The sequence below is a fragment of the Bos taurus genome, chromosome 4 (assembly GCF_002263795.3).
Source record: "Bos taurus isolate L1 Dominette 01449 registration number 42190680 breed Hereford chromosome 4, ARS-UCD2.0, whole genome shotgun sequence".
NCBI classification, from domain to species: domain Eukaryota; kingdom Metazoa; phylum Chordata; class Mammalia; order Artiodactyla; family Bovidae; genus Bos; species Bos taurus.
Genome location: NC_037331.1, coordinates 98,296,810 through 98,367,166, shown reverse-complemented (window position 1 = coordinate 98,367,166; position 70,357 = coordinate 98,296,810). Strand labels below are relative to the sequence as shown.

General features: G+C 41.7%; 1 protein-coding gene across 1 annotated transcript; it reads right to left on the bottom strand.

Moving 5' to 3' along the window:
- Nucleotides 1-14,005: 14,005 nt before the first annotated feature.
- On the bottom strand, nucleotides 14,006-45,388 carry BPGM (bisphosphoglycerate mutase). The gene is given in 3 exon segments (NM_001035402.2): nucleotides 14,006-14,617; nucleotides 31,825-32,474; nucleotides 45,274-45,388. Coding segments are annotated over 2 exon segments (780 nt in total). The 5' UTR covers nucleotides 32,426-32,474; nucleotides 45,274-45,388; the 3' UTR covers nucleotides 14,006-14,438.
- Between the last annotated feature and the right edge of the window lie 24,969 nt (nucleotides 45,389-70,357).

Below are 70,357 nucleotides of genomic sequence, written 5' to 3'. Positions count from 1 at the left end.
CTTTTTCACTATCCTCTTTCACTTTGATCAAGAGGCTCTTTAGTTCTTCTTCACTTTCTACCATAAGGGTGGTGTCATTTGCATAATTGAGGTTATTGATATTTTTCCCAGCAATCTTGATTCCTGCTTGTTCTTCATCCAGCCTAGCATTTCACATGATGTACTCTGCATATAAGTTAAATAAGCAGGGTGACAATATACAGCCTTAATGTACTCCTTTCCCAATTTGGGAAAATGTTGTTCCATGTCTGGTTCTAACTGTTGCTTCCTGATCTGCATACAGATTTCTTAGGAGGCAGGTCAGGTGGTCTGGTATTCCCATCTCATGAAAAATTTTCCACAGTTTGCTGTGATCCACACAGTCTTTAGCGTAGTCAATGAAGCAGAAGGAGATGTTTTTCTGGAACTCTCTTGCTTTTTCGATGATCCAGTGGATGTTGGCAATTTGATCTCTTGTTCCTCTGCCTTTTCTAAATCCAGCTTGAACATATGAAAGTTCTCAGTTCACGTACTGTTCAAGCCTTGGTAGGAGAATTTTGAGCATTACTTTGCTAGTGTGTGAGATGAGTACAATTGTGCGGTAGTTTGAGCATTCTTTGGCATTGCATTTCTTTGGGATTGGAATGAAAACTGACCTTTTCCAGTCCTGTGGCCACTGCTAAGTTTTCCAAATTTGCTGGCATATTGAGTGCAGCATTTTCACAGCATCATCTTTTAGGATTTGAAATAGCTTAACTGGAATTCCATCACCTCCACTAACTTTGTTCGTAGTGATGCTTCCTTCTTAAGTCCCACTTGACTTCACATTCCAGGATGTCTGGCTCTAGGTCACACCATCATGGTTATCTGGGTCATTAAGATTTTTTTTGTATAATTTTTCTGTTTTGTTGCCACCTCTTCTTAATATGTTCTGCTTCTGTTAGGTCCATACCATTTCTGTCCTTTATCGAGCCTATCTTTGGTATCTCTAATTTCCTTGAAGAGATCTCTAGTCTTTCTCATTCTATTGTTTTCCTCTATTTCTTTGCATTGATCACTGAGGAAGGCTTTCTTATCTCTCCTTGCTTTTCTTTGGAACTCTCCATTCAGATGGGTATATCTTTCCTTTTGTCCTTTGCCTTTAGCTTATATATCCAGAGAAGATCATAATTCAAAAAGACATGTGCACCACAATAGTCATTGCTGAACTATTTATAATAGCCAGGGGATGGAACAGCTGAAATATTCATCGACAGAGGAATAGATAAAGAAGATGTAGTACATCTATACAATGGAATACTACTCAGCCATAGAAAATAATAAAATAATGTCATTTGCAGCAACATAGATTGACCTAGAGTTTGTCACACTGAGTGAAGTAAGTCAGATAGAGAAAGACAAATATATGATATTGCTAATATGTGAAATCTTAAAAAATGGTACAAATAAACTTATTTCAAAAACAGAAATAAAGTCATAGATAGAGAAAACAAACTTCTAATTACCAGGGGGAAGTGGGGGAGGGATAAATTGGGAGATTGGGATTGACATATCCACACTACTGTATATAAAATAGATAATAAGGACTTACTGTATAACACAGAGTACTCTTCTCAATACACTGTCATAGGAAAATAGAGAATCTAAAAACAGTGGTATGTGTGTGTGTGTGTATATATATACATATATATATATATATATATATATATATATATATATATAACTGATTTACTTTGCTGTACAGAATACATTAGCACATTTAAACCAACTATCCTCCAATAAAAATTTTAGAAAAATCAGCTCTTGATTTTAATTTTGTCTAATTCTATTCTCTATCTCTGCTCTAATCTTTGTTATTTCCTTCTTCTCCCGAACTTTTCCTTTAGTTTGGTCTTTTCCTAATTCCTTGAGATGTAAAATTAGGTTGTTGATCTGAGAGCTTTCTTCTTCTTAATGTAAGCATTTGCCACCATAAATGTTCTTCTTAGTAGTGCTTTCACTGTATGTCATATGTTTTGGTGTGTTGTATTTTCATTTTGTCTTCAGATATCTTCTAAATTCCCCTGTGATTTCTTTTTTGACTTGTTGGTTGTAGAAGAGTTGATTATTTTCACATTTTGGTGGATTTTCCTGTTTTCTTTATGCCGTTGGTTTCTAGTTCCATTCTATATGGTTGAAGAAGATATTTTATATGATTTCAGCTTCTCAAATGTGTGAAAACTTGTCTTGTAGATTACATGTGGTCTGTGGGAAGAATATTTTATGTGTACTTGAGAAAACTGTATTCTGCTGCTTGGAGGGAAATGTTCTGTATATGTCCATTAAGTCTAATTGGTCTAATTGTGCTGTTAAAGTCCTCTGTTTCCTTATTGATCTTCTTTCTAGCTGTTCTATCCATAGCTGAAAGGAGGAATTAAAGTCTCCCACTATTATGGTGTTGCTGTTCATTTCTCCCTTTGGTTCTTCAATGATTCATATATTTGGGAGCCTTAATCTCTCTTAAAATAATAAGGATTTATGATTCTTACAGGGATTGTATTTCTTGAGTAGAATGTAAATGTTGCTTTGGGGAGACTGTGTGTTATGTAGCTGAAGCTCTTCAGTGGCAACAAGGTCTTCAGCCATTGGGCCACTCTTCTTTTCAGAGAAGACTTCCATAACCATTCCTGATGTGTGGTGGCTTTCAGTTATATAAAAAAAATACCTTTACATATTTAGAAATATTTTTGTTATGAAAGTATATTTGTCAAGGTACATAAAATGTCTGTTAGTTTGATTGATATTTTAAAATATTTGGACAAAAGCATGTGGGCCTCCACTGTGCTCTTTCATTGGAGCTCATAAACATTCAAAAAGAGTCTGGGAGAGAAGTTATAGGGACAGAATTGGTTATTATAGCAGAATGTTGAAAGCATCTAATTGCCTACTTTTGGGACATTTAAATTTTATCCAAATAATGGAATGGTATTTATCTATATAATACAATTGTTTGAAGTCTATGAAGCATGGAGAAATGCTTATGATGAAGAAAAGAATACAAAATTGAATACAAATTAAGAATATATCTATGTGAAAATTCATACAAGGAAAAAAAAATAGCTCTCTAGATTGCAGGATTAAGGAGTTTACTTATTTTTAACATATTTAGACTGATATATTTAACTCTATAATTTGAATAAAAAGCAAGAACATAGCTCCTTAACCTGTTTTCTCACCATTATAGCAGCTGCCTATGGAGAAATGCTCTGAGTTGAAGGGCTACTCAGCCTCACTTGCCTTCCACTCCACCAGCAGCAGGGTTTCCATTTCTGCTTCCATGAATTCACACAGTGGGAAGACAGCCACAAAGCATAGTACAGCTTCAGATCAAATATCTCTAGACAAGAACTATTTTAAAGAATATATCCACAAAAACTGGACAGTTTAATGCTCATGGGTGATAAACTTGGTGGATTCTGGAGAGTAAGTTTGCATGACCTTGCCTGGCACCCAGCTTTGTGAGGCAGAGAACAGTTGTGGATGGGACTGGTGATAGAAACAAGGTCCGATGCTATAAAGAGCAATATTGCATAGGAGTCTGGAATGTCAGGCCCATGAATCAAGTCAAATTGGAAGTGGTCAAACAGGAAATGGCAAGAGTGAACATCGACATTCTAGGAATCAGCGAACTAAAATGGACTGGAATGGGTGAATTGAACTCAGATGACCCTTATATCTACTACTGTGAGCAGGAATCCCTTGGAAGAAATGGAGTAGCCACCATGGTCAACAAAAGAGTCCAAAAGGTAGTACTTGGATGCAATCTCAAAAACAACAGAATGATCTCTGTTCATTTCCAAGGCAGACCATTCAATATCACAGTAATCCAAGCCTATGCCCCAACCAGTAACTCTGAAGAAGCTGAACAGTTCTGTGAAGACCTACAAGACCTTTTAGAACTAACACCCAAAAAATATGTCCTTTTCATTATAGGGGACTGGAATGCAAAAGTAGGAAGTCAAGAAATACCTGGAGTAACAGGCAAATTTGGCCATGGAGTACGGAATGAAGCAGGGCAAAGGCTAATAGAGTTTTGCCAAGAGAACACACTGGTCATAACAAACACTCCCTTCCAACAACCCAAGAGAACACTCTACACATGGACATCATCAGATGGTAAACAACGAAATCAGATTGATTATATTCTTTGCAGCCAAAGATGGAGAAGCTCCATACAGTCAGCAAAAACAAGACTGGGAGCTGACTGTGGCTCAGATCATGAACTCCTTATTGCCAAATTAAGACTTAAATTGAAGAAAGTGGGGAAAACCACTAGACCATTCAGGTATGACCTAAATCAAATCCCTTATGATTATACAGTGGAAGTGAGAAATAGATTTAAGGGACCAGATCTGATAGACAGAGTGCCTGATGAACTACTGACGGAGGTTCGTGACATTGTACAGGAGACAGGGATCAAGACCATCTCCATGGAAAAGAAATGCAAAAAAGCAAAATGGCTGTCTGAGCAGGCCTTACAAATAGCTGTGAAAAGAAGAGAAGCAAAAAGCAAAGGAGAAAAGGAAAGATATAAGCATCTGAATGCAGAGTTCCAAAGAATAGCAAGGAGAGATAAGAAAGCCTTCCTCAGCGATCAATGCAAAGAAATAGAGGAAAACAACAGAAAGGGAAAGACTAGAAATCTCTTCAAGAAAATTAGAGATACCAAGGGAATATTTCATGCAAAGATGGGCTTGATAAAGGACAGAAATGGTATGGACCTAACAGAAGCAGAAGATATTAAGAAGAGGTGGCAAGAATACACAGAAGAACTGTACAAAAAAGATCTTCCTGACCTAGATAATCACGATGGTGTGATCACTCACCTAGAGCCAGACATCCTGGAATGTGAAGTCAAGTGGACCTTAGGAAGCATCACTACGAACAAAGCTAGTGGAGGTGATGGAATTACAGTTGAGCTATTTCAAATCCTGAAAGATGATGCTGTGAAAGTGCTGCACTCAATATGCCAACAAATTTGGAAAACTCAGCAGTGACCACAGGACTGGAAAAGGTCAGTTTTCATTCCAATCCCAAAGAAAGGCAATGCCAAAGAATGCTCAAACTACCACACAATTGCACTCATCTCACACGCTAGTAAAATAATGCTCAAATTTCTCCAAGTCAGGCTTCAGCAATACGTGAACCGTGAACTTCCAGATGTTCAAGCTGGTTTTAGAAAAGGCAGAGGAACCAGAGATCAAATTGCCAACATCTGCTGGATCATGGAAAAAGCAAGAGAGTTCCAGAAAAACATCTATTTCTGCTTTATTGACTATGCCAAAGCCTTTGGCTGTGTGGATCACAATAAACTGTGGAAAATTCTTCAAGAGATGGTAATACCAGACCACCTGACCTGCCTCTTGAGAAACCTATATGCAGGTCAGGAAGCAACAGTAAGAACTGGACATGGAACAACAGACTGGTTCCAAATAGGAAAAGGAGTTTGTCAAGGCTGTATATTGTCACCCTGCTTATTTAACTTATATGCAGAGTACAACCTGAGAAACTCTGGGCTGGAAGAAGCACAAGCTGGAATCAAGATTACCGGGAGAAATATCAATAACCTCAGATATGCAGATAACACCACCCTTATGGCAGAAAGTGAAGAGGAACTCAAAAGCCTCTTGATGAAAGTGAAAGAGGAGAGTGAAAAAGTTGGCTTAAAACTCAACATTCAGAAAACTAAGATCATGGCATCTGGTCCCGTCACTTGATGGGAAATAGATGGGGAAACAGTGGAAACAGTGTCAGACTTTATTATTTGGGGCTCCAAAATCACTGCAGATGGTGATTGCAGCCATAAAATTAAAAGACATTTACTCCTTGGAAGGAAAGTTATGACCAACCTAGATAGTATATTGAAAAGCAGAGACATTACTTTGCCAACAAAGGTCTGTCTAGTCAAGGCTATGGTTTTTCCAGTGGTCATGTATGGATGTGAGAGTTGGACTGTGAAGAAAGCTGAGCACCGAAGAATTGATGCTTTTGAACTGTGGTGTTGGAGAAGACTCTTGAGAGTCCCTTGGACTGCAAGGAGATCCAACCAGTCCATCCTAAAGGAGATCAGTCCTGGGTGTTCATTGGAAGGACTAATGATGAAGCTGAAACTCCAGTACTTTAGCCACCTCATGTGAAGAGTTGACTCATTAGAAAAGACCCTGATGCTGGGAGGGATTGGGGGAAGGAGAAGGGGATGACAGAGGATGAAATGGCTGGATGGCATCACCAACTCGATAGACATGAGTTTGAGTGAACTCTGGGTGTTGGTGATGGACAGGGAGGCCTGGTGTGCTGTGATTCATGGGGTCACAAAGAGTCAGACATGACTGAATGACTGAATTGAACTGAACTGAAATTCATTCCACTTTCCTGCCAGGGAAAAGACAAAGGAACAGATGAGATCCAGCACAGGTAAATCACAGGGATCCTTGAGAGCCTAAGAGCCCTGAGAGATAAGCAGATATTAGGCAGGAGATAAAAAGATGGAGTGGTGATGGAGGAGAAATGAGTACAAAGGCAGAGGCTTAAAAAATGTTGGTGTCCTTGAAAGTTTGTGTGAAGTACTGTGTGGTAGACCTTTTGAAAGATCACCCGGGAGAGGACTGAAGTAGAACAAAAGCAGATCATCTAGAAGACTGCTTAAATGTCTAGAGAGAGAAAAATGCCTTCTTAGTGCAGAAGGCAGCATGTGAGTCTCATAATGACAGAAAAAGTAGAGATGTGACTCAAGGTGTGAGTGGTGGGGACAGAGATGAATTTGACAGCTAGGAGGAGAGAGAATCAACAAAAAATAAGTAATCAGAAGGAAAGTTAAGGGTGATGGCCAAATTCTGCCTGAGCATTTGAGTGCACCCATAGGACCAATGTTGCCAGACAAGTCTCCAGAAATGAAAAGGATCTGGTGTTAGTTTGTATTTCAGATTGAAAACTGTCTGCCTCCTTCTCTGGTTACAGTCCTACAGGGATCCACAATGTTTATATTTACATTTTATGTTTACCTAGGCTGGGCTCTGTAGTTACATAATCAGAGAAAGAAATCCCACAATCAACTCCAGGACTCTCTAGACATCACCTTTTGTAAGTAGCCAGAGCTAGGCTTACAGTCAAATTGAGAGGCATTTATGAATAAATACTGACCCCCAGTGTCTAGGTGCAGAAATAAAGATTAAATAAAGATTATAAAATACCAAGACTCTTGGGAGAGTACCTAGAATTCCAGCTACAAATAATGTTTCCTACAATCCAATTCAGAATCCTGGGGTGCTTCAGAAATAAAAATACTGACTAGTATTTTACTATACCAACGGCTAGTAGCTGCCTGGAGAACTCCAGTGAATGTTCTATAGAAAAAGTGTCAGAATGGATTAAATGACCTCAATCATGAGTGTACAACGATATAATGGTCTTGACCCTCTCTGCTCCAAGGTCCAGGTTTAAATACTCCAAAGTCTTCTCTGTAAAAGAGGAGATTTTTACACAATTAATTTGACTGATACAAACTCCAGCTGTGTTTTATTCTCCACCTAGGTCAACGTTGACCTTTCCTTGTGGCTCAGATGGTGAAGAATCTGCCTGCAATGCAGGAGATCTGGGTTCCAGCACTGGGTTGGGAAGATCCCCTGGAGAAGGGAATGGCAACCCACTCCAGTATTCTTGACTGGAGGGGAGCCTGGTGAACTACAGCCCATAGGGTCACAAAGAGTCAGACACAACTGAGCGACTAACACTAGGTCAATATTACATCAAATGAAATTTCCTCTCAAGTGGATGCAGGGCAATGTGGTTGGCTAATGTGCCCTTTTAAGTATCTGTGTGGCTAGAGTGAATTCATGAGAAATTCTTGAGTAAAAACTCTGAAGCAAAATAGCTCCTCCAGGTGCAAGTGCTTCAGGGAAAGAAAGGCACCACCTAACATCTTGGTCTATGGTTGCTGCAGTTGCTATTAGATGGCATCTGTTTTCTGCAGACTGGAAGTGATGCACTGGCTCTTTGGACACAAGCTTATGTTGCATTCTGGTCTATGCTGAAGTTTTTAAGAACGTGGCATTGCAGAGAATTAAATGAAGCCGTCTTGAAAAGGTAGAGCTTCCTTCATGAAAACAGGGATTGTTTTCATGAACCTTGTTTTTAAAGTAAGAATAGACTTAAGGCTTAAGTGGCCAACCACAATATAAATAAAAGGCTGGTTTTTAGTGCCAATGAGAAGCATTCATTACAGGCTACTGACCCCCAGCAGTCTTAGTAGAAGGAAGCATGGAGCAGCAGTAGAGACCAGAGCTGTTTCGAGGTCACACGTATTCAAGCTGAGGTATGACACTGAGCTGAGTGAAACAAGGGACATGGGAGATGATTGCTTCGGGGAGCTAAATTCCAAGGAAATGGAGGCCCAGAGATTAAGTGGACTTTAGGAGTCAAACAGGTGTCATTAAGAAGGGATGTCAGCCTCAGGCAGGAAAAGATTAAAGCCCAAGGTTTTGCATCAGGAGAAAGAAATTCTGTTTTTTCAGCTACAAGGTGATGGCAATCATAATCCTGTTTCTGACTTGTATTAGCAGAGAAAGTATTAATAATTGTTGGTCCGATATGTAACTGTAGCACTAGATCTAGCAGAAGTAAAATAAGCATACAACTATTTGTTTCTTGACAATATAGACTTAAGAAGGTTTTCCTTTACTAACAAAGACTGAAATTTCGAGAAGAAATAAAAAGTACAGAAACCAGGCACATTTATCCAGTCATTGCATATAGCAAAAACATGTTTTCAATACGAGGCTGTTTTGGTTGCTTATCAATGTTTCCTATTTTTCTTTGGTTCTGTTTTGAAAAATATCAAACCTACAGGAAAGCTGGAAGAATAGTACAGCGTTATAAATTTTCCTCCATTTATCAATTATAATTTACTAATTTGCTTTATGTGTCTCTTTAAATATGTATGAACACTGTGTTGGCTGAACCATTTGAAGGAGAATTGCAGGCATCGTGACACCTCACCCTTAAATTTTTCAGCCCCTAAAATGTCTTTTGTAACTTTTAATCAAAATATCCAATTAAGGTTTAAATCTGATTGGTAAAACCCTACTCCCCAGGGTGATGGTGTTTGGAGGTGGGGCCTTTGGGAGGTGAGAAGGTTTAGATGAGGTTATGAGGGTGGATCCCCCATGATAAGAATAGTGTTCTAAAAGGAAGAGACCAGAGCCCCCTCTCTCTCCACCGTGTGAGGACACAGCCAGAAGACGTCTGTCTGAAAACCAGGAAGACAGTTCTCATCAGACACTGAATCTGCCAGTGCCTTGATCTTGGACTTCCCAGCCTTCTGAACTGTGAGAGGTGTTTATTTAAGTCATCTGTGGTGCTTTGTTACAACAGCCTGAACAGACTAAGACAAAGGTTTTATAATCCATCACTGTTATTCTTTAATCTCAAACTGCCCCAAATTTGGCACCTGAAGCCAATGTTTATGTCCTACCAGTCTTTGGGCATTTTCTTCTTTTCTGACTCAAGGTGTTCTAAGCTCACTTTATCTGCTTCCAACCTGGAAGTTGGTGTTTTCCCAAACATCTGTGAAACAGTATTTAGAAAACAAGATCAAGGTAACTAGGTGTGTTCATTATTACTAGGTTATGGCTTCCAGGCCCTTTCAGAGCACACAGCCAGAGCTTGGGGTGGGGGAAAGGGAGAAGAAATTATATACACATTCATACAAATATCTGCAGTTCAAAACTAGTAACATGGTGGTCTTTATCTTCCTCCACCTTCTCTCTCTTCTCCCTTTGTGAGTAACCTAATTTACAATAACATCAACAAATATGCTCAATTTTTAAACCTATGAAATTCAGAATTACTTAAGTAATTCTTTAAAACAGTCTCAGGAACACTTTCATCTTTAAATACTTGAATTTAACATCAGTGTTACCAAATCATCCCAAATTATCCTGCAGAAGTCACACAGAACAGACTAACAGCTCTCTAAAGAGCAAGGACAGATAATGCAACTGTATTTAGGACCTGAATTGGACAACTTAGCAATGGCTATTTCTTAAGAGTACCAAAATGGACAAATATCAGAAGAAATTACTGGGGCTTCCATTTTAACTGGTTGAAGACTATTAAAGGAGTTTTCCTTCTCAAAATCTATCCTATTTGATATTCAGCATTTGTTTCAAAGCAATCCAGTGGGCAGAGTGAGAAGACCCACATGATGGTGGTCACAAGTCAATGAAGGTTTCCCGGGTAGCTCAGTGGTATAGCATCTGCCTGCCAAGTAGGAGACACTGGTTCGATTTCTGGGTTGGGAAGATCCCCTGGAGAAGGAAAGGGAAATACACTCCAGCATTCTTGCCTGGGAAGAAGAGGAGCCTGGTGGGCTCTGGAATTGCAAAAAGTCAGACATGACTTAGTAACTAAACAACAACAAAGTTAATGAAGTGGTAGTGGGTGATCAGTAAATGAGTATTGCTTGTGCTATTTAGTCTCAGCTTTTGTGGATGTTTAAAATGTTTTATAATAAAAAGATATTAAAAATATATTCCTGTTAAATCAGAGTAAGCATAAGTTTAAATGGCTAGCCCGAACTAAATAAAAGGCAAATAAAATGTGGCTCTATTATGTGAAAGTCAAATGATGACAATCTGGCTCATGTTTACGATTTTGTCTAAGGAACTTACATTTTTTGGACTTAAATTCCACGCCTTAAAAGCTAGTCTATATAGTGAGATTATCCTCCAATGAATACAATTTCGCCTATTGTGGGCAAGAGTGACTTTAATTCTGCTTATCATTTTGCTAAATAGCTTTGGCACTAGAGGGAGATTACATGATTAAAATATTCTTATAGTATGGCCATTTCATATTTCCCTTGGGACAAAATTTCCCTCACAGTCCAATGTGGAAACCCTCAGGATACAGCATAACATAGCATCTGCCACAGTCAGATCTGCTGAGAGGCAAGGCATGATTTATGATGAGTAGTGCTATAGAAGTGAGCCCCAAACTTGCAAAATCCAACCACGCAGAAGACAAAAGCAGGAAAAGTGATCAGAGTCTGAAATGTTGAGGCAATTTTGTGTTTCTGAGGGAAGAGAAATATATGAAAGACTTCCCAGGTGAGAGGGAACCTGAACTTTGAAGAGAGACTTGCCACTTGTAAGAGCTTAAAAATGATGCTGGGGATGATGAACTTTCTGTCCAGTAAAGCCGGTTCCCCTACTTCATTCTGTCATAAACAGAGAGGGGCTGGAAAATAAAAAACTATATGGTAGGAAGGGGGTAAACATACGTGATCTCTGACTTTTCTTTCCTGGAAGAATTTCTGCTTCTGGCCACCAAGTTGGCCAATTGCAGCCCAACAGGGATTGGCTTTAACCAAAAAAAAGCATTTTGGCAACAAAGCTACAGAGCCTCTGGGGAGGCTTCCCAGGCTAGAAGACAAATAACCACTGCCATTAATGTGCACACAAAGGGCTGCATTTTAATAAAAGTGGTCATGACCCAAGATGAGAAATAGTCTGCAAATTTGGGGCAAAAGAATCTGGTTAAGCATGGAAATAGCCAGATCATGTTAAGAAATTTTCCTTGCACATCTTTATCAAGGAAATATACATGATGTAACGTATCCTAACTGAGGATGCTTTGTTAATTCAGTGCTCAAATTTGTACTGGATGATTTTAAGAACCTTTTTTCCTGAGGCAGAATTTTTTTTTTTTTTTTAAGAAAAACAAAGTCTCAATGTACTGGGATACAGGATTCATTTGAGATATTTAAAAATGAAAATTCATAGCATCTTGCTATGGCTATTATCTTACCACACTGGACCTGCATATAACAAGCATTACAGCCTGGGTAGAAAAAACTTGTCTAGGTGGTTCCAAGGCAAGCCAAACCTGGCCTGCCAAGGACCAAATTTCTAGATAAGCTATCATTTTTTAGATTTGAAAAATTCCCCCTTTTTATGGTCCCAGCTTGACATAGTACAGAGGATACCAAGGATCCAGGTTAGGCATACTTCGAGGTACCTACATCAAAAATCCTGAATACTTTGTAAACCGTGCAAAGAAAACCGGTTCACTAGGTGGTCTCGAGGTTGACGTGCTAAAGTTGTTAAAGATAATTGTACATCAAGTTTTCATAAATATCTCTTTTATTTCAGCCAAGATCTCAAAAACAATAAAACCAAAATTGTACCAGAATGTGTCAGCAACAATTATCCCTCTCTGAGGAAGTCTGTGAGATTCCAAAGTGACTAAGTGTGAGCACAGCTTTGCGCAAGGGAGCAATCATGCTGCTGGGGGTCCTCTGGAGGTGGACGTCTAGAGGTGGGGTGAGGGAAGAATCCAAATCTGGGATCTTGAGCTGCTTTAAGACATGGTCACCACTTGGGCTGGAAAATTCAGATGCCAGTTCCAGAGATAAAGCTGTTCAAAAATGGTCTGAGTTGAAGTTTAGCCATAGGTTTGGAATTCTAGGAAGACGGTAGTTGTGTCTGTGACCCTGATCTCTGAATTATCATAAAGAGTGCTATTTGGTTGGGCAACAGGACTGAAAAGAAGGACGGCAGCAGAAAAGACAGTAGTCGGTCAGGAATGTCAAGCAGCCACACTCCACGTCCTTACGCATTGCAGATGTGGCCAGCTGTGAGCAAACCACGTTCTTTTCAGCCATCTTTATCAGCTGATGCTCTAAGTCTTCTTTATTTTTTATCTTTTGGCTGCGCTACACAGCACGTGGGGTCTTAGTTCCCTGACCAGGGATGGAACCCGTGTCCCCTACATTGGAAGTTCAGAGTCATAACCACTGGACTGCCAGGAAAGTCCCTCTAAATCTTGATTTAAGGATCAGTGGAGACCAAGCAGTGGCAAGGGTTTTATAGTTAGTTTCCTTCTAATGCCAATTTTACCACAAAATGGATACAAATAAACTAACCACCAATGGAAAACCATGAAAAACTCATGATACCTGTAATAGCTATTATAGTTGTAAACTGTTAAGATGACTCTATCATTGAAACGTATGTCACTTGCTTTGATATAAGGCAGTAGCTTAACGGAGAAGGCAATGGCAACCCACTCCAGTACTCTTGCCTGGAAAATCCCATGGATGGAGGAGCCTGGTAGGCTTCAGTCCATGGGGTCGCTGAGTCGGACATGACTGAGTGACTTCACTTTCACATTTCACTTTCATGCATTGGAGAAGGAAATGGCAACCCACTCCAGTGTTCTTGCCTGGAGAATCCCAGGGACAGAGGAGCCTGGTAGGCTGCTGTCTATGGGGTCGCACAGAGTCGGACACGACTGAAGTGGCTTAGCAGCAGCAGTAGCTTAAAGAAATGATGACGTACCTGTCTACAGCATCTAAAGACATCCTGTATCATTAAGATTGATGAGCAATCAATCAATCAGTCTGTGGTCTACCCTGAGTACTGTAGACTATGCACCATGTTTTGCCCTCAGCAGATAAAGAACAAATGTCCACTGACAAGTGCCAGTATACCATTTCCCCTGTTCAAGTGAATGAAATTACACCCACTATATTCTAACTGCACCCTGACCCAAACTTCAATTTATAGAGAATTAAGCATGTCTGTGTGTTGAAACAAGTACAACTCTTTGTGTTACAGGAAGATGAAAGCAGAGACTAATTCAGTAGCCTGTACTTAATACTTAGGAATCATATGGAAATACTTTGGAGGTACCATTTTCAGACACAGAACTTATTTTTAAATCAATTTTAAGGAGCCCAAGATTAATGTTTAAAAACAAAAGAGAACATGAACAGCTATGGCTGTCTATATGCTGCTAATTCCAGCACTAGAGAGGAATTCCACCAGATGTCAAACAGGATGTCTCTGGACTTGAGACGAGCAAAAGGCCTTGCTGTTTGTAGCTGGCTGCTTTGGAAGAATCCATCTGTGACTCTCCCATTTAATGGGCCTCTGGTCTTACCTATCAGAGTACAAAAGACTAGTAATAAATACTTAAGTAGAGCATATTATCTAATATCCTTTATTATCATCCCAGAAATTTTCTATAAATACAAACGTCTTATTGAAGTGAAGGTCTGTCAATAGTGACTCAATACTGATTTACTGAATGAGGACGACCTTGAACTTAAGCTTCACTTGTTGCTTTTCCATCTCAGAAACTTAGGACATTGATTAAGCCCCACTGGTGATTAACTTAGTGACTAATTAAAAGGAGGCTGGCAGGGGTTAGCACATAAGGCTATGGGCATCCTAAAGCCTTTAACTGGGCCAACGTTAAGACCTAATTACCTCTACAAACTCTACCCCACAGCCTAGATCTGGAAAAATCAGGTGGGAAGACAGAAAAAAAAAGGGGGGGGGGTGTGGGAGATGAGCACTCATAACACACCGCATGCCATTCCTTCTGCAGCTATTCCTAGCCAGCACGTGGGAAAAACTTTATTTGTCAGCTCGTTTCACTTTTCCTTGATCGTCAACTTTCTTAATGGCTGCTTGGATAGCCTCTTGGTCGCCCAGGAACTGGTGAGGCCCAACAGTACGCAGGTTCTCGTCCAGTTCCAGGAGAATGGGGACCCCAGTAGGAAGAGTAATGTTGATAATTTCTTCATCCGAGATACCTGGAGATCAAGAGGGGAAGAAACAAGGTGTTAAAGACAACCCAGGAGGAAGCTCTGGTTACGTATTTACGTGCACACTTACTTAGTCCCACATTAACTGTGTGTTTGGAACCATGCCAGATACTCAAGGATTCCAGCTATGGTCACTGGAAGCCAAGGACATTCCAGAAGATTTAAAAAAAAAAAAAAAGAAAGAAAGATGAGACAGAAATTTACATTACATCAAATCTTAGGAAAACATGTTTTGGGGCAACCTGTTGCTGGTTGTTTCCTAACTAAATGATTGACAGGTCTCGTCCTCTTGCCCTTTAACATTCCAACTGCTGGGAGAGCAAGGTGTGTGTGGGATCTGAGTTTCCAGACCAGGGATTAAACCCACAGCCTTGGCAATGAAAGCATGGAGTCCTTAGCCACTGGACCACCAGGGAATTCCATCAGATCTTTTTTAAGTAACCTGAATCATAGGTTGTTCAACTTTGACCAGAAGAGCTGGAGTTGTAGCAAGGGTAGTAGCAGCCGTGGTGGTTATAGGTTTTTTGGTTTTTTTTTAATGAGTGCTTTAAACGATAAATAGCTAATGTACATTCCACATGCCACATACTTTTCGAAGTACTTTATGTGTGTTAACTTGTTTAATCAGATATGCACTATTATTTTTCCATGTAACAATTTTGACACAGAGAGCTTAAGCAAACAATTCAAGATCACACAGGCTGTAAACAAAGCCTGGATTTAAACCTAGCTGAGGAGAGCGAAAAAGTTGGCTTAAAGGTCAACATTCAGAAAACTTAGCTCATGGTGTCCGGTCCCATCACTTCATGGCAAATAGATGGGGAAACAGTGGAAACAGTGGCTGACTTTATTTTTCTGGGCTCCAAAATCACTGCAGATGGTGATTGCAGCCATGAAATTAAAAGACACTTACTCCTTGAAAGGAAAGTTACAACCAACCTAGACAGCATATTGAAAAACAGAGACATTATTTTGTCAACAAAGGTCCGTCTAGTCAAGGCTATGGTTTTTCCAGTGGTCATGTATGGATATGAGAGTTGGACTCTGAAGAAAGCTGAGCACTGAAGAATTGATGCTTTTGAACTGTGGTGTTGGAGAAGACTCTTGAGAGTCCCTTGGACTGCAAGGAGATCCAATCAGTCCATCCTAAAGGAGATCAGTCCTGGGTGTTCATTGGAAGGACTGATGTTGAAGCTGAAACTCCAATACTTTGGCCACCTGATGCGAAGAGCAGACTCATTTGAAAAGACCCTGATGCTGGGAGGGATTGAGGGCAGGAGGAGAAAGGGACAACAGAGGATGAGATGGTTGGATGGCATCACTGACTCAATGGACATGGGTGTGGGTGAACTCCAGGAGCTGGTGATAGACAGGGAGGCCTGGTGTGCTGCGGTTCATGGGGTCACAAAGAATCAGACGCAACTGAGCGACTAAACTGAACTGAAACCTGCTACTGCTGCTGCTGCTAAGTTGCTTCAGTCGTGTCCAACTCTGTGCGACCCCGTAGACGGCAGCCCATCAGGCTCCCCCGTCCCTGGGATTTTCCAGGCAAGAACACTGGAGTGGGTGAACTGAAACCTAAGTGTCTGTAATTAGTATACAATGTTTTTCAAGTTTTTCTGATTCAAAATGGACAAAGAGAAGAGAGGAGACCTGAAGAAATGGAGTTAAGCTAATTAAAAGGTAACCGAAAGTGTTCAAATTATCTGCTTTAAAAACAGACATTTATTATATAGACTTCTAAACTAACCATATGCTTCTGTGCTATATTAACAGAAAGGACCTAGGGAGAGCAAGTTCTGAGGCAAGTTCAAGGGTCCTCCTTTACTTGGAAGGTGAGAATGGTAGAATAAGTTAGTGGCAGTTAGTTATCAATGCACTCTGTTGTTTTTATTAACTAATGGTCATAACTCGGAGGCCCTCTGTGGGCCTCCACTGCCTCTGTCTAATTAAAAAAAGAAACACACACTCTTCTCTACCACCATTACACAGGGTGTGAGGTAGAAGGAACGGACTTAAAAAGAGAAACATGACAAAGGACAGCATGAAAAGTATTTCTTCTTTCTCCACTAGGAATTCTCTTCTAGGTTGAAGATTTAAAGAGTAGGCTACTAACACATTACTTTGTCCTGCGAAGCTCCCACCCTCACACTGCAACCCTACCTATGATTACCACTCCTAACTAAAGCTGGCAAGAACAAATAAATTCAGACCAGACAGCCAGCTGTTTAGCTGGGAGATGACTGCCTTGGATTTTAAGAGCCCTCGGGCTCTGTCAGGTCAGATCTGTCAGCTGGACGCACAGCAGCTGCCGCATGCAACCCCTGGAGACAGAGCAGAATGCAACAGCACGTGGTTTAGAGCCAGCTGACTGCTAAGGATATAGAGAAACTGAAATCCTAATACATTGTAAATTAAGAGTATAAGATCCTGTGGAATCTTTGGGAAACAGTCTGGCAATTCTTCAAACAGGTAAACACAGAATTACCAGGGGACCCAGCAATTTTACTCCTAGGTACACACCCAAGAGAAATGCAAACATATGTCCACACAAAAACCCATACCCAAACCCTCAGAGCAGCATCATTCATAACAGATAAAAGATGGAACCAGCCTAAAAGTCCACCAACTGATGAATGGATGAATTAAATGTGGTAGATCCAGACAATGGATTATTATTTGGCAATAAAAAGGAATGAAGTGCTGCTGCTGCTGCTAAGTCACTCCAGTCATGTCCGACTCTGTGCGACCCCACAGACGGCAGCCCACCAGGCTCCCCTGTCCCTGGGATTCTCCAGGCAAGAACACTGGAGTGGGTTGCCATTTCTTTCTCCAGTGCGTGAAAGTGAAAAGTGAAAGTGAAGTCGCTCAGTCATGTCCAACTCGTAGAGACCCCATGGACTGCAGCCTGCCAGGCTCCTCCGTCCATGGGATTTTCCAGGCAAGAGTACTGGAGTGGGGTGCCATTGTCTTCTCCGGAATGAAGTGCTGATACATGCTAAACATTGATGACCCCTGGAAACAGTAGGCTAAGTGAAAGAAGCCCGTCACAAAGGAGTATATACTGCATGGTTCCATTTATACCAAATGGTGCCTTCCCAACATGGTTCAGCAGGCAAAGAATCCGCCTTCCAATGCAGGAGACACAGGAGACGTGGGTTTGATCCCTGGGTCAAAAAGATCCTCTGGAAGAGGCCATGGCAACCCACTCCAGTATCCTTGCCTGGAGAATCCCATAGGCAGAGCAGCCAGGTAGGCTACAATCCAAATGATCACAGAGAGTCGGACACGGCTGAACAACTAAGCACGAATGAGGGCCAGAACTGGCAAATCTAACAGTGACGTAAATAGGTGTGTGGTTGCTTAGGGCCAGAGGGGATGGGAGGACTGCGCAGTGACAGCCAGGTACGGGGTGTTGTTTTTTTTTTTTTGAGGGTAATGAAAATGTTCTGAAATTGACTGTGCTAATAGATGGACAACTCTGTGAATAAACAACTCTGTGAAAAGCCACTGAATTATATACTTTAAATGGATGAACTGTATGGCATGTGAATTATATCTCTAGAAAGATGTTTGAAAAACTACTGAACAGATCCAGAGAAGTTTATGGTTCAAATCACAAGACAGTTAAGGTAGTAAAATTGGACTTTAAAAAAAAATTCCAACTTCCAGGACTTCAGCTCTGGTCATCTGACTCGTCGATGGCTATTTCCACCTCAGTACTAGGAGAGAGGAGAATGTTTATGTCTGTGTTCTGCCCTTGTGAAGGGCTGGGTGCTAACTGGACTCCTGAACCTAGAGGTCTCATGTTTTCAAGACTAGTACAGGGATGAATGGGCTTCGCCTGCGGCTCAGCAGTAAAGCATCCACCTGCAGTGCAGTAGACCAGGGCACAATCCCTGGGTTGGGAAGATCCCCTGGAGAAGGAAATGGTAATCACTCTAGTATTCTTGCCTGGGAAATCCCATGGACAGAGGAGCCTGGCACGCTACAGTCCATGGGGTCGCAAAAGAGTAGGACATAACTTGGTGACTAAACAACAACAAGAGGGATGAACTGACTTGTCCGATCCCCTTGAAATAGCTAACACACGGGGATTATCATGGGCCAGGGTTAGGGGTTATGATGTGACCTCAGAGGAAAGTGCTAGGTCTTTGGCAAGGGTCAAGGGGCATACGTGGAACTCATCTGACCATGGCCTCAGATCTAACCAGGTGTAACAAGTGTTATTTTTAAGAGCGTTACTCTCAAGCTCATGCTTATGGCTTAGATAACAACCCGGCTTTGTGTGGGACCAAATGAAAGAGCAAACTAAACAAAGGCCACGAGAACTATAATATTTCACCTATAAAGAAAGGAGAGTTCAACAAAAATAGAAATATTTCCAATAAATAAAGTTGACATTCCACTTTAATGACTACTCAAGCCATTCACAGAGCAGACTAATTACTTACAAATATTTAAAATACTTAGACCACTTAATAATCAGTCAACAGACTTAGTGACTGACATTTTAAAAAAGCAAATTAGGAAAAACCACAATGAAGCCATTACTTATTCCTCAATTTTGGCATAAGTCACATTCTTTGTCCTAAGAGAGTTAAGCAAGCAGAACTCCTAAGGCTAAAAAATGCATCTGCATTGGATTAAATCAAACCAAATCAATACTATATTATGCAATATCATATTACAAATGCATTAACGGGAACATCATATGAAAGTTATAATGAGTGGCCAGATATCACATCCTCCATCTGATAATGGGTTTAGATTGTTTTAAACGACATCTAAGAATGTTCTGAAGGGAAATATCTAATCCCGAATCAACCCCTTCTCCAACTCCCAACTGTTGTCTTTCATTCTTGAATCTTCCACGTAGGAGCATCTGAAAGTTAACTGCAATCCATTTTAATGACTGGGATATTTCAACTAAGAAATAATGAAAGTTTGATGGTAAGTCAAAGGAGTAACTCAAAGCCAATATGGGAAGAAATCTTAACAGCTTAATTCTCTGCACACAGGACCGACTTCAAAAAATCAAGACTGTATCTACAATGATTCCCCTGACCACTGAGCAGGAACAGGAACCATGGACAGTCATGAAGATCCCCACACAGATATACAGCACTACCCCTCTGCATTCTATCAGCGGTGGCTGAGCAAATACTCACTTCTCCCACCAGGATTGTAAGGCAATGTTTTAGCCACTCTTGTGATGCTCATGCTTTTGAACGGGGCCTTATGCAAGAATTTAGTAATGTTTGTTCAACTGTAAGGAATTTTATCATGTGTTGGCTGCTGGAATCCAGAAATTTTTTTAGCTTAATGATCCGATATTACAACTATATGAATTAAGTAAAGGCTGTTAGGAATAGAATGTTAACAAAAACTCTAAGACATATAGTCTGTACATATAGTCCTCAGAGGACTATGTCGGAGGTACAGTACCGGCCAAATTTCAGGAGATCGAAACGGAGACTCACAGTGTGCCTCAGAAGTACAGACTTTGCATGTCCAGGTCCAGGTGCTGCATCCTTGCACCAAGAATATATGGCACCTGACTTAATGGACCCTTGGCACATGGCCGAAATGAATGAACCTGAACTCTCTAAGCTTTCAAATTAAATCTAGTCCCTTACTGTTGAAGCTTTCACTAAAGATTGTGATTCCTTTATTACCTTTTTAAGGAAAAAAAAGAGAGACGGTCAAAAAGGCTGAAGAAAAAGTTATTTGTATTTAGTGCACAAACAGCAAATAACTGAAATTAAATTTGTCTACTATATATTTTCTTTGGTTTTCTCCAAAGTGTTTGCCCAAAATCTTTGAATATCAGGAAACAAGAGAAAAGATGTTTGGGGAGACAGATCTATACAGGACAACGTGCGCGTGCGTGCTCAGCTGCTTCAGTCGTGTCCGACTCTTTGTGACCTCGTGGACTGTAGCCTGCCAGGCTCCTCTGTCCATGAGATTTTCCAGGCAAGAATACTGAAGTGAGTTGCCATGTCCCCCTCTAGGAGATCTTCCTGACCCAGAGATCGAACCCATGTCTCTTGTGTCTCCTGTATTGGCAAGTGGGTTCTTTACCATAAGCGCAACCTGGGAAGCCCTGGGAAACCCCAATTACATGATGCATATTTTTGGGAATTAGAGAAAGAGGGCAAAACTCCAATCAAATTATACAAATGGGAGGTGCCAGCCGCGCCCCCCTTCCTTTTCCCAATCACATCAGTCACAATTAAAACCCCACTGACGGGGACTTGTGATGAGAGTTCTGTATTCTTCTGTTGCCAAAATAAGAGCTGACACAGATTCTGAATTTCATATATGTTCCACCTACTTTTAATTTTCTTTCTTTTAGGTTTGAATGCTATCCATGTACAACTTAAAAGACTGGCCAGGGGAGAATTAGAAATTGGTTATTTGAGTAGTGTAACATGATGATAACATAACAGCCTCTGATTTAGAATAAGGCAGAGAGTAGAATCCATCCTACATCTAATTTTATAGTTAAATGCTTTACAATTTTAAAAAAGGAAGGTTTCTATAAATCAATAAGAGAAAGTGTAACCATACCGCTAGATAAGCATTTGCTTCACAGAAGAGAGGCCTGACTTTGCTACTTCTGAAAATATCCCACAAAATGCCAAAGGTGACTGGTCAGTCAGTCCCTGTCCCCACAGCAAGTCCCAGCTGACCTTTCCTCCTTAAGTCTCTAATTTCACTTCATCATTCTTTGCCTTGTTACGTGTGCAGCTGCACACAGTTCTTCAGTGGGGCAAGCCCATCTTGCATGCCACTTTTACTCCAAACTTGAAACTGCCTAGTCCTTTCTTGAACCCAGACTAAACAATCCACTTCCGCTGGCAACAGGCAGACTACATCCAATGCTTCAGTTCAGTACCTCGCTTCTCCTCCAATGTGGGCCTTCAGGAAACAAACAGGAAATGGCTCTGCCAACCACAGAGAAAGAAACACACACCCGTCTGGAATGCAAAGGAACAGGGAGCTATTAGATACTAAGCCTGGGCTAGGAGTCATCGTGGTAGTAGCTGGTGAGAGGTGGGCCCTGCTGTAATCTCGACTTCTTAGTACAGCATGGGTGGTTGTTTATGCTGTTAAAAATCAATAAAGCAGTCCTTCATGTAGAGGTTTTCTTACTATATAGTATTTCATATATTTAAGTCTTTCTTCTGAAGGAATTAAGAACTACTATAAAGTTCAAAGTAAAGCAGTCCATGTCACTATACCAAACAGAAAGCCTTTGCACAGAGAAGGAAACTATCAACAAACCCAAGGCCAGCATTCTGAATGGGGAAAGATACCTGCAAAGTGATACATCCGATAAGGGGTTCATATCCAAAGTAGACAAGGAATTCAAACAATTCAGCATTAAAAAAAAAAAAAGCAACCTGGGCAGAGGACCTGAATAGATGTTTCCCAAAGGAGAAATGCAGATGGCCAACAGACACATAAAAAGACGCTCAGCTGTACTAAACATCAGGGAAATGCAAATTAGAACCACAGGGAGATACCATTTCATTCCTCTCAGAGTGGCTATCATCAGAAAGACAACAAATAACCACTTCTGGCAAAGGTGGAGAAAAGGGGACCCTGTGCACTGTTGGCAGGACTGTAAATTGGTGCAGCCATTATAGAAAGCAATATGCAGGTTTTTCAAAACATTAAAAATAGAGCCACTATGCTGCTGCTGCTGCTTCACTTCAGTCATATCCGACTCTGTGCGACCCCATAGACGGCAGCCCACCCGGCTGCCCTGTCCCTGGGATTCTCCAGGCAAGAACACTGGAGTGGGTTGCTCTAATAATTTCACTTCTGGGTATTTATCCAAAGAAAACAAAAACACTAATTCAAAAAAAAAAAAAAAATACACACAAACCAATGCTCACTGGAACATTATTTATAATAGTCAAGAAATGGAAGGAACCTAACTATTCATTGATAAATTAATGGATAAACAAGATGTGGTGCATATACACAATGACACATTACTTAGTAATAAAAAAGATAGCTTGCCATTTGTGACAATATGGATGGATCTACAGGGTATTACACTAAATGAAATCAGGCAGAGAAAGACAAATACCATGTGATCTCACATGTGAAACCTAAAAAACCAACCAAACAAAACAAATGAAAACAATCAATGATTGTTCAAATGAAAATTTAAAAACATGACTTACAGGCTTCCCTGGTGGCTCAGTGGTAAAGAGTCCACCTGCCAATGCAGGAGACATGGGTTCAATCCCTGGTCTGGGAAGATCCCACATGCAGTGGAAAAACTAACCCCATGCATCACAACTGAGCCCACGTGCTGCAACTCCTGAAGCCCACGCACCCTTGGGCCTGTGTTCCACAACAGGAGACGCAGTGCAATGAGAAACCCACACACTGCAAGGGGAGCAGCCCCCTCTCGCACAACTAAAGAAAAGCCCATGTAGCAGCAAAGACCCCGCACAGCCAAAAATACATTTTAAAAATTAAAAAAACATGATTTGGCTATACTAAATAGCAGAGTAAGACATAGAAACAAAGCAAAACAAAATACCGAACCACAGTTTTCCAGTAAGTTCAAACACTTGTTCTAATTCCTACCAGAAACATGTATGCAAAATGCCCAGAACTGTGTTTAGCGCACAGCATGAGCTCAAAAAAGGGCCATCTCATATAGCTGTACCAGGGAGTGTCATTCACAAACCACAATGTAAAACCATAATAATATAAGACTCAATTAGTTGCATGAAATTACCTTTTTATACTTTACTTGCCAAAGATACTCAAGTCAGCTTCTCATAACAGTATTCCAAACAGAAAGATCAAGGGAAGGGCTACTTTTCAGGAAAAAAATTAAAACAGCTCAGGTGGTAAGTATCCTGTGGACAGAGGAGCCTGGTGGGCTGCCGTCTACGAGGTTGTACAGAGTCAGACACGACTGAGGCGACTTAGCAGCAGCAGCAGGTAGTAAGAGGAGACTCACTGAACTGGGTTTGGGCTTTGTTCACTTATCATGGTCATGGCTAAGCCCTGAGGTCTGTCTGGGTTTTACTTTAATTCAACAGCATCTGCCTTCTTTCCCACAGGCAGGATTTGACTGACTTTAGGACAGAATCAGGAGAAGAAATTGGCAACCCACTCCAGTATTCTTGCCTAGAGAATCCCGTGGACAGAGGAGCCTAAAGGGCTGCTGTCCATGGGGTCGCACAGAGTCGGACACGACTGAGCGACTTCACTTTCACTTTTCACTTTCATGCATTGGAGAAGGAAATGGCAACCCACTCCAGTGTTCTTGTCTGGAGAATCCCAGGAATGGGGGAGCCTGGTGGGCTTCCGTCTATGGGGTCACACAGAGTTGGACACGACTGAAGCGACTTAGCACCAAATATTTGAGAAACAAAATAACATCTTAGGAACTTTCTCCATTATCAGGGTACGTACAATCTAGAGTAGATGAGTAACACGTGTACACTCTTAGCCAAAAGATCTTAAGGCCCTTGGAGACTTCAGGGCAGACCAATTTCCCAATTAGTTCCGTGACTGGCTTATCCTTCTTTCCAATCCAAAGTTACAATAAGGTATTTGTATAAGACAGTATGCTGTCATTGATTCTCTCAGTTATCGTACTCTGCCCAACAGAAGGCAAGATGCTTTAAGTGTGTCAAACAATTTAAGAACAGTATGGGGGAAAACTGCCCACTTCCTTGAAAGATCCTGTTTGAAGGGGAGAATTTTACAGAAACATATCTAGAAAACAGGACTAGGAATCAGATCAGTCTACAACAACATTCATTGTTACCTTTGTGACCAATGCAAAGAATTTAGCAACTTTTGTACTTACAGGGAATAGGCAATCGGGTCACACCCATTTCAAAGATTCATTCTTAATACAGGTGAATAACCTTTATAATAAATGACCATATAATTTATCATTCAAGCTGGGGCACTTCAGAAAGTGAAAGGAGATGCTGTGAATAACTGTACTAGGGTAATAGACATTAGTCAAAAACAGGGGGATGTATAGAAATATAAATTCACAGAAAAAATAAATTAGCAATTAAGATGGTAAATTTTATGGTTTTTCAAAAAAATATCTTCACTGTTGCGTGAGGGCTTTCTCTAGTTGCAGCAAGTGGGACCTACCCTGTAGTTCTGGTGCACACACTTCTCATTGTGGTGGCTTCTCTTGTTGCAGAGCACAGGCTCTAGGCACATGGGCTCAGCAGTTGTGGTGCATGGGCTTAATTGCCCCCACCACATGCGGAATCTTCCTGGGCCAGGGATTGAACCCATGTCCCCTGCACTGGCAGGCAGATTCTTAACCACTGGACCACCAGGGAAGTCCTTTACATTTTTTTAACACAATAAACACATATAAACACAAATAAATTGGCCAGTCATCTTTTTCTATTAGAAAAATCTTGTATTTTCCCCTTAAAGTAAGGGGGTGTGTGCCTCTTGCTCAGTCATGCCTGACTCTCTGCAATCCCATGCACTGTAGACCACCAGACTCCTCTGCCTATGGAGTTTTCCAGGCAAGAATACTGGAGCAGGTTTGCCACTTTCTACTCTAGGGGATCTTCCTGACTCACAGATTGAACCCTCGTCTCCTATATCTCCTGCATTGGCAGGCGAATTCTTTACCATTGTGCCCCTTGGGAAGCCCTTTAAATAAGCGAGATTCACTTAATTTTTGGAATCTTGGAAAGTCAGTATCTGAATTCAATTTGTTGTTGCTCAGGGGCTCAGTTGTGTCCGCCTCTGTGACCCCACAGGCTGCAGCACGCCAGGCTTCCCCGTCCTGCACCACCTCCGGGAGCTTGCACAAACTCATGTCCACTGAGTTGGTGATGCCATCGAACCACCTCGTCCTCTGTCATCCCCTTCTCCTGCCTTCTATCTTTCCCAAATCAAGATATTTTCCAAATTCAATAGAATGTTTTTTTTTTTTTTTTTAGATTGAGAATTTATCAAGTACCACATGAAAATTAGGTTTCCTAACCTTCCAAGAAGATCCACCAGCAAAGCAGGAGACCCTGGTTAGATCTCTGGGTTGGGAAGAACCCTTGGAGAAAACAATGTCTACCCACTCCAGTATTCTTGCCTGGAGAATTCCATGGACAGAAGAGCCTGGAAAACTATAGTCCATGGGGCCACAAAGAGTTGGACATGACTGAAGCGACTAACACGACACATGTAGCCTTCATACATGAACTCATGAAGGTTAATGACATATAAAATAACTAATGTTGGTATTCCTATTTGTGAGCATATACATCTACAATAAATTTTTTAAAGGGCTATGATCTCACTAAATTATCAGAAATGACATGGAAGAAATAAACACTTTCTTCTGATCTTTAAAAAGTGACTTATGCTTAATTCTTGGAGCTGTGGCATAGAATACTTGGATCTTCTTTTTCAACATACACTGTAAGAGAAATTTTAGTAGAGGGAATTAGTGTTTAGAGGATTCCTAAAACAAGAGATAACAAGTATTTATGATGTGACCCTAAAGCCTAGTCCAGTCTATTTCCAGCACGTGAAGTCCTTTTCTTCCACGTTAGGCATGGACGTTACTACAGGGAATCTTAGCAACAGCAAAGAACCTTGATGAATCTTAACAACAGTACCACCAGGGGGTACTATAGACCAAAAGGGAACAAAGCTGTTCTCCTCCCAAGGATCGGGGAGCCAAGATCACAAACCACTCTTAAGACTTCCTCTGATTCATGTCAATGTATGGCAAAAACCACCATAACAATGTAAAGTAATTAGACTCCAATTAAAATAAATAATTAAATTAAATTAAAAAAAAAAAAGACTTCCTATGGACAAACTGCAATCTTCACTCATTTGCTTCCCCAGCTATTGGCTTGTGCCTAATGATATATTCTGGTTTTTCTGCCAATTTTTTCCCCCTGAATGTCTGCCATACTTCCTGGTTACCAATCCCACCATTTCTACCTTCCCTATCTCCCTTCCATATACCTCCCTTGTCTTCTCCTGCAGACAACAGCCAGCCTTATACCTTTCTCTACACGTACCTTCTATTCTTTGTATAACTGACCTCTTCGAGCATGAACACTGCTGTTTTAAATCAGTTATTCCCCAAATGAAAACATTTTTTATACAGCTTGTTTACAGTGATAGGGATAGGAGTTATAATTTAAAGTTGCTCCTACTTCATTAATCTCTGAAAGGTAAGTTCAGTTCAATTCAGTAGCTCAGTCGTGTCCAACTCTTTGCGACCCCATGAATCGAAGCACGCCAGGCCTCCCTGTCCATCACCATCTCCCAGAGTTCACTCAAACTCACATCCATCGAGTTGGTGATGCCATCCAGCCCTCTCATCCTCTGTCATCCCCTTCTCCACCTGCCCCCAATCCCTCCCAGCATAAGAGTCTTTTCCAATGAGTCAACTCTTCACATGAGGTGGCCAAAGTACTGCAGTTTCAGCTTTAGCATCATTCCTTTCAAAGAACAGCCAGGGCTGATCTCCTCTAGAATGGACTGGTTGGATCTCCTTGCAGTCCAAGGGACCCTCAAGAGTCTTCTCCAACACAGTTCAAAAGCATCAATTCTTTGGTGCTCAGCTTTCTTCACAGTCCAACTCTCACATCCATACATGACCACTGGAAAAACCATAGCCTTGACTAGACGGACCTTTGTTGGCAAAGTAATGTCTCCACTTTTCAATATGCTATCTAGGTTGGTCATAACTTTTCTTCCAAGGAGTAAGCGTCTTTTAATTTCATGGCTGCAGTCACCATCTGCAGTGATTTTGGAGCCCCCAAAAATAAAGTCTGACACTGTTTCCACTGAAAGGTAAGTTAGTTCCATACAATCCATATTAAAGGAAGAAAGACCTTCACAAGAAAAGTTAATTGAAGCCTAAGAACAAATGCCCACTAATTTCTCACTCAGTCGTGTCTGGACTCTTTGTGACCCCATGGACTGTCGCCCACCAGGCTCCTCTGTCCATGGGGATTCTGCAGGTAAGAATACTGGAATGGGTTGCCATTCCCTTCTCCAGGGGATCTTCCCAACCCAGGGACTGAACCCAGGTCTCTTGCATTGCAGGTGGATTCTTTACCATCTGAGACACCAGGGAAGCCTCAGTAATGCCTATAAATCCATTTCTGCCCCAATGGTCAAAGCTGCGTTTTAATTTTTGTATTTATTCTATACTCCACATCCATGCACTTCTCCTTTGTTACCTGTCACTTCCATGTATTTGCCCCAAACTACTGCTTTCCAGGGCTATATCAAATCCTCTCATTTTTAAATCTCATTGATTATTTTGTAGCTTTAGTAATTCACATACAACTGACCCATACAACTGACCCATTGAACGTACACAATGGCTTTTAGCATATTCAGAGTTGTGCAAACATCACCACAATCAGTTTTAGAATATTTTCACCACCCCAAAAAGAAACCCTGCATGTATAAGCAGTCACTCTTCACTCCACCCTCTTCCCCTCCAACTCAGTCCCAGGAGACAAACAATCTATTTTATTGTCTATATAGATTTGCTTATCCTGGAGATTTTATACCAGTACAATCCTACAATATGTGATCCTTTTTGATTGGGGTCTTTCATGTAATAATGATATCGAAGCTCATCCACATTATAGAATGTTCACTAGCTATTTTTTAATGCCGAATAATATTTAATTGTATGGACATACTACATATTTCATCTGTCCAGTCATCCACTGATGGGCATTTGGGTTGCTTCTACATTTTGTCTTTTATGAATAATGCTGCTTTGAAAGTTTGTGTACAAGTTTTTGTTTGGACATATGTTTTCATTTCTCTTAGGTATTGTTATGCACTTAACTGTATTTCCCCCAAAAAACGTATGTTGAAGGTAACCTCCAGCACCTCAGAATGTGATCTCACTTAGAAATGAGTTTTTATAGAGGTAATCATGTTAAAATGAGGTCACTGGGTTAGGCTCCAGTCCAATATTTTGGGTATCCTTATAAACAGGAAAATTTGGACAAGATGCAGAGACACACAGGTAGAACCCCAAGTGAAGATGGAGGGTTGCACTGATGCATCTACAAACCAGGAATGTTACGGATTTCTGGCAAACACCAGAAAATGCAAGAGGCAAGACAAGATTCTCTCCTACAGCCATTAGGGGGAGCAGGACCCTGCCAATACTTGATTTAGGACTTCCAGCTCCCAGGACTGTGAGACAATTATTATCTGTTTTTCTAAGCCACCCAGTCACCGGCCCTTTGTTACAGTCACCCTAGGAAATGAATACAGGAATGTATCTAGGGGTAGAACTGTTGGATCACTGTTTCACCATAAAGGAACTGCCAGATTGTTTTCTCAAAAAGCTGTATCATTTGGTTGTTTTCAATAAATTATTAGTGATTTCAAAACCTCCCTCAAATACAGTCAGCTCTTCTGTGTGTTACCTTGTCCTTGACGAGTAATTCTCTCTCCAACCCCCCCAAGATGGCAATCCTCCTAACCACCATTTATTAAGCCTTCCCATATTTTTCAAAAAAGAATAATAACATGGTTAAATTACCAATGCACTAATAGAAGGGGGTATTAGAGTAAACTATAGTTGGGGCTGTAGAATAATCTAAGCACTCTAAACGTTAAGACAGGCAAAGAGTAAGTAGTACCAGACAGCAGGAAATTGTCTTTAAAAGGAGGATTTCCAAGCTGAGACGGGGAAGAGAAGAGGATCCATAAGGAGATGATAGCAGTTTCTTGAACGAAGGGAATCTGGCCACAGAAAGATCTAAATTCCATCTCTGGAAAAAAGGAATTAGTCTGGGGAGAAGAGAATATATCTTCTGGAAGAAACTTTGAAATTCTGAATTTTGGTTTGTTGTTCTCCTGAAAGGAGCCTCAACTCTTCTTCAAACAATAAAGTACTATAATAAACCCAGTAATGATGAAGTTATATATACATATTTAATCAAATATCTGACTATTCTGAACAAGGAAGAATAAAACTCTTTATACAGTTGAGTAAATAAGATACACATACATACCCACACATAAACAGATCAAGCACCATGCCTGGCCAATAAAGTTTTTAACAGCTAATAAAGTCTATAGATTTCAGATCTCTGCACAAGGAATGGATGTCAGGTATACGAGTTACGACTTGGCTCTTGGCCATGTTATAAAAATTAGAGGGGAAAAAAACACATGCTAAAGGTTTACATTAAAATCTCATAAAGATCACTTCATTTTGTTAACAATAACCTATTTTCATTTATTTCATGTGCAATGTCAACCTTTTCATTTTTCACAACCTCGAATAGAAAAGCAAAGCAGAATGAAAAGGGAATGTTGGAGAAATACATTCTAATGCCAGTGAGCTAACTGCTGACAGTGACAAGAGACAGGAGAACACCAGACAGAGCCCATCACACAAAATGCACAACCATCAGGATTATTTGGGAAACGAGCGCATCAAGGCTGTATATTGTCACCCTGCTTATTTAACTTACACGCAGAGCACATCATGCAAAAAATGCTGGGCTGCATGAAGCACAAGCTGGAATCAAGAACGCAGGGAGAAATATTAATAACCTCAGATATGCAGATGACTCCACCCTTACGGCAGAAAGCAAAGATGAACTAAAGGGCCTCTTGATGACGGTGAAAGAGGAGAGTGAAAAAGCTGGCTTAAAACTCAACATTCAAACAACGAAGATCATGGTATCTGGTCCCATCACTTCATGGCAAATACATGGGGAAACAATGGAAACAGTGACAGACTTTATTTTCTTGGGCTCCAAAATCACTGCAGATGGTGACTGCAGCCATGAAATTAAAAGACACTTGCTCCTTGGAAGAAAAGCTATGACCAACCTAGACAGTGTATTAAAAAGCAGAGACATTGCCAACAAAGGTTCATATAGTCAAAGCTATGGTTTGTTCAGTAGTCATGTATGGATGTGAGAGTTGGACCATACAGAAGGCTAAGCACCAAAGAATTGATGCTTTTGAACTGTGGTGTTGGAGAAGACTCTTGAGAGTCCCTTGGACTGCAAGGAGATCAAACCAGCCAATCCTAAAGGAAATCAGTCCTGGAAGGATTGGTGCTGAAGCTCCAATTCTTTGGTCACCTGATGTGAAAGCTAACTCATTAGAAAAGACCCTGATGCTGGGAAAAATTGAAGGCAGGAGGAGAAGGGGACGACAGAGGACAAGATGGTTGGATGGCATCACCAACTCGATGGACGTGAGTTTAAGCAAGGTCCAGGAGACGGTGAAAGATAGGGAAGCCTGGAGTGCTGCAGTCCATGGGGTCACAAAAAGAGTCGGACTCGACTGAACAACAACCGGGATTGTTGAGTGAAGGGAGAAAGGAGAGAGAAAACCCCTGAAGATGTTACAGTGCAATCACGGTGCCCCAAACTGGTGAGCTCGAGTCCTTCAAAGAGTTCATGTTACTTAAGAGATAGGTAACAACAGTACTTTCTAGAACACAACATCAAGGAATTAAAATTAAAGCTACTGATTATCTCTAATAAGCCATCATTTTCTTTTCCTTCTCCTGAACTTTCTCCCAGTCGATGACTAAATCTGGTCTGGAAAGAGAAGACTGGAACAAAACAATTATCCAGGAAACCTACGTCTGAAAATACAGCAATGGTTGTTTAAAGCTGGAAGAACATGAGCAAGACTAAAATCTATATAATTTTACTTATCGTGAAACACTAAACAACCAACAACAAAAAAAATGTACCTTGCATACCATTTCTACAGAAACCTCTTCCCTCCCCAGCCTCCTCTTACCTGGTTACTACAAAAGACACATAATCTTTTAAATCAGTGCTTCTCAAGCACTTGGAGAAGCCCAAGCAGCAGTATCAGCATCACCTGAAAATTCTTTGGAAAAGCAAATTATGGAGCCACACCCCGGGCCTACAGGCTCCAAGAGTGGGGCCAGAAACCAGGGGTGGTCCAAATGCTCCCTCCCTTCAGGTGATTCTGAGGCTTCCTGAAGTTAGAGCAAATAATACAAACGTAAAATACCCAGGATTTCTGATAGAACAAAACAATCCTTAAACGGCTGAAGTGACAGAAGGTGCTAGGGAAGGAAAGTCTATAATGTAAACTGTGCATTATTAGTTTAGAAACCATGTTCTTTCTAGACTAAGACCTGGTTAGTAATAGCATGAAGATGGTACCTTCCAGATATTTCAGGAGTGCCCGGCAGCTATTTCCATGAGCAGATATCAGAACGGTTTTACCACGCAATACTTCAGGAGCAATCCTCTCATTCCAATAGGGAAGGAGTCTCTCCAGAACATCCTTTAAGCTCTCGGATCGTGGCAGCTGATCCAAAGGCACATCACACACTTTATATTTCCGGTCGTTGTAGATTTCATGGTAGTAAGGATGGGACTCCTCGATGGGAGGAGGGGTCACGTTGTAGCTCCTTCTCCACAGCCTCACCTGCTCCTCGCCATGATTCAATGCCATCTGCTCCCTGTTGAGACTGATCAAGGCTCCGTAGTGACGCTCGTTGAGACGCCAGGAGCTCTCCACAGGAACCCACTCCTGCCCCAGCTCTTCCAGGATCAGCCAGGCTGTGTGGATAGACCGGTTCAGGATGGATGTGAACACGAGATCAAACTCAAAGTTTAGTGCTTTGAGTTGCTTCCCACAGTTCCGCGCTTCCTGTAGTCCATCACTGTTGAGTTTCTGATCCACCCAGCTACAAAAGCGGTTCTCTTTATTCCAGGCACCCTCTCCATGTCTTAACATAATCAGTTTGTACTTGGACATATTGATGGCTGAGCTTCTCTAGGGCCAGTGTTCAGTGACAACAATATATCTAGATGGAGAAGAAACAAGAAGTATGAAAGTTATATGTTTCATTCAAATGACTACCTGGGAGTGGAAGCACAACTTTCCAACAGCAAGTTTCTAAAATACACTGGAATGATTCCTTGAACTGTTTTGACATCAGGCATCCAGCAACTCATACACACTATGGCACATACGGGCAGAGTCTACAGATAATTACATGGAACCTAGTTAGCTGACTTAAATTTTCTGATGGTTAGATAGTATACATTAATTGGATGACATAAAACAACAGAACACTTCATTCTAATGGCATGCTACATTTCCATCAGATAAAAAGGCAGTTCCTGCTTACAGAAGAGACAATTTAATAGAATGAGTTGTACATGTCTAAAATGATGACTTTAGAACTGGGAACTCCCAGCTTTGAGAAGCTGATTCAAGATTGAAGGAACACCCTTCTCATTCTGTTTTCCCTCTGGTGAAGAAAGAAATATTTACAGTCTTATCTTATTATAGAAGTTATTAAACATGCTAATTCAATAAACCACATTCAGCTGGTATGTAAATCACCGAGTGGAGAAAACTGGCTCTTCAATGCCATAGTCTACACCACACACACAAGAAAATCTAAGTTTCAACATTTAAACAATACTAAGATGATTCTGAAAGAGATGGAAATACCACACCACCTGATCTGCCTCTTGAGAAATTTGTATGCAGGTCAGGAAGCTACAGTTAGAACTGGACATGGAACAACAGACTGGTTCCAAATAGGAAAAGGAGTACGTCAAGGCTGTACATTGTCACCCTGCTTATTTAACTTCTATGCAGAGTACATCATGAGAAATGCTGGACTGGAAGAAGCACAAGCTGGAATCAAGATTGCCGGGAGAAATATCAATAACCTCAGATATGCAGATGACACCACCCTTATGGCAAAAAGTGAAGAGGAACTCAAAAGCCTCTTGATGAAAGTGAAAGTGGAGAGTGAAAAAGTTGGCTTAAAGCTCAACATTCAGAAAACGAAGATCATGGCATCTGGTCCCATCACTTCATGGCAAATAGATGGGGAAACAGTGGAAACAGTGTCAGACTTTATTTTGGGGGGCTCCAAAATCACTGCAGATGGTGACTGCAGCCATGAAATTAAAAGACCCTTACTCCTTGGAAAGAAAGTTATGACCGACCTAGATCAGATCAAATCAGATCAGTCGCTCAGTCGTGTCCAACCCTTTGCGACCCCATGAATCGCAGCACGCCAGGCCTCCTTGTCCATCACCAACTCCCGGAGTTCACTGAGACCCACGTCCATCGAGTCAGTGATGCCATCCAGCCATCTCATCCTCTGTCGTCCCCTTCTCCTCTTGCCCCCAATCCCTCCCAGCATCAGAGTCTTTTCCAATGAGTCAACTCTTCGCATGAGGTGGCCAAAGTACTGCAGTTTCAGCTTTAGCATCATTCCTTCCAAAGAACACCCAGGGCTGATTTCCTCTAGAATGGACTGGTTGGATCTCCTTGCAGTCCAAGGGACTCTCAAGAGTTTTCTCCAACACCACAGTTCAAAAGCATCAATTCTCCAGCGCTCAGCCTTCTTCACAGTCCAACTCTCACATCCATTCATGACCACAGGAAAAACCATAGCCTTGACTAGATGAACCTTTGTTGGCAAAGTAATGTCTCTGCTTTTGAATATGCTATCTAGGTTGGTCTAAATTTCCTTCCAAGGAGTGAGCGTCTTTTAATTTCATGGCTGCAGTCACCATCTCTAGTGATTTTGGAGCCCCCAAAAATAAAGTCTGACACTGTTTCCACTGTTTCCCCATCTATTTCCCATGAAGTGATGGGACCAGATGCCATGATCTTCGTTTTCTGAATGTTGAGCTTGAAGCCAACTTTTTCACTCTCCACTTTCACTTTCATCAAGAGATTTTTTAGTTCCTCTTCACTTTCTGCCATAAGGGTGGTGTCATCTGCATATCTGAGGTTATTGATATTTCTCCCAGCAATCTTGATTCCAACCTAGATAGCATATTCAAAAGCAGAGACATTACTTTGAGCAACTGAACTGAACTGAAGATGATTTCAACCAACCTTAGCATTCAATATGGTAGTCACTTAAATAATCTCTCACCTGACTCAAGATGACAGTTTTTGGCAGAAATAAATCTGGATACAAAACAAGCTATCAAATCAAGCAGCTGAGAGATGCTGCCTGTAGGAACAGATTACCAGAAGCAGGTCTGCAGGAGTGAGAGGAGCACACAGATAGGGAGGCCACAGCTCCTCCTCGTAACCCTTCAGCTGTCCTATCCATGCCAGCCACATCGCAGAGGAAGACTCTAGTAAGGTGGGACAGGCAACCCTAGAGTGTTTCTGAACCCCCTAACTGAAGCTGCTAGCCCAGAAATCTGGACCCACTCAGTCCCCTGGAGAAAATCTGCAGCCTGGCTGCACCAGCCTGCCTCACTGGCCTTTCACTGGACACATCCACACTGACAAATGCTACTCGGTTTGTGCACCCAGCACTTTCCACACCAGGGGGCACAGATTATACAAACATCAGGGCCTGGTATTCTGCCATTCTTGGCAAGTTCCATGAACTGGAGATACTCTGTCCCACTTAACCTGTGATTCGCCCACAGTTATATAATAATCAGTGATGAAGTTAATTGGAATCTGGACCTAATTTCTTCCTTTCTTTAGTTAATTCCAAGAGATTCTGAAGTCGGAGGAAAGTCTTTACAACAAAGCTTCCAATTTCAGAGGGTCAAGAGCGGACCTGAGGGAGGAAGCAGATGGAGATGATCTGCAAGTGGTTGAAAGGTGACAGCAGTTAGGTTTATGACCTTCCCTTCTCATCGGGCGTCAGTGAAGTCTGACCTTCATTTAGTGCATTGCAACAGGGAAGCATCAGGTTATTGGAAGAGCCTGGGCTCAGGACGCAGGTGAAGGTACCTTGCAGAGCCGAGACTTTCCAGAGGGAGAACGATGCCTCTCCCCTCAACCCAGATGGGCATCAAGGGGCAGAAAACTCAAAATGGGATGAAAGGCAGCTAGGCAGTGTTTGGCTAGGTGATTACTGGTACCTGGAAGTGGAGTATCCATGAAACGAATGAAGCTCAAGCTTTAGGGCCCCTCACTTGAACAAGCTACTTCTAAGGTGCTGGGAGAGACCAATTAATGAATTCACATGGATGAGAACATGTATGTGTGTTTAATCAGCAAAACAAAGACACTTGGGTATTGTTTTTTTGAACAGCCCACCCCAATCCACTAAGTGCTAGAAGCTTCTGGCCCATCAAAAACTGGATTCATGCCCATGCAACATTTTATTTACTGCCCTGTTTTTGGTGGTGGTGCTGGAGGGGGATGGAGAAAAGAGAAGCTGTCAATGGTTCTCTACCTCAGCCCTTACTGTGTCTTGTCAAGCAAGAAGCTCCTTATAGCAAAGAAGTTATTTTTCACTTCAAATGAAGAGTGTGATGCACAAATATTGTAGGCAGATGCACCTCTTCAACGTCTTTTGATGATGAACTATTCTGAGGGGGAAAAAAGTGTAGCAATATCATAAACACTCAGGCACCTATCACAAAGCTTTACAGTATTTTAATCAGCTCTATTTGTTTACTTTAAGAAATAAGACACTTTCTGTTTCTTCCCTCTCAAAATATATACACTGGAGCAGAGAAATAGTGCTACAGCCACAAAGACTCTACAAATACACCAGCCCCTTATTATGGTGCACAGAGGGCAAACACAGGGTAAGATACTGAACTGGAGCCATCTACTTCAGGTCAATAAAGTCCCTTCCCTCTCTCCTCCTTGCTATCAACTAACCTTTGCCATTTAATTAATGGCTGAATATTTACAAAGGAACTATTGAGGTTTACAGCTTGCAATCTTTATGATTCAATCTCTGTGGGAGCTGGTAAGCCAAGTGTTTACCAACAAATACAATACTGCAGTTTCATTTAAAGTTTCAGGCAGGGGCTGCAGATCTGTGCAGGGCTGCAGGGGTAGTGGGAACATTGCTGAACTGCAGAGAACATATGTGCTTCTCTGATGGATGCAACTCATGCACATTGACACATGGATGGAGCATCTGTATAATCTAGTCTTGCTGAGCTAAGGGTACCATTCTAGAACTTTTCTGGAGAACACAGAGAAGCTGAGGGCTGCTGGAAACAGAAGACTGGAGAGAATGCAAGACTCAGACCAGAAAAAACTTGTGGATTCTGTTTTGAAGAATAAATAATTTTTTTTTTTTTTTTGGTAACATGATCATTTCAGCTTAGAAGCTCATAGGAAAAATGAAAGGAGTAACTACTACTTAGCTCCAGCCCATTTCTCTGTGAGACTGAGGAACTGAGGTCTTCAATTTTCCAATTTTCAAAAGAACTGGAAATGTAATTTCATGTGATATCTGATACAAATACTAGCAACTAACTAGAATACATTTTAAAAAACATGAGCTAAACAAGACCTGTCTGAGGGTAGCTTGAGTCTGCTAGTGTATGACCTGTGACTTAAAGGGGAAGTTCCTCCAGATCACAGGTGAATGGGAAGCCCCACCCCCACCTCCTGGAGCTGGGCAGAGCCCAGGCCTCCAGGCTCTAATCTGGGCCCTTTCTCTGTGGTTGTCCAGTGCACTTTTTCAAAGGACAGACCTGCTAATCCCCACATATGCCAGGCTCCCTTGTTCCCGACCCTCCTTTCACCAAACCTTTGCCAGTGCCTTGCAGAGTCCCAGCTCTGTAATCAAACTCCTACTCAACTTTGGACTCTTCTGGAATGTTTCCTCCAGCTCTCAACATTGACCAAACTGAAAATGAACTGAGCACAAAACTATTTGCAGGTGTCTGCTTTTCCCTTTAGCAGGGTTATTTGTGCCTCATATCCTGGGGTGGAGGCAGCCGATGGTCAGGGTCCTGCTCCCTCCCTCTTGATGGTACCGCCTGACCAAATGCCTCCACCCCCACCATCTTCTGGGCAGGAGCAGGGAGCTTTGATTCTGAGAGTCGTGCAATATTCAGCCATAGTTATCTTACCCTCATGTATTAGCTACAAACTTCCTGAAAATTGAGTACCCTGTTTAAAACCCTCAAATTACTTCCTGTTGATCTTAGGACAAAACTCAAAATCCTTAATGTGACCAGTAAGGCTTTGGTTTTATTTCCTTAACATACCATGTTCTTTCTGGCCTCAGGAACTCTGCATACTCTGTATTCTACACAGAACCCTTACCCATCACCACCTCCCCTCTGACTGCCACTTCAATCTCACTCTGGTTTTTGGACCCACTAGTCAACAGCTGTGTCCAATCAAAATGTAATTCAAGCCACATATAATTGGCTTTTTAAAATTGGTCATTTTAAACTTTCTAAAAGTCATATTAAGCAGAAAAAAGTAGGTGAAAGTTTAATAATTCATTTTATTTAACCCTTTAGTTTCAAAGGATTATCATTCTAACATATGATCTATATAAAATAATTAATGAGGTATTTTTTTTTCTTAGTAAGTCTTTGAAACCTGATCTGCATTTTATACTTAAAGCACAACTCACTTTGAACTAGCCAAGTTTCAAGGGCTCCATAGCCACCCATGACCAGTGGTTACTATATTGAATGGTGTGACTATAGCGCTTAGTTTAAATGTTATTTCCTCTAGGCTGGTGGTTTCTCAAACTTTAATGTGCACTGGAATCACCAAGAGAACTGTTTCAGATTACTGGGCCCCATTTCCACAGCCTGAATGAGTAGGTCTGGGGTGGGTATAACAAGATTCCAGGTGATGCTGATGCTGCTGGTTTAAGGATGATGCTTTCAGACTTCTGTGTATGCCCTTCTTTCTCACCCATTGAAAGTGGTGAGGTGCCTTCCCAAGGCCCCCTGCTTTATGACATTGGGTACAGTTGTGATGGGTCACTGTGACGGATCGCTTGTTCCCCGTCCGTGTGCCCTGTAACCTGCATTAGAGCTGATGACTCACTGCCTATCTCTGGAACCCAGCATGACTCTTGACACATACTAGGTACTTAGTAGGTGTGTTGACTGAATCAAAGACAAGCAAAAATGATTAGACTGTGTAATAAGGCTAAGCGTGGTGCAACGAGTATTCAGAATCGTGTCCAATTCTTTGGGACCCCATGGACTGCTGGATGCCAGGCTCCTCGGCCCATGGAATTTTCCTGGTAAGAATATTGGAGGGGGTTGCCATTTCCTACTCCAGGGGATCTTCCCAGCCACATCTCTGACATCTCCTGCATTGGCAGACAGATTCTTTATCACTATGCCAGCTGGGAAGTCCAGTAGTTTTTGTAGTAACTGCCAAAGCATAGTACAGTCAGTGGGGAACATCTCTGGCAATCCAGTGGTTAAGACTCCACTCTTCTACTGCAGGCAGTGTGGGTTCCATCCCTGGTTGGAACTGAGATCTCACATGTCACATGGTATGGCCAAAAAAACATATCAACAGTCAGTTGGCAGGTCCAAGATGTTAGGAAGATTTAACTCAAGAATTCCAATGTATTTTATGGCAAAGGCAGAGCCAAGAACAATCATCCATCATATTTTTGTATCTGTTACAGTTTAGCATGTTCCTAAATGGCCTTAACAATATGCACAGAGAAAAGAGATTGATTTGTTCAAACACACAGAGGCACTAAATGAGACTGGAGCTGTCATCCAGGCCCTGTGCCTCTGACACCCATGCTCTCTCTACCTCATCATGGAAGACTTGCGAGTCTGGGTGTGAGCATCTAGGCTCACTTGGCTTCACTTCACAGGAGCATCTCCAGTCACAGCTTGTCTCTCCAACCCAGGCAGACATTTCATGAGATGCTCACAAACAAGGTGAGTATAAAGGAGGGCTCGGCGTGTAACTGCTCGTGTGAACCTCAAGGCACAATGTCAAATCAGGCACCAGACACCCCCAACTTAGAAAGAGGGGCCATGCTAAGAATTAAAAACTATTCTTTTTAAAGGTGCTCATTTATCCTCTCAACAAGGGTTATTGGCACTTGAATTAAGCGCTGATTTTCGTCAACGATTTACTTCATACCCCCAAGGGGCCACACAGGTCACTGAGTGACCACACTTCAGGGTGCCTTCCTTTTTAAAATATGATGTGGCTCAAAGGAAAAAAATACTAAGCAAACATATCTTTTACATGACTCTGCATCTCCTCTTCCTGCCCCTTCCTCTTGGCTGTTTTTCCCTTCCTTCTGGCCATTATTTTTTTAGTCGTCTGACACCTCCCTTGTACCTTGCCCACTCTACTGAAACAGTCTCTCAAAAGACTGCTGATTAGTCACTTCTTAGTAAGTGGAGACCATCTTCATTCAGGACTCCCACTGCTTTGACCCCTCTGAAGCTAAGCACTTCCATCAAGGGAAGAAAAATTCTTCTAAGACTTCAGGGCTGCATTTCTCCCACCTCTTCTACTGTTACGTCCTGGTGCTGCCCACCTGTTGGCAACAGTACTAGGATGGTGAAGCATGTATCATCAGGTACCTTCCCTACCCAGGGATTGAACCTGGGTCTCCTGCACTGCAGGCAGATTCTTTACCATCTGAGCCACCAGGGAAGCCGGTATGACGCCATGGCCACTACCTTTCTTGGAGTGCTCATCGTGTGCTTGGGACGATTTGAATTCTCAACCACCATTCTATGGACAGGTTACTACAATTACTCCTATTTTATAGATGCAGAAACTCAGGAGAGGCTAACTTGCCCAAGAGGACAAAGACTGTAAGTGGCAGAGCAGGAGTTCAATATCAGGCCAGCCTGGACCGCAGTGCCTATACATACGCCCTGACCCACTCTGCTTTACTACCATATTGGCGCCCAAGGCTCTGTCTTCCTACCCTGGAAACCCAACTTTTCTCATGACTTTAATTACATTAAAATGGATGATGCATCCATTGACAGCCCCAGATACTCATCAGTCTGCCCAGTCTGGTCAAACAACTCATTCTTCAAACATATGCTGCAAATCTCATTTGAACATGGCATAAAGCTAGGCCTGGGGGGAACAGAGAATCGAACTTGAATGATGCCTCCAAGGGACTAATGGGGGGAAAGTGACGTGTGTGTATCACGACAGCAGAAAGTAATCCACAGCATGAGAAAGCACTTGATGTATAAGGGAGACGGAAAAGGAGTTTTTTTGTTTTTTTGAATAATGCTTCGTGGACATGGCACTATTTAAGCTGGATTTGAAAGGATGTTTAAGATTTATAGAAAAAAGAAAAGGAATTCTGGTCTAAGGGAACAGTGAATAGACGTAAGGGAATGGGTATTTATGGAGAACCATTCAAACTGGTTTGCCTAGAACAGTCTTGCTTTAGACCTGTTTCCCCAACATAATTATTATAGGGCCCCTTTCACACTTGAAAGTCCCATCTAGAAAATTATATGATCACCCTATACTAAGTATAGGGTATAATAAGGAAGTAGGAGGACACTACTCTAGAAAGATAAGGCTGAACAGTGGCCCTGAAAGGACATTGTGCCAAAAAACATAGGTTATTCTGCAAGTACTGGGACATCATTAAAGCTTTAATAATGTGTATTTTAGGAGGATCAGGCAGCATTTACAAGTAAGGGAAATGTATGTGAATACTTATGAATCTTTTGCAACTATTCTGGCAACATTTAATGAAGACCTGGGGCAGCATAATTGCTGTTGAAATGGGATGAAGGTAATGATGTGAGAGACACTCCAGCTTAGCTGGAGGCAAAAAAAAGGCGGGGGCAACTTTTTCTGTAAAAGGTCCAAGAGTAAATTTTTTAGGCTTTGTGGGTGATATGGTTGCTCTTAAAATCACTCAATTCTGCCACTGTAGCTGAAAGCAGTCATAACCAATGCATATATGAACAAATAAGGTTATGTTCCAATAAACATATTGGAACTTTTTGTCTTTTACATATGGATAAAGAAATGAGAATTTCATATAATTTCCATGCATATGAAATATTGTTATTCTTTGACTTATTTCAACCATTAAAAAAATGTAAAAGCCATTCATAGCTTGTGGGCTGGAAAGATAGTAGGCCAGAAGGTCTTAGCTTCCTAAACCCTGGTCTAGCTGAGATTACTGGATCTACTAATCACATCAGCATTTTGAACATTTAAGCATCCTGTCATAGGATAATCCCAACATTATTAAAATCACCTTATTTTATTCTTGGCCAGCACTGCAAGTACTGTGAATAATGGAATCCCATTCATAACTGTTTTTAATCCTTCACATAAGACAATACTGAGCACATTTACATCAGTCTGAGTAGTTTATTTTGCTTCATCAAATTACTTAATAATGGGTTCAAGACAGAATAAGGAAAAAAATTATTCATCTTGTTAACCAACTTCAAAAATATGTCACTTTGACATGCTTTACTTTTATTAGACATCTTTATAAATTGTCACAGTGCTTCACACTTCAAGTGAACTTGAACTGGCAACTCATGAACAGGTGGGGAAAATTATAGGATAAAGTCCAGTCTCAGCTTGTTTTCTGTTTCCAAAAATTGAGTAAGAAACGTGATCAATGATAGAATATTGAAGCAATATAAAATAAGGAATACAGAGCCAGAGTTGCTTTGATCCAAAGCCTTCTCTTCAATAATAAATATTCAAATGCTCCCCTAGACCATTTGGAGGTCTGAATCCTCACTTGCAGCTTTGAATGACTCTCAACCCCACTGCATTAGGGAGCTAGCTCTACAGAAGACAGACTGGCTAGACTTGAGGACAGGAAAAAGAGAGGTTAATCAAGTTTCTAATAAATTAAAAAGGAACAGTTCTTAAGGGAAATGAAATCTGGAGCTCAGTTCCTAAGATTCTCCGAGCCCAGCTCAATATGAAAAGTTCAAAGATGCCTGTATCCAAAAGTACCTCCTGTTCCTCATTTATTACTTTTCCAAAAGCTTGATGGTAATTTTTCCATTTGTATTTGCATTATAAGAACAACTATTTTACCAGGAGCAAACTCTATTACTTATAGGTGTTTTCCAGACACTATTACCCTGTCATTCTCCAACTCTATACCTTCTAACAGCCCTGACTGACCCCATGTTACAGAGGTAACAAACCATAGCAGGTAGACCCTTATTCACAGGGAAATGTCCAGCAACGAGATGTGTGTGCGTGGGGCATGTGGCCTATTCCAGCTGGCATGGCATCACTCATGTGCGGAATACCCATTCAAGACTTCTCCTTCCTATCTCTGGTTACTTATTCCCCTACAGTAGTAGCATTTGTGTCAAAACAAACCATTTCCACCAAATCCCAAAAGTGTGAAGTCAAGAAACCTAGACTTTAGTCCCAGCTCTGCTACTTAATGACAGTGTCATCTTGACTAAGTTATCTGCTGCACCTCAGGTTCCTTGTCCATAAAGATGAGGATAATGAAATTACTGTTTCTCAAGGGGCTATGAGGAATACTAAATGAGATGATGGTGAAGCACCCTACCAAAGAATGCAAGGTATTCTGGGTTGAATGGCGCAGACTTTGACTAACACATGAAGACTGATACAGACCTCAGGCCCTTGAAAGTGATCCTACCTTGCTGATGGTTTGAGCAGAAACAAAAGCTGGGGATAAAATAAAATGAGGGTGGGGGTAAGGAGAAAAGGTTAAATTAGATAGGGGAAGGAGGAATGCAATCAAATGTTGTATGTGTTTCAGGGCAGGGGTGTTGATGGTAACATACAGTCCTAGAAGCATACCAAATACTAAGTGATATTCTATAATTCACATGCTTTGGTAAAGTGGCTAACATTTATTTTACATTTTATAAACTATGTTTTTTTTTTTCATATTTGTGGCCATGTTTCAGTTAAAGAGTTTTGTTATTCAGTGATACTTTTAGTCCTATTTTCCCATACAAATATCCCTTCACACCAGATTTCATTCCAAGGATGTTCAAGTGACCCATCATCAGTTCAGACACTGGCGTGTCCTCTGTGCTCTAGGCACAAGACAAAGATGAAGGTGTGGCTGAATTTAGATGTCATTACTTAATATAAATTTAAAATGAAATGTGCCACTTAATTTCAACCAACCATAGAAGGCAAAAGAGGAAGAGAGACTGAAAGATCTACCCAGACACCAACAGCAGCTGTCTCTGAGTAGTGGAATAAAGGATGACATTTTCTGTTTTACTTCTGTACAATGTTCATTCTGGACAACGACCAAATTTTCTACAATGACCCACTTGGTTTGGTTTAAATGTGGACACAAAAGAACCAGGTACGACCCTTGTAGCTGGGAGCTTTTGTTTGCTAACAGACTGGTTAGGAATTTACTGTAATGAGATTTTGCAGATGTACTTGTGGTGGAAATGTTTAAGAATCTTTAGTTTAAAACAGACTTTGAACACAGGCATAAACCTCAGAAATAATCTAATGCAACATCCACTTTTTAAAGAGGCAGAAGTTAAGAGTCAGAGAATTGAAAGATTACACCTGGTAGCTCAGTTGGTAAAGAATCTGCCTGCAATGCAAGAGAATCTGGTTTGATTCCTGGGTCAGGAAGATCCCCTGGAGAAGGGATAGGCTACCCACTCCAGTATTCTTGGGCTTCCCTTGTGGCTTAGCCGGTAAAGAATCCGCCTGCAATGTGGGAGACCTGGGTTTGATCCTTGGGTTGGGAAGATGCCCTGGAGAAGGGAAAGGTTACCCACTCCAATATTCTGGCATGAAGAATTCCATGGACTGTCTAGTCCACGGGGTTGCAAGAGTTGGACATGACTGAGTGACTTTCACTTCACTAAGATCACACAACTTCAAGACTAAACCCAGGTGTCTTGACTGCCAACTCAGAGCTCCTTCCACAACACCATTTGACTGAATTATGCCTCTCTAAACCCCACCACAATTGAGTAGCATCTGTGGTATGTGAGGTGCATAGGAATACAAGGATGGAACAAACCTAGTCCCTTGGCCTCAGGGGAGGCAGTTTTAAAACACAAAATGACATGTGTTCTGCTTTCATTATAGAAACCCCTAGAAACTACTGGTGAAAGATTGCATCGGATTTTTCCCCCCCCAAAGTGGGCAGTTAACATTCTGATACCACTTATAAGCCATTAAGCCTCCATAATTTGGGAGGCGGTAAGGTAATGAGAGTTATAGTAAGTTAGCCAACAACCAATTATTCCTCAAAACTCAACTGTGAATTTCACTTCCATTTGGCATTCCTACTCTCTTTCTCCAATAACATGGCGCTCATCCCTTGGCAAGAAGAAGAAATACACTTACTTTTTCATTTGTAGTGGTTCAAAGAACCTGTGATTTAGTTCCAGATTTGAACCCTCCATGAAACCACTGCAGATATTTACCTTTCTCCTTTCATGACGTTCAGGTTTTTTCTATCTACAGAGCCTTCAAGGGCCAAGTCTGCCATCGCCCTCAATATAGCGCCAAGGCCCTGAAAACACACCGAAGCGCCCTTTCAGGGGGAGTCCTACGATGAACGGGGCTGACTGACACCCGGTACCTGAGACGTCCAGGGGAGTAGAGTTATCACTCCCTTCGACTCTCTGTTTATTCTTGCCGTCAAGACACCACTACCAACGCGGGGTCCTCCTTTCCTTTGGCAGACTAGACAGGCTTATTCTGAGAAAGGGACAGCTGAACGGGACCTGCGGGATAAGTGAGGGTCGGAGCTTGAGGGGTGGGCGTGCGAGTGCCAGACTCCCACCACAGACTGAACCTGGGGAGGAAAGAAACTGGCCCTCCAGCGCGCTGAAATAAACCACCACATCATTGACAAATGGAAAACCTTCGCAACAGCACTATTAACAACAGCAACCACTCACCTGCAAAAAGGCCACCAGTAGCAGCCGCTCCTCGGAAAACCGAACAGCCAGCGTCTCCCAGGGCTCATCACTGCGGCCCGGCATCGACTCTCTTTTCTAGCCCCGGAGCCAGAAGGGGCAGGTCCTAGAGCTCTGACTATTGGAGAGTCGAGTTGTCAATCATTCACACCCCCGCCCTACTCCCAGGAACAGGTCAAGGTCTTTTCCGTTTTTCAAATCCCCTGAGTAGAAAATGAGGCTCTGATTGGCTCTTTGAGGAGACGAGCACACTTCCGGACCAGTGAGGAGCTAGCTCTGACGCTAGTGGGCGGGCTTGTTCCGGCGGGGAAGTAGAAAAACAAAACCCGGCGCGTCGCCTGGGCAATGGGTAAACCTCAGGAACTCTTAGGCTGAGGTGCTTGAAATCTCTTAGGTTGAGGTGCTTGAAAGCGCTTACGCGTCGAAAAGGAACTATCTGCCAACCTAGTGAAGTGTCGACGGAATCTTGAAGTGATGAGGTGATGCCTCCCTTTACTCATGTGAAACTGCAGCTTGGGGATGAAGGTGGGCACTCCTCGCGGAGGAAAGCTCCTGCTTTCCTGGTGTTTTAAATCCTAAACGGTGATTAAAGTAAAAGCCTTTAAAGTGCCCAACATATGGGCAGTAACTGGCCCTCACTCTCTCCTAATACTTTTGTAGATTCCCCGTAGGCACTCAGGGACTTCCCTTGTGGCTCAGCTGGTAAAGAAGCCGCCCGCAATGCAGGAGACCTGGGTTCCATCCCTGGGCTGGGACAGTACCCTGGAGACGGGAATGGCAACCCATTCCAGTATTCTGGCCTGGAGAATTCCATGGACAGTCCATGGGGTCGCAAAGAGTCGGGACACGACTGAGCGACTATCGCTTTCACTTAGGCAGTCCTCTTACACTGTTTTGGTTGGAGGTAGAAAAATGTTTCGTGGAAGGCACTTGAGAGCTTAGAGGACAGATGAAGGGAGCATGGAGTGAAATGACAGTTATAAATTTGGAGGCCACAATTACTGAACAAGAAGAACCTATGAAAATACCCGAAGCTTAGCATGCTACTGCTAAATCGCTTCAGTCGTGTCCGACTCTGTGCGACCCCATAGAGGGCAGCCCACCAGGCTCCCCCGTCCCTGGGATTCTCCAGGCAAGAATACTGGAGTGGGTTGCCATTTCCTTCTCCAATGCATGAAAGTGAAAAGTCAAAGTGAAGTCGCTCAGTCGTGTCCGACTCTTAGCGACCTCATGGACTGCAGCCTACCAGGCTCCTCGGTCCATGGGATTTTCCAGGCAAGAGTACTGGAGTGGGGTGCCATTGCCTTCTCCAGAAGCTTAGCATAGGGCCCTGTAAACTTCTAAGTAAGCTTGAACCACCACACAAGCCTTTGAAGCATAACTGTCAGAGCTTTTAGGTGGGCAAGAAAGATAGTAAGGATTGGTGTGTTTGCCTGACCACATGGGAAACTTCCCTTCCTGTATTTCTGAAAGCTGTCCTTCCTAGTGTTCAGTGTCTTCTTTTTGAGTTTTTCCTATTTCATCCTCATAACAAGTCCAGTAGATATCTGACAGGCAACCAGATCCTCAGAATAATTAAACATACATTTGAAAAGGTAATTTCCACATTTTAAACTCTGTGATCCACTATATTGAATTAAGACCTTAGCATTTGTAGTTAGTTCTATTATCTCATTTATCCTTAGAGCATAACAGTTTCTCCTAGGATCTCAAAGAACAGATCCTTCTGGGAGAGCACAAATCCAAGGCTTGACAAATCTCAGCAAGGGGTTGATAACATCCAGGGATAGTTGAATTCAGCTTGTATTTGTCATTAACTAGAGGTCAGATCTAAGCAACTGGAGGAGGTGACTTCCAGTCCGGACTCCCAAGAATGTAGCTTCCAAATCCTATACTCTTACCCACTTCCTCTTCCTTTTCTCCACACCAGGTGGGGACAAAGTGAGGGGAAACTTTCCTACAGGTTGACATCAAAGCTCTCTAGAGTGCCCACCAATGGAGAATAAAGACAGCCATTCACAAATGTCTGTCTTATAGCATTTGACATTTAGGGATACTTACTCTGGACTTAAAGTCTATTTACTGTTGTTATGGATACCTGTGGAATGCTAGCTTGTCACACAGAATATTAACAACACCAAACATCACCTGCCTTTTAGAATCTCATTGTACAGGTGAGTAATCTGAAGATTAAGAGATTTATTCAGAATTACTTAGCTAGGTGAGGGCAGAACCTAGACAAGGATCTGCACGTGCATGCTCAGTCCAACACGACTTTTCTCAACTCCATGGACTATAGCCCGCCAGGCTCCTCTGTCCAGGGGATTTTCTGGGCAAGAATACTGGAGTGACAAGGATCCAAGGTTGCTAATTCATGATTCTGGGAAAATGCTTCCTCTTCTGTTGCCTCTCCCCTTCTCCTAACACACACACACACACACACACACACACACACACACACAAAGCAATTAAAAAAAAAAAAGTCAAGATTACTAAGTTGAAAATTTGCCAAGATCACTAATTTGAAAATTTGGGGCTTCCCTGGTTACTCAGTGGTAAAGAACCCACTTGCCAATGCAGAAAATGTGAGTTCGATCCCTGGGTCAGGAAGATCTCCTAGAAAAGGAAATGGCAACCTACTTCAGTATTCTTCCTGGGAAATCCCATGGACCAAGGAGCCTGGTAGGCTACAGTCCATGAGGTTGCAAAACAGTTGGACACAGCTTAGCAACTAAACAACAAAAATTTTGAAAATTTACTTCCATTAAGACCAGTCATGAGCATTTATTTCTGATATAATAAATAGTATAATGCTCAAAATTCTCCAAGCCAGGCTTCAGCAATATGTGAACCATGAACTTCCTGATGTTCAAGCTGGTTTTAGAAAAGGCAGAGGAACCAGAGATCAAATTGCCAACATCCACTGGATCATGGAAAAAGCAAGAGAGTTCCAGAAAAACATCTATTTCTGCTTTATTGACTATGCCAAAGCCTTTGACTGTGTGGATCACAGTAAACTGTGGAAAATTCTGAAAGAGATGGGAATACCAGACCACCTGATCTGCCTCTTGAGAAATCTGTATGCAGGTCAGGAAGCAACAGTTAGAACTGGACATGGAACAACAGACTGGTTCCAAATAGGAAAAGGAGTACGTCAAGGCTGTATCTTATCACCCTGCTTATTTAACTTCTATGCAGAGTACATCATGAGAAACGCTGGACTGGAAGAAACACAAGCTGGAATCAAGATTGCCAGGAGAAATATCAATAACCTCAGATATACAGATGACACCACCCTTATGGCAGAAAGGGAAGAGGAACTCAAAAGCCTCTTGATGAAAGTGAAAGAGGAGAGTGAAAAAGTTGGCTTAAAGCTCAACATTCAGAAAACGAAGATCATGGCATCCGGTCCCATCACTTCATGGGAAATAAATGGGGAAACGGTAGAAACAGTGTCAAACTTTATTTTTCTGGGCTCCAAAAATCACTGCAGATGGTGACTGCAGCCATGAAATTAAAAGATGCTTACTCCTTGGAAGGAAAGTTATGACCAACCTAGATAGCATATTCAAAAGCAGAGACATTACTTTGCCAACAAAGGTCCGTCTAGTCAAGGCTATGGTTTTTCCAGTGGTCATGTATGGATGTGAGAGTTGAACTATGAAGAAAGCTGAGCACCGAAGAATTGATGCTTTTGAACTGTGGTGTTGGAGAAGACTCTTGAGAGTCCCTTGGACTGCAAGGAGATCCAACCAGTCCATCCTAAAGGAGATCGGTCCTGGGTGTTCATTGGAAGGACTGATGTTGAAGCTGAAACTCCAATACTTTGGCCTCCTCATGCAAAAAGCTGACTCATTGGAAAAGACTCTTATGCTGGGAGGGATTGGGGGCAAGAGGAGAAGGGGACGACAGAGGATGAGATGGCTGGATGGCATCACTGACTCGATGGATGTGAGTCTGAGTGAACTCCGGGAGTTGGTGATGGACAGGGAGGCCTGGCGTACTGCGATTCATGGGGTCGTAAAGAGTCGGACACGACTGAGCGACTGATCTGATCTGATCTGATAGATAGTATGCAAATAACTCAATGTACCAGTTCACTACTTCAAACAACGTTTGGTGTTGTCTCAAATAAGAAATGAAAATGCAGTAAATTATTATAGCCATGTTGTCTTTCTTTCTGTTATGTGAGTATATCAAAAAGTCAATATTAGCACATATAGTACTTTAAGAATTAGTAGCAGAGTGTCTTATTCAGGACCTGAATAAAATACAATTTTATAGTAACCTACACACTGGGCCAAAATTATTTCACCACTATGTGAATGGAGCCACTACCTTTTACAGGTAGGGTTGAGCTGGTGCACCAATCATCAAATTCATTCAAGAACCTAGGCTCTTCTGCCTTAGCTCTCTCCTTTCTTCCAGAAGCTCCAAAGTATCTGGTCCTATATCCTCTGTACAGGTTTATCTTCTTAGCAATCTTACCACCATGATCTGGTTGTTTGCTGGTCTCCTGCCACACCCTGCCTTCTTCAAGATCAGATTACAAGCTGCTTCTCATCATCTGGGGTAACATACCCAAAATGTTTGGCTTCACCATTTTCCCAGTCAGTACACAACTCCTCTACTGAAGCCAAAAACTGGAAATGGCCTTTTGGATTAATCACAATTCTTATTTCCTTCTAATTTTTCCGCTATAAACCAATTATTTTAAAGTGGGGAATCTATAGTATATATACTGTTTCATGGCAATATTTACTTAATTCATTATGAACATCTCCCCATGTCATGAAGAACCTCAGAAAGGCCTTTGAAGCCATCTGTCCCTTCATTTCTCAAGTTAAATCATAGAATGCTCATCTCACAGAGTAGTGCAAAGAATGATGGAGGCCATTTTGAAACAGTTTTGCAATCTCCAAAGCACCTTACGTCTGCCACTTCCTTGCACTGGGAACTTAGGCACATTGTCTGACCTCTTTATCTGTGTCTTTATCTGTGAAATAGGGATAATACCTAATGGGCCATCATGAAAATTAGATGACGCAGGAGGCATCCAGCACAAACGAAGTGTTCAGTAAATGGTAGTTATTCTTAACAGCTATGCTGCTGCTGCTAAGTCGCTTCAGTCGTGTCCGACTCTGCGACCCCATAGACAGCAGCCCACTAGGCTCCTCTGTCCCTGGGATTCTCCAGGCAAGAATACTGGAGTGGGTTGCCATTTCCTTCTCCAATGCATGAAAGTGAAAAGTGAAAGTGAAGTCACTCAGTCGTGTCTGACTCTTAACGACCTCATGGACTGCAGCCTACCAGGCTCCTCCATCCATGGGATTTTCCAGGCAAGAGTACTGGAGTGGGGTGCCATTGCCTTAGCAGTGATAAAATATATTTTAACTACTCACGCTGTATTCCTATTATACAAACTCAAGAAAGTCTGGGCCATATGCTTTCTTCCCCTTTCACACTGTCTACTCAAGTGGAGATCTGGCCTCCTGCAGAGGCTATAGGACAGGAATTTTCTTTGTTAATCTTGCTGCTAACCAGAGAGGTAACTGTCAAGATGTGAATGCTGAAGAGGGTACAAACCCATTGTGTGGCCAGGAGCCTGTGGTATTAGGAAGTCTGAATTATATGTCTCAACTGGAGCATCATAGGGTGAACAAAGTGGTCATAATTTCTCCCTGTAGAGTTGTTTTTCAAATTCCATATCAGATTTACATATAATATTGTATGTTAAAAATATTATGTTCATTGTACAAGGCTTATAAAGGAAAAAATTTTGAACATCCATATTCCTACCACTTAGAATTTGTTAAAATTCTTTAAATTTAACATGTTAAATTGTTAACAATTCTTATTTCCTTCTAATTTTCCACTATAAACCAATTATTTTAAAGTGGGGAATCTATAGTATATATACTGTTTCATGGCAATATTAATTCATTATGAACATCTCCCCATGTCATTTAATAGTCTCTAATTACAATTCCATCATGTGACTACCTTTGGGTATTCCGTCTCACAGTTCAACCAGTCTCCTACTCTTGTGCGTTGAGGTTGTTTCAGTTACTTTCAAAGTTTCAGGGACTTAAACGGGCTGCTACTTTCCTTAAATAACAGGGTGCTCTGGGAATGTCTGTTGAAAAGAAGCTGATAAAGTTGCCAGGCATTTTTCTCTCTGTGCCCTGGCACTGCAGAGCTAAGAAAGCTGAAGCCAGGGAAGCCTGAAGGTTCCTGGAGGGTTGCCCCTTCAGCCCTGCCTCCCTCCCCTAAGTTTCCTGTTCTTTAACCTGAAGAAAAGGTGTTGAGATGAGAGAAACTGGGGGAGTGATTGACTTGGGCTCCACTAATAAAACCTTACACAACTCCTGGCATATGTGTTTTCATTTTACAGATGGGGAAAGTAGGGCACAGAGAGAATCTATGCAAACCTGCTAATTAGAGCATCTGAGTTTGATTCCTGGACTTGGTTCTGAAATTTGAACTCTTCCCCACCAAGCTCCTACTTCTTCTAAAAACTGATGGCTATAACTTCATTCTTTTTTTTTTTTTTTCCCTGTGAGAAATGTGTTGTCAGTCTCCTAAGATTTATTGGTTATCTGCTCCCTTAAAAAAAAAATATTCCCTCCTGACTGTCCAAGAATTTCTTCTGCCTCTGAGTTTCCCAAGTTGGCTCCTTCTTTGCCTAAAGAATGTATCCTCATTCTTTGATGAAGAATCAGACAACTTACCTTTTTCCCACCCATATATTTGCTTGTTTTCTTACTGAAGCATTCTCACTATATATGTTGGGAAGTCAGACTCATAAAGGGAAGTTCTTTCAAGCTGCATCAGTTTAACAATATTGCATAGTTCCCTTAGCTTTGGGGAGTTATGAAGTATGACTGTATAGAGAGTAATAAGTCTTTTTCTTTGGTTTGGTTATAAACTGGTTCTGAAGGAAGTTCTAAAAGAGGCTTTACAAAATTGTTTAGAGCCATGCAGCATCATTAAAATGGGTGTATCACCTCCCAATATGACACTTTGAAGGCAGTAACACATATTTGGAAGTGTAATTTCTGGAATGTTTTGTTAAAGGCTGTATACATCATCAAATCACAGTTTTAACCAGGAAGACAACTTTTGGGGGACTTCCCTGGTGGTCCACTGGGTAGTACTCTGTGCTCCCAATGCAGAGGGCCCAGGTTCAGCCCCTCAGGGAACTTGATCCTGCATGCCTCAACTAAGAGTTCAAATGCTGCACTAAAGATCCTGCAAGCTGTCCCCATGCAGCTGAATAAATACTTAAAAAAAAAAAAAAGATAGCTTTTTGCGTCCCCCACCCCCACCCCGCCACACGCATTATAGCAGTACCCTAACCCAAGCCACCATCGCCTCATGGCTGGATTTTATCAGTAACAAATCTCCCGGAATCCACTTTTGCTCCTTTTTAGCTAGACAGGGTGAGCTTTGTCATTGTGGTACAGCTAATCCCCTCCTTCCCCCAGCTTGAAACACCACAGCAGCTTCCCACTGTTCCTAATACTGGCCTTTCTTCTCCCCTATGGCCATTAGGCCTTTGCACGAGCATTTGCCCAACCTAGAATGCTCTTCCTTTACAGGTAGTTAAAGCGCAGAAGACGAATCCAAGTTTCATAATTCCCAGGCTGAATCTCTAACGTAAGTGTGTTCCTGGGGATTTGTTGTTATCCAGCTGGGGGAAAATATGATTTGGAGGTTCAAAGGAAATTCAGTAGCACAGTGGGTAAGAGTGTGGGCTTTAGGGTCAGTCTGCCTGGATTCCAGTCCTGGTTCTATCCTGTACTAACCACATGATATTGGGCAAATTTTTTTTTTTCAACACCCTTGCTTTATTTCTTCTGTTATATAATGGGCCACTATAAGGGTATCTTGGAGGAGGGCATAGCAACCCACTCCTGTATTCTTCCCTGGAGAATCCCATGGACAGAGGAGCCTGGCTGGCTACAGTCCATGGGGTCACAAAGAGTCAGACACAACTGAAGCAACTTAGCACGCACGTACAAGGGTATCTACCTCATAAAGTTATACGATTTAAATAAGTTAATACATGGAAAGAACTCAGTAAATTTTTTAAAGTCTCAACAATAAATGAAGGCCCCAATATAATTCCTTATGTGGAAGGTAAAATCAACATTGCTAATTTTCTCTTGTTTTCTTCTGGAGAAAAACAGATACAGCAAGCAACTGGGAGGCCTTCCCAGGGCAGCCAAAGGCTGGTCCTAGCAGATAAGGCTTCAGGGGCTGCACTATGTAGGGAAAGACATGTGATGACTTAGTCAAAACAGGTGCCAGGCCACAGATACCAGTGAACTGAGATAATATGAAGAAGCCTAAAAGGGGTTAAGAAATACACAAGGAAAAAAAAGAAATTAAAAAAATCACAACAGCAGGCAAAAAGATAATATATTTACAGATGAAATCAGTTTCAGCTTCTCAACTAAGCCCCATCATGTAAAATATCTTCTACTTACGTGATAAACATTTTGGAGGCTATCTGAGGTCCCAGAACTTCTTACCAGAATGTTCTCTGGCAGCTTTAAGATCCATCATTTCTAGCTACTTCTAGGTACTATTTTGTATCTACAGGAGAGAAGCTACTCTCCTGTTTATTACTCTCCTATTTCTCTCTACTTACTGTGGATCTGAGACTTCAACTTGAGTGAGACAAAGCTCTTTGTATCCCCCATTTAATGACTCACAGAGTCTTTATTAATTAAATTTAGAAAATAGTTTGACTGGCTTCACTTACTAGTGAGTTTTCAAGTAAAGAATAATGAGAATACAGAATTTGTTATGAGTTTGGTAACCATGAGTGAGTTCCAGCCACTTGTTGACCTCCTTATGCCCATTGAATCTCCTGACTAGTCTCTGCCACCATCTCTCTGTGAGGTCAGATAAGAAGAGGGAATAGGTAAATCACTTGTTGTAGGCCACAGGATGTAAAAATTAGCAAGAAAAGCTATCCTCGTATGTGGTGTTCCGTAGACTATTATCAGACTTATGAGTTATGGCAAAGGCTCTACCACTTGATGGTTCTTGGAGAGATGATGTGCTGAAACTCAGGTGGTTGTGAGCCATGGTCACTCAGTGACAGCTGAGGTGAACTATAATGCCAAATGACCTAGTTTCTTCACCTTTGAAATGTTAAGCAAGTGTATAAAGGCCAGGCGTCTATAGCTTGCTAAAACTTCCCTTGAAAATTATTTTTAGGACCAGTAGGGAAAAAAAGCAAGAGACTTCCTGAAAAACATCTATTTCTGCTTTATTGACTTTGCCAAAGCCTTTGACTGTGTGGATCACAATAAACTGTGGAAAATTCTGAAAGAGATGGGAATACCAGACTACCTGACCTGCCTCTTGCAAAATCTGTATGCAGGTCAGGAAGCAACAGTTAGAACTGGACATGGAACAACAGACTGGTTCCAAATAGGAAAAGGAGTATGTCAAGGCTGTATATTGTCACCCTGCTTATTTAACTTCTATGCAGAGTACATCATGAGAAACTCTGGGCTGAAAGAAGCACAAGCTGGAATCAGGATTGCCGGGAGAAATATCAATAACCTCAGATATGCAGATGACACCACCCTTATGGCAGAAAGTGAAGAGGAACTAAAAAGCCACTTGATGAAAGTGAAAGAGGAGAGTAAAAAAGTTGGCTTAAGGCTCAACATGCAAAAAACTAAGATCATGGCATCTGGTCCCATTGCTTCATGGGAAATAGATGGGGAAATAGTGTCAGACTTTATTTTTTGAGGCCCCAAAATCACTGCAGATAGTGATTGCAGCCATGGAATTAAAAGATGCTTACTCCTTGGAAGGAAAGTTATGACCAACCTAGATAGCATATTGAAAAGCAGAGATATTACTTTGCCAACAAAGGTCTGTCTAGTCAAGGCTATGGTTTTTCCAGTGGTCATGTATGGATGTGAGAGTTGGACTGTGAAGAAAGCTGAGCACCGAAGAACTGATGCATTTGAACTGTGGTGTTGGAGAAGACTCTTGAGAGTCCCATGGACTGCAAGGAGATCCAACCAGTCCATCCTAAAGGAGATTGTCCTGGGTGTTCATTGGAAGGAATGATGCTGAATCTGAAACTCCAATACTTTGGCCACCTCATGCGAAGAGTTGACTCATTGGGAAAGACCCTGATGCTGGGAGGGATTGGGGGCAGGAGGAGAAGGGGACAACAGAGGATGAAATGGCTGGATGGCATCACCGACTCAATGGACATGAGTTTGGATAAACTCCAGGAGTTGGTGATGGACAGGGAAGCCTGGCATGCTATGATTTATGGGGTCGCAAGGAGTCGGACATGACTGAGTGACTGAACTAAACTGAGGGAAAAAAAAAAACCTGTGTTCTCAGATCCAACCATATTAGGCAGGATATTAAGAACAGGCCAACTTTTAACAAAATATTATGGTAGATGATTCATTTTTTTATCCAAAAATCATAAGTGTGTGTGTATGTATATATATTCCTCTTTGCCTAAAAACATTTAATTTCTTTATGCTTTGTTTTTCTGCCTTCTCTAAAATGGGTGAGAAAGAAGAACAAAAATAGGAAAGGAAGGAGAAAACAAGTGAAACCATCAGAAATACACAGGATCTGGTCTTAAACAGCAAATCAAACTAAAAAGTAACCAATTAGTCATTGAATGTCACCTAGTGTTTAAGAGATTGTATTAAGACATTGTTGAATTGAAGTGAAGTGCAAGTCACTCAGTCGTGTCCGACTCTTTGCGACCCCACGGACCATACAGTCCACGGAATTCTCCAGACCAGAATACTGGAGTGGGTAGCCTATCCCTTCTCCAGGGGATCTTCCCAACCCAGAGACTGAACCCAGGTTTCCTGCATTGCAGGCAGATTCTTTACCAGCTGAGCTACCAGGGAAACCCAAGAAGTTCTTAAACTTCCTAATTTTGAAGTTTTGAAGAAAGAGAATTAACAGTATTTTTAGTACTGACCATAAACTGCACCAGGAGCAAGAGAAATAAAGTGAAACATAGTCCTTGTCCTCAAGGAGCATGGCCCAGTAAGACAGAACTCATGAACTATGAATTACAGTCCAACAAATGCAAGTGCAATTATTGACGACTCAAGGTGTTTTGGTGGGTGGGGGAGGGGGAGTTCTTAAATGTATGAGGGGAGGGGTTAGGGGTGAGAAGAGTTGATGGGATGTGAGAAATTTAAATACACAGGGGAAGAGGTAAAGTGAGCAGTGTTAAAAAAAATTGAGTAGACTTCTAGCCAGAATCCAAAACTGGATTGTGGAGATAGTTTCACAATTGTATTAAACTCACTGAAACTCATTTGGATTATATGCTAAAAATGGCTGAATTTTATGATATATATTTTTTTCTCTTAAGAACATTGGCTTTAGAAACAGATACCTGTGGACAGATTCCTGGCTCTGTAATTTACTAGCTGTGTGATCTTGGTCAAGTTAGTTAACCTCAATGTGAAGGAGGAATGATGATCTACTCTCTCTAGCTCAGGGTTGTTGCAAAGATTACATGGGATGGAGTATGTAAAGCTCCTGGTACATTATTATGCTCAGTATGAAATATTCCCTCTCACTGGGATGCTTAATGAAAGTTCGTATGTGCTGTCTACTAAACACCTCTCTTTGCTCTATTTTTTAAATGGTTTGGCAGCAGCTATAGCTTCTTTTGACTTCCTTTCAGTAGAATTTGAATATGAAACCCCATCCTGAAACAGGAGAGAAGGGGACAGAGCACAACCTTTTTAAAAAAAAAACGCCATAGGGACTTCCTTGTGGTTCAGTGGTTAAGACTCTGTGCTGCCAATGCAGGGGGCATGGATTCAATCCTTAGTCAAGGAACTAAGATTTCACATGCCCCAGTTCAGTTTAGTTCAGTCGCTCAGTCGTGTCCAACTCTTTGCAACCCCATGAATCGCAGCATGCCAGGTCTCCCTGTCCATCACAAACTCCCGGAGTTCACTCAGACTCATGTCCATCGAGTCAGTGATGCCATCCAGCCATCTCATCCTCTGCCATCCCCTTCTCCTCCTGCCCAGAATCCCTCCCAGCATCAGAGTCTTTTCCAATGAGTCAACTCTTCGCATGAGGTGGCCAAAATACTGGAGTTTCAGCTTCAGCATCATTCCTTCCAAAGAAATCCCAGGGCTGATCTCCTTCAGAATGGACTGGTTGGATCTCCTTGCAGTCCAAGGGACTCTCAAGAGTCTTCTCCAACACCACAGTTCAAAAGCATCAATTCTCCGGTGATCAGCCTTCTTCACAGTCCAACTCTCACATCCATACATGACCACAGGAAAAACCATAGCCTTGACTAGACGGACCTTTGTTGGCAAAGTAATGTCTCTGCTTTTGAATATGCTATCTGGATTGGTCATAACTTTCCTTCCAAGGAGTAAGCGTCTTTTAATTTCATGGCTGCAGTCACCATCTGCAGTGATTTTGGAGTCCCCCAAAATAAAGTGTGACACTGTTTCCACTGTTTCCCCATCTATTTCCCATGAAGTGATGGGACCGGATGCCATGATCTTCATTTTCTGAATGTTGAGCTTTAAGCCAACTTTTTCACTCTCCTCTTTCACTTTCATCAAGAGGCTTTTGAGTTCCTCTTCCCTTTCTGCCATAAGGGTGGTGTCATCTGTATATCTGAGGTTATTGATATTTCTCCCGGCAATCTTGATTTCAGCTTGTGTTTCTTCCAGTCCAGCGTTTCTCATGATGTACTCTGCATGTAAGTTAAATAAGCAGGGTGATAAGATACAGCCTTGACGTACTCCTTTTCCTATTTGGAACCAGTCTGTTGTTCCATGTCCAGTTCTAACTGTTGCTTCCTGACCTGCATACAGATTTCTCAAGAGGCAGATCAGGTGGTCTGGTATTCCCATCTCTTTCAGAATTTTCCACAGTTTACTGTGATCCACACAGTCAAAGGCTTTGGCATAGTCAATAAAGCAGAAATAGATGTTTTTCTGGAACTCTCTTGCTTTTTCCATGATCCAGTGGATGTTGGCAATTTGATCTCTGGTTCCTCTGCCTTTTCTAAAACCAGCTTGAACATCAGGAAGTTCACAGTTCACATATTGCTGAAGCCTGGCTTGGAGAATTTTGAGCATTACTTTACTAGCATGTGAGATGAGTGCAATTGTGCGGTAGTTTGAGCATCCTTTGGCATTGCCTTTCTTTGGGATTGGAATGAAAACTGACCTTTTCCAGTCCTGTGGCCACTGCTGACTTTTCCAAATTTGCTGGCATATTGAGTGCAGCACTTTCACAGCATCATCTTTCAGGATTTGAAATAGCTCAACTGGAATTCCATCACCTCCACTAGCTTTGTTTGTAGTGATGCTTCCTAAGGCCCACTTAACTTCCCATTCCAGGATGTCTGGCTGTAGGTGAGTGATCACACCATCGAGATTATCTGGGTCGTGAAGATCTTTTTTGTACAGTTCTTCTGTGTATTCTTGCCACCCCTTCTTAATATCTTCTGCTTCTGTTAGGTCCATATCATTTCTGTCCTTTCTCGAGCCCATCTTTGCTTGAAATGTTCCCTTGGTATCTCTAATTTTCTTAAAGAGATCTCTAGTCTTTCCCATTCTGTTGTTTTCCTTTATTTCTTTGCATTGATCGCTGAGGAAGGCTTTCTTATGTCTCCTTGCTATTCTTTGGAACTCTGCATTCAGATGCTTATATCTTTCCTTTTCTCCTTTGCTTTTCGCTTCTCTTCTTTTCACAGCTATTTGTAAGGTTTCCCCAGCCATTTTGCTTTTTTGCATTTCTTTTCCATGGGGATGGTCTTGATCCCTGTCTCCTGTACGATGTCATGAACCTCATTCCATAGTTCATCAGGCACTCTATCTATCAGATCTAGGACCTTAAATCTATTTCTCACTTCCACTGTATAATCATAAGGGATTTGATTTAGGTCATACCTGAATGGTCTAGTGGTTTTCCCTACTTTCTTCAATTTCAGTCTGAATTTGGCAATAAGGGGTTCATGATCTGAGCCACAATCAACTCCTGGTCTCATTTTTGTCAACTGTATAGAGCTTCTCCATCTTTGGCTGCAAAGAATATAATCAATCTGATTTCGGTGTTGACCATCTGGTGATGTCCATGTGTAGAGTCTTCTCTTGTGTTGTTGGAAGAGGGTGTTTGCTATGACCAGTGAATTCTCTTGGCAAAACTCTAGAAGTCTTTGCCCTGCTTCATTCCATATTCCAAGGCCAATTGCATTCCAGTCCCCTATAATGAAAAAGACATCTTTTTTGGATGTTAGTTCTAAAAGGTCTTGTAGGTCTTCATAGAACCGTTCAACTTCAGCTTCTTCAGCGTTACTGGTTGGGGCATAGGCTTGGATTACTGTGATATTGAATGATTTGCCTTGGAAATGAACAGATATCATTCTGTCGTTTTTGAGATTGCATCCAAGTACTGCATTTCTGCACTCTCGGCCACTGCCCCTGACCTCGGACGTGGGGTAACTCCTCTTGGCCGCCGCCCTTCGGGCATGGGGTCCTCAGGCAATGCCAAAGAATTCTCAAACTACAGCACAATTGCACTCATCTCACATGCTAGTAAAGTAATGCTCAAAATTCTCCAAGCCAGGCTTCAGCAATACATTAACTATGAACTTCCTGATGTTCAAGCTGGTTTTAGAAAAAGCAGAGGAACCAGAGATCAAAATGCCAACATCCGCTGGATCATGGAAAAAGCAAGAGAGTTCCAGAAAAACATCTATTTCTGCTTTATTGACTATGCCAAAGCCTTTGACTATGTGGATCACAATAAACTGTGGAAAATTCTGAACTGGACATGGAACAACAGACTGGTTCCAAATAGGAAAAGGAGGACATCAAGGCTGTATCTTATCACCCTGCTTATTTAACTTACATGCAGAGTACATCATGAGAAACGCTGGACTGGAAGAAACACAAGATGGAATCAAGATTGCCGGGAGAAATATCAATAACCTCAGATGTGCAGATGACACCACCCTTATGGCAGAAAGGGAAGAGGAACTCAAAAGCCTCTTGATGAAAGTGAAAGTGGAGAGTGAAAAATTTGGCTTAAAGCTCAACATTCAGAAAATGAAGATCATGGCATCCGGTCCCATCACTTCATGGGAAATAGATGGGGAAACAGTGGAAACAGTGTCACACTTTATTTTGGGGGACTCCAAAATCACTGCAGATGGTGACTGCAGCCATGAAATTAAAAGACGCTTACTCCTTGGAAGGAAAGTTATGACCAATCCAGATAGCATATTCAAAAGCAGAGACATTACTTTGCCAACAAAGGTCCGTCTAGTCAAGGCTATGGTTTTTCCTGTGGTCATGTATGGATGTGAGAGTTGGACTGTGAAGAAGGCTGATCGCCGGAGAATTGATGCCTTTGACCTGTGGTGTTGGAGAAGACTCTTGAGAGTCCCTTGGACTGCAAGGAGATCCAACCAGTCCATTCTGAAGGAGATCAGCCCTTGGATTTCTGTGGAGGGAATGATGCTGAAGCTGAAACTCCAGTACTTTGGCCACCTCATGCGAAGAGTTGACTCATTGGAAAAGACTCTGATGCTGGGAGGGATTGGGGGCAGGAGGAGAAGGGGATGGCAGAGGATGAGATGGCTGGATGGCATCACTGACTCGATGGACATGAGTCTGAGTGAACTCCGGGAGTTTGTGATGGACAGGGAGACCTGGCATGCTGCGATTCATGGGGTCGCAAGGAGTCGGACATGACTGAGTGACTGATCTGATCTGATGGGGTTCTCAAGGCAAGAATACTTTAGTGATTTACCATTCCCTTCTCCAGTGGACCACATTCTGTCAGATCTCTCCACCATGATCCGCCCATCTTGGGTTGCCCCATGGGCATGGCTTAGTTTCATTGAATTAGACAAGGCTGTCATCCTATTGTGATTAGATTGACTAGTTTTCTGTGAGTATGGTTTCAGTGTGTCTGTCCTCTGATGCTCTCTTGCAACACTTACCATCTTACTTGGCTTTCTCTTACTTAGGCATGGGGTATCTCTTCACGGCTGCTCCAGCAAAGTGCAGCCACTGCTCCTTACCTTGGACCAGGGGTATCTCCTCACCGCCGCCCTTCCTGACCTTCAATGTGGGATAGCTTCTCTAGGCCCTCTTGCGCCTGTGCAGCCACCGCTCCTTGGAAGTGCGGTTGGTCCTCCCGGCCGCCGCCCCTGGCCTCGGGTGTGGGGATGTGCAACCAAAAATAAATAATGTTAAAAAAAAAAAAAAAAAGAATTATATAGCCTGATGACTAGAACCAAATGGCTCCAAGATGGCAGATGAATTGTCTTCCACTAGACTTGAACCTCAGTATACAATCATTGTTACATATCAGCAAACTAAATGACATACCCACAGGTGCAAGGACAGTGTCAAAGCAGACCACAAGGGTCAAAAAGGGTGTGGTGGCCCAATTCCTGGAAATCTCCACCCTCTTTTCCAAATAGCTGAAATATTCCTCCCACACATTAGCCTATAAAATTACTCACTCCTACAAAAACTGACAACCCCATACCCTGGGGCTGCTCTCACCTTCTGAGATGGCCTGCATTCTGTGGAGTGTGTTTCTCTCTAAACAATTTGACTTCTTACCTATAACTTTGTCTCTCCCTGAATTTTTCCTATAAATGAGACCTCAAGAACCTGAGCTTCATTAAGTCCTGGAACCAGGTGTGTGATCACAATTAAAGGACTGTAGGTTCAAGTCCCAGTCTGAGTTACATGGTTTCGCCCCCTCCCCCAATATTCTCCCATTTCTCTTCTTCCATTGCTTGCTAAGCACCTTCACCAAGCATGTTACCCATACTTCCAATGATATTTCTCCATGCCTTTGCACACACTGCTCTTTCCACCTGTGATGTGTTTATTACCTCCTTCACTTAACTAACCCTTAATCATTCTTTTATTTTTTGGAATTTTTAAATTATGTAATATTTCAAACATACAGATGTTGGGATCTCCTACTTCCCCAATCCTGTCTCTTATTAGAGGCTCTCTTCTTGTCTGTGAGGTCAAGCCACAGCTTGCCACCCATGTGGGGATAGGAATAGCCATCATCATAGGTGGCAAAAGATAAAATGCTCACCACTGGCCAACCCCGGCCTCCCCAGGCCCAGAAGGCGACACTTGCTTCCAGAGATGGGGCAGAGGTGGTGGGTATGTTATGACAATACATTTTGAAAATACAGATTAAATGAAAAAGTATATAAAAACTACATAAGTTACTAAAATTGACTCAAGAAGAAACAGAAGACCTGAATCATTCCATAATCAATAAAGGAATGGAATCTACAGTATAAAATCTTCCCCTACCAAAATCACTGACCTGGAACATTCTGTAGCTGAGGATTGCAGGAAATGCTTATTCCTAGTGCTTGATACTTGCTACCATGTGGAAGGAACTGTGTTGGCCTAACATAGCTGGCATCTGTCTAGCTCTCAAGGTTACTTACCTTCAGGGGAAAGGGGAAAAACTGCCTCATTAGTAAATATAGGAGAATAAGCTTGAGTTCACCTGACCTCTACCTCCTTTAATTGGCTTGTTTCAGACAGAAAGTGCATGAGTGACCTTATTTATAAAGGTGCTGCCCTTGCTGGATAGATCTTAGGTTCTGGTGCTGCCTATCTAGGTGGATAGTCAGTCTGTCTAGATTTGGGGATGGTATTAAGAAGCTTGCTGCTGCTAAGTCGCTTCAGTCGTGTCCGACTCTGTGCAACCCCATAGACGACAGCCCACCAGGCTTCCCCGTCCCTGGGATTCTCCAGGCAAGAACACTGGAGTGGGTTGCCATTTCCTTCTCCAATTAAGAAGCTTACTGTTGCCTTATTCATACTTGAGCCACATTATCTAACAACTTTTTCAAGCATTGTTGTTATTCAGTCATTAATTCATATCCGACTCTTTGTGACTCCATAGACTGCAGCATGCCAGCCTTCCCTGTCCTTCACTATCTCCCAGAGTTTGCTCAAACTCGTGTCCATTGAGTCAGTGATGCTATATAACCATCTCATCCTCTGCCACCCCCTTCTTTTTTTGCCTTCAATCTTTCCCAGCATCAGTCCCTTTTCCAATGAGTCAGCTCTTCACATGAAGTGACCAAAGTATTGGAGGTTCAGCATCAGTCCTTCCAGTGAATATTCAGAACTGATCTCCTTCAGAATGGACTGGTTGGATCTCCTTGCAGTCCAAGGGACTCTCAAGAGTCTTCTCCAACACCACAGTTCAAAAGCATCAATTCTTCAGCACTCAGCCTTCTTTATGGTCTAGCTCTCACATCCATACATGACTACTGGAAAAACCATAGCTTTGAACATATGGACCTTTGTCGACAAGTGATGTCTCTGCTTTTTAATACACTGTCTAGGTTGGTTGTAGTTTTTCTTCCAAGGATCAAGTATCTTTTAATATCATGGCTGTAGTCACCATCCACAGTGAATTTTTAGTCCAAGAAAATCCACTTTTCCCCCTTCTATTTGCCATGAAGTGATAGGACCAGATGCCATGATCTTCATTTTTTGAATGTTGAGTTTTAAGCCAGCTTTTTCACTCTCTCACACTCATCACAAGGCTCTTAATCAAGCATACAGATGATATTCTGTTTCTACCTTTATTTTCATACACCTGTTTCATACACCTACATCTATTTCTTTTCACAGTTCAGTTCAGTTCAGCCACTCGGTCGTATCCAACTCTTTGCGACCCCATGAATCGCAGCACACCAGGCCTCCCTGTCCATCACCAACTCCCAGAGTTCACTCCGACTCACGTCCATTGAGTCAGTGATGCCATCCAGCCATCTCATCCTCTGCCATCCCCTTCTCCTCCTGCCCCCAATCCCTCCCAGCATCAGAGTCTTTTCCAATGAGTCAACTCTTCGCATGAGGTGGCCAAAGTACTGGAGTTTCAGCTTCAGCATCAGTCCCTCCAAAGAAATCCAAGGGCTGATCTCCTTCAGAATGGACTGGTTGGATCTCCTTGCAGTCCAAGGGACTCTCAAGAGTCTTCTCCAACACCACAGGTCAAAGGCATCAATTCTCTGGCGATCAGCCTTCTTCACAGTCCAACTCTCACATCCATACATGACCACAGGAAAAACCATAGCCTTGACTAGACAGACCTTTGTTGGCAAAGTAATGTCTCTGCTTTTGAATATGCTATCTGGGTTGGTCATAACTTTCCTTCCAAGGAGTAAGCGTCTTTTCATTTCATGGCTGCAATCACCATCTGCAGTGATTTTGGAGTCCCCCAAAATAAAGTGTGACACTGTTTCCACTGTTTCCCCATCTATTTCCCATGAAGTGATGGGACCGGATGCCATGATCTTCATTTTCTGAATGTTGAGCTTTAAGCCAAATTTTTCACTCTCCACTTTCACTTTCATCAAGAGGCTTTTGAGTTCCTCTTCCCTTTCTGCCATAAGGGTGGTGTCATCTGCACATCTGAGGTTATTGATATTTCTCCCGGCAATCTTGATTCCATCTTGTGTTTCTTCCAGTCCAGCGTTTCTCATGATGTACTCTGCATGTAAGTTAAATAAGCAGGGTGATAAGATACAGCCTTGACGTATTCCTTTTCCTATTTGGAACCAGTCTGTTGTTCCATGTCCAGTTCTAACTGTTGCTTCCTGACCTGCATACAGATTTCTCAAGAGGCAGATCAGGTGGTCTGGTATTCCCATCTCTTTCAGAATTTTCCACAGTTTACTGTGATCCACACAGTCAAAGGCTTTGGCATAGTCAATAAAGCAGAAATAGATGTTTTTCTGGAACTCTCTTGCTTTTTCCATGATCCAGTGGATGTTGGCAATTTGATCTCTGGTTCCTCTGCCTTTTCTAAAACCAGCTTGAACATCAGGAAGTTCACAGTTCACATATTGCTGAAGCCTGGCTTGGAGAATTTTGAGCATTACTTTACTAGCATGTGAGATGAGTGCAATTGTGCGGTAGTTTGAGCATTCTTTGGCATTGCTTTTCTTTGGGATCGGAATGAAAACTGACCTTTTCCAGTCCTGTGGCCACTGCTGAGTTTTCCAAATTTGCTGGCATATTGAGTGCAGCACTTTCACAGCATCATCTTTCAGGATTTGAAATAGCTCAACTGGAATTCCATCACATCCACTAGGTTTGTTCGTAGTGATGCTTTCTAAGGCCCACTTGACTTCACATTCCAGGATGTCTGGCTCTAGGTCAGTGATCACACCATCGTGATTAGTTACCAATTTTACAAATTTGGACTAGTGAAGAACCGTCTTAAAAACTTTTTATGTTGAACTAAATTTAGACTGATGGAAAACGTGCCAGATTAGTACAGTTTCATGTATCCTTCACCCAGCTTCCCCCAGTGTTAACATCTGACATAAGCATACTATAATCATTAGAACCAGGAAATTAGCATAGGTACAGCACTACTAGCTAAACTGAAGAGCTTATTAAAATTTTGCCACGAATCTCCCACTAATGTCCTTTTTCTATTCCAGGATTTTATCTAGGATCTCACATTGCATTTCATTGTTAATTGTCCTTGGTTCCCTGAGGTCTGTAATAGCGCCTCAGTCTTTCCTTGTGCTTCATGACCATGATATTCTTGAAGAGTGTAGGTGATTTTGCCAAATGTCTATGAGTTTGAGTTGGCCTGATGTTTTTTCATGATTGGACTGAGGTTCTCTGGTAATGTGAGAATACCATGAAATACTATTATCCTCAGTGCATCATATATCACAGGGTTCATGATGTTGATATGTATTCTTATTGGCGGTGTTAACCCAGTTGGTTAATATGGTTTCTGCCAAGTTTCTCCACCATAAAGTCATGTCTTTCCCTTTGCAATTAAAAAGTATGTTGGGGGAGATTTTTTGTAATCATGCAGACTTTACTTCTCCTCAAACTTTTACCCACCAATTTTATCATCTATTGATGCAACTTGTCTTCAAGTTATTTTTGTGGTATTGCATGGTGATTTTATTTTTTTCTTTCCTTTTATATTAATTCAAATTATATCATAAAGAAGAGTTGTCCTATTTCTGCCATTTATTTATTTGATTATTTTATCAGTATTGGCTCATTTATTATACTTATGAATTATAATCTAACTCTATAATTATTTATTTTACTGCTCAAATTGTTCCAGCTCTGGCACTTAGGAGCTACTTTGGATTGGCCCCTGTATTTTGTTTTGCTTTTGGAGCATGTTATTACCATCTGGGAAAAGATATTCTAAGCTCATCTTTATATTACCTGCCTTGACCCTGGAATCAACCATTTCTCCAAGAAACTCTGGTTCGTTTTATTAGAGAGCAGAGTTTAGAATCCAACATACGAGCACAAGGTGTGAAATTGGCTAAAATTTCTGACAGTTTCAAGTTGATGAAAATAAGGGCTAATCAAAATTCATAGGCTTATGGGAACTGGTGCAAGCAGTCTGGAAAACAATTTTTCATTAGCCACTAAAGCGTAGGTAGGTACATTCCATGAGTCAGTAATTTCACTGGAGGAACTCTTGCACGTGTACAAGAGTTGTATGCAGTTTTGTTTAGACTAGCACATAATGGGAAACAACCCAAACGCCCATCAGTAGGAGAACAGATGAATAAAGTGTGGTATATTCATACAATGGAGAATTCTAAAGCAGTGAAAATGAGCTACAGCTGTACATATCAACAGGAATAAATCTCAGATGTATAATATTAGCCAAAAAGAATACAGACTGTATGATTCCATTTATAGAAAGTTCATCAATAGGCAGAATAAAGCAATATAGATATTGTAGGGATGCATAAGTGATAAGATGATCGAACTAGAAAGAAAAGGCAACCATTATGGCAAAATTCAGGAGCGTGATTACAGTTAGGGGTGGAATGTGTGGAGCTTCACAAGTATTGGTTGTACCATATTCCTTAAGCTGGATGGTGGATTAATGGGCATTCATTTTGTTTAGATCAGACATATGTATGTGTGAAATACTGCATAATGAAGAAGAAAAGGGGAGGAGCTGGAGGGAAGGAAGGAAGAGAAAAGAAGGAAAAAAAGAAGGGAGGGAAGGAAACAGGGATGGACGGAGGTAGGGAAAGAAAGAAACAAAAGAGCATCCCTGAACACAGTATCTTAGGATCTGGGTGGTTCAGATTCTGACACCAAATACCTCTTTGACTTTGAGTGAGTCACTAAACTTTTCAGAGCCTCCGTTTTCATACCAGTTAAATAGGTAAAATTTGTTCTTTGCCCTGTATGCCTCACAGTGTTCTTTTGAGGGAGAAAATGAAACTACGTGTAGAATAGTACTTCAAAGAAGAAATAAAGTATTCTGAAATATAAAGGAAAAAGAAAGTTAATACCTCAAATCACCTTGCTTCCCAATGCCAGAAACCTAGTGTACCTTGATGTTTATATATAATTTTTTATTCAGCCACTATTTAACTTCTATCCTGCACACTCCTTGCTGAACTAACATATCAGGAGGAAAGCAGGTATTTGTTTATGCCTTTCCAGAAGGTTGGTTTGCTCTTCTGAGCGACTTACCCAGAGCATTTATGACGTCTCAGACTGGAGAACTAAGGTGTTTCTCACCTGGAAAGGGCAACTTTAATGTGCTCCCTGGTGGTCAGAGGAGAAAGCACACGAGAAAGGTTGGCCATCAGCCTCAGTTTCAATAAATGCAACGATAATCTGTATAAGGTAAGGGCTACTATGCCTTACTACATGCCAGACTTTGTTCTAACTTCTTCATTTTCATGATCGCATTTAATGCTCATAACAGCCCTGAGAGATATGTCATATTATCCCCACTTTACAGATGAGAATATAGACTCTTGGACAGTTGAAGTAAATGACCCAAGGTCACCAAATGAGTGACAAGGGCCAATTTCCTCCTCAGGGCCATCTGCAGCCAAAGCCCATATGTATTATCTAACCCAATTGTCTGTTGCTCAACTGAGTTCTCCTGAGAGATCTTTACATTTCGCAGGTGTAATCTCTGGGCTGATATGACTTCTCATCACCAGCCAATTTCACAAATAAAGCTGTGATTTTATTAGATACTACTAATTTTGTTTTTAAATTCCAGCTTTACTGGTAACACACCAGTGGGAGCCTCATGGGGAATACTAAAGAGCTTGAATTATTTGTGCTTAGGGAGGATCTTCCTGCTTTCCAGGTAGTTCAGTGGTAAAGAATCTGCCTGTCAGTGCAGGAAATGCAAGAGAGTCAGTTCGATTCCTGGGTGGGGAAGACTCCCTGGAGTAGGAATTGGCAACCCACTCCAGTATTCTTGCTTGGAAAATCCCATGGACAGAGGAGCCTGGTGGGCTACAGTCCACGGAGTCTCAAAGAGTTGGATGCGACTGAGCACACAACGCGATGGACCTTCCTATTGTAGTTGAAGGACCCTTCAGAAAAAAAAAAAAAAAAAAACAGGAAAGATCACCAAATTTCTAATTTACAGACTCAACCTATTTTTTTCAGTTGACTCACTGTCCCTCTTCTTTGCTTAGAATAATCCTCTTTACCTATCTTGACTGGAGCCCACACTGGCTTCTTCTTCAGCCTCTGATTTATGCTATAATGACTGGCTCTTGGCCTTCTGCTTTTTAAATCTTTTATTCTATTAATAAATACATATTCTAGTATTTAAATAACTTTTCATATCTGAAATAAAGCATATTTGGGCACAATATAGTTTACAAATATGGCATTACAACCAGTTGTTATATTTTATTATTTATTTTTTTAAGAGGTTGGTCTACAGTTTTGAATGATTCTTGGTGAGATATTGGTCCCCAGGTTATTCTAACCTTGTAAGATGAATTGGGAAAATTCCTTCTTTTCTGATTTTGGAAAAATGTGAATATCATACATATTACCTTCATTCTGAATATTTGATAGAATCCTTTTGGTTAATCATCCTAGCTTGAGAGATAGGAGTGAAGTGGTAAAAAGCATGTAAAGATGTCTATCCTCAGTCCCACTTCTCACCCCTGGTACAAACCAGTCTACTCAAGTTTTCTTTTTCTTAGGTCAGTATCAGTAATTCATGTTTCCTATGTAACATTCATTTCATCTAGATTTTCAAGTTTGTGGCACCAAAATTTTATGTAAAGTTTTCTTAGAACATTCAAATGTCTTTTTGACTGTACTTATAACCCTTTTGTTATTTAAGTTGGTTTCATTTTACTTTGGCTGAAGTTACCGATGGCTCAGATGGTAAAGAATCTGCCTACAATGCAGAAGGCCCGGGTTCAATCCCTGGGTCAGGAAGATCCCCTGGAGAAGGAAGTGACTACCCACTCCAGTATTCTTGCCTGGAGAATTCCATGGACAGAGGAGCCTGGTGGGCTACAGTAGATGGGGTTGCAGCTCCTGACTGACAGTCTCCCATACCCACTCTAACCACCTTCTCTCTCCATGTATCCACCGCATCTTTTATCATTCCCTGCTGTATCCATCAATGGCCCAAAGGGACTATTTAAGTAACAAAACAGGTATAGTCCCTTTCTAGGTGATCTGTGAGCTATGGACAGCCTTTCTTGGCCATGGAGAGTTGTCATTATGTTGCTTACATCTTTTGCTCTCCTCACCTATATATACATACACCTGTCTTTCATGGGTCCCTGCTCTGTTAAGCCCAGCTGTGTCTATCCTATACATCCTCCCTACCCTGCCCCCATAGTTCACCTCTATTATGGGGAAGAAAATTAAGATACCCTGTATATATCATCTTGAATTCCTAACATTACATAAAACAACTGAGCAGTCAGTGGTCTAAAGGAAGTTTATAGTGCTACAGGCAAACCCTCAACTGTGTGGCAGCCTTTTACTAAATAAATCACTATAGAAACTCCAATCCAATTCTACTCAGCCTCACCCTAAAGGGAGGTGGAAAAGTAGACAAAGACAGTACACATTTAGTCTTCCCTTCATCAAAACCTCCCCCAAATCAGCTAAGCATATCCATCTTTCAGGATTTTAGGTCCCAACTTGACCCACCTCACACATGTACAGCTCTTTCTTTCCCTCTTCACTTC